The sequence below is a fragment of the Cygnus atratus genome, chromosome 13, assembly GCF_013377495.2.
Source record: "Cygnus atratus isolate AKBS03 ecotype Queensland, Australia chromosome 13, CAtr_DNAZoo_HiC_assembly, whole genome shotgun sequence".
Classification (NCBI taxonomy): domain Eukaryota; kingdom Metazoa; phylum Chordata; class Aves; order Anseriformes; family Anatidae; genus Cygnus; species Cygnus atratus.
In genome coordinates, this window is record NC_066374.1 from 4,598,257 (window position 1) to 4,656,760 (window position 58,504).

At 41.7% G+C, this 58,504-nt stretch overlaps 2 protein-coding genes across 3 annotated transcripts; both read right to left on the reverse strand.

Moving 5' to 3' along the window:
• Window positions 1-2,228: 2,228 nt before the first annotated feature.
• On the reverse strand, window positions 2,229-28,485 carry LOC118245558 (pre-mRNA 3'-end-processing factor FIP1-like). Its single transcript, XM_035541858.2, has 16 exons — window positions 28,192-28,485; window positions 27,728-27,767; window positions 24,631-24,715; window positions 23,305-23,411; window positions 21,924-21,982; window positions 20,747-20,857; window positions 18,051-18,181; window positions 17,127-17,251; window positions 16,073-16,178; window positions 14,440-14,638; window positions 12,719-12,745; window positions 10,225-10,282; window positions 9,571-9,626; window positions 8,026-8,224; window positions 5,935-6,093; window positions 2,229-3,388 (listed from the first exon to the last, which is right to left on the reverse strand). The coding sequence occupies exons 1-16, from the start codon at window positions 28,283-28,285 to the stop codon at window positions 3,256-3,258; spliced, it is 1,689 nt and encodes a 562-aa protein (XP_035397751.1). The 5' UTR covers window positions 28,286-28,485; the 3' UTR covers window positions 2,229-3,255.
• Window positions 28,486-31,584: 3,099 nt separating this feature from the next.
• CHIC1 (cysteine rich hydrophobic domain 1) lies at window positions 31,585-53,896 on the reverse strand. 2 transcript variants are annotated; one of them, XM_035541859.2, is made up of 6 exons: window positions 53,673-53,896; window positions 46,654-46,708; window positions 39,776-39,931; window positions 36,605-36,661; window positions 36,316-36,375; window positions 31,585-35,540 (listed from the first exon to the last, which is right to left on the reverse strand). In XM_035541859.2, the coding sequence occupies exons 1-6, from the start codon at window positions 53,849-53,851 to the stop codon at window positions 35,490-35,492; spliced, it is 558 nt and encodes a 185-aa protein (XP_035397752.1). In that variant the 5' UTR covers window positions 53,852-53,896; the 3' UTR covers window positions 31,585-35,489. The 2 variants fall into 2 exon arrangements, with proteins under 2 accessions (XP_035397752.1, XP_035397755.1); XM_035541862.2 differs by having other exon boundaries at window positions 53,699-53,895.
• Between the last annotated feature and the right edge of the window lie 4,608 nt (window positions 53,897-58,504).

The following is a 58,504-nucleotide window of genomic DNA, read 5'->3' on the forward strand; positions in this document are numbered from 1 at the left end:
AAGGAGGAGCTGCACAACAGTAATTAGGTTGACCTCTCTCTGTTGAGCCTACTGTGCGCTGCCAGGAGCTGAACACTTCAGCGGCATTCCCCGAGCTGCCTTACATCTTCTCTCCACGTTAAGCTGGCTGACACTTGGGTGACAAGACTCGTGCAAGTGCCCCTCTCTAACTAAAGTTTACCTTCTCAGCAATGTTTGGCACATGGGACATTCTGCACACAGTCCGGCATAGGCCTGTTTTTCATCTCAATATTTGGTCCCTCCCAAAGTCTGATGTCACCAGCCCAAGAAGTGGCCTTGTTTGTGAAAATTATTGGAGTCACTTTTCAGTATGCCTACGAAACACCATTATGAAGCCTGCAGTAGTTACCTGATCTAACTGAAGATTATTTCCAGAGCCCCACCTTTATACATCTCTAATACCCCAAAGGCAATCATTTCACCCCTGTTTATTTCATCAGAATAAGGCTATTTCCCTTAAATTTACAGCCCTGCTAAGATCAGTGAAAGGCTCGTGTCCAGTTCTGGAAAATCATTCCCAAACATACAGGAGGAACTTGCAGCAGTGACTCTTTGATCAAGATTCTCTGTCCCCTCTCTCGTGCAGAGGGCTGCAGGCTGAATGTGGTGACCTTATTAATTATGCCTATTTAGGGGATGAGTAGCTTCTCTCGCCTCCACCACACACACCAAGAGAGAAGGGGACTGGATGCAGAGTGGCTCTATCCACCCCTGGAGAGGCACCACACACACCTCAACACACAAGACCAGAAGAGCTAACGCTGGCTGGGGGGCCAAACCCTACACTTACCTTAGCATCGAATTCTATTGACAAGCATTTTTCCCCTGATTCAAGACAGGCAAAAGAACAGCTCAGACTGGTCTGGGGGTCACTGCCTGGCACTTCCTTTGGTGCTAGCTGCCCTAGCGATCTCAGAGATCGTGTTCTGGAAAAAAAAAATCAAATGTCATAGTTACAGAATACATGGAGGCAAGGGAAGGATTCCTGGCCCCTCTCCCTCCTGACAGTCCCCAGCAGTGCAAAAGGGTGGGGGCATGCTTGGCAGCACAGTGTTGGGGTGTCAGCAGCAGGGCTGGCTCGTGCTCCCTGTCACTTATTCCCATCACTCCTCTGCACTGGGCCAGCACAAGTGTTCATGCAGTTGCAAATCGAACCAAGGAAAGGACCCTGCTGAACCACAGCCTTGTGTTCCCGGCACAATTATTCTTCCAGCCCAATCCTGCTTTTGTATCACCACATTGTGCTGGCACGGAATGGGGGGCGAGGCAGAAACTGCCTCAACCAGCCCAAAACAAAGTGGAACTGTGGCCTGAGCCAGTGCTGATACACAAGTGATGCGAGACACCAGTGTGTTTCCAGACTGCATGCACCAAGCATTCTGAATCCTTCTCACCACTTTCGTTTTGATTTCTCCTCCGCACACCCCATGCCAAGTCATCCTGAGCTCCTGAGACCTATGGGATGGCCATAACGTAGCCCCCGTCCCTGGCCAGAGGAGGGGCACGGCAGGATGTGTCCCCTCACGCCGCCTGCTCGAGGCCACGAGCTGGGGGCTCCTGCAGCTCACCCACCTCTCAGCAAACCTCCTGCAGTGCCGACGAGAGACGCTGCATTCCTAACTCACAGTGCTCTACCAGAATGCTGACCTGGCTGCGGAGGGCTGAATGCTTTGAAGCCTGTTTGCAGGCCCTGCCCTTTAATTCTGGTTCGCTGCACACACCTCCCCACTGCACGTGCATTTCCCAGGACCTCAAAGCATATTAAAAAAAACTACATTAAAAACAAACCAAAAAAAAAAAAACCCCACACTTTATTCTTCTCCCCATAGGTTTTGCAGTTAATGACCCACCAAACGCACCGTCATAGCATATAAACTGTTATCATAGTGCTGTACCAGCTCAAGTCTCTACAATTTTAAGCTTCACGTGATACTTAGACTTGCAAGATTACAATACAAAAAAATATGTAAAGTTTCAGAACCACGTTATTTTAGGGCAAGGATTTAAGACAGTTTGAAATATCAAGTCAAAATAGTGGAAGATACTTAAAATGGGACACTTGTGGACTCACAAAAACAGTATTCTGTAGTCTGCAGCATTCTGTTTAAGTACTAGACATACCAAAACCCCTCAAAATTATTTTGTTCTTCCCACCCAGAAATACCTGTTTCCACCCTGCTCAACCAATACTAAGTCCAAGCAAACTCTGGAATTTGACTGAATTTATTTTGAGATCTATGGGGGAAGGAATGCATTGCACAGGAGTGTTGGTGACATCCAAATAGAAATAAGCCAACCCCATCAGGGCAAAATGCTAGATGGAACTTCACGTTCTCTAGTGTGTTAAATTATTCAGCTCAACCCTTAGTTGGGAAAAAAAAAACAACAAAAAAACAAACAAAAAAGTTAGTCAAAACTAATTAAAGAGAAACTCGTGCTCTTACTATGGGCCCTCCATTGATTTTCCACTTATGGGTGTAACACATGGTAGAACTACATTTGTAACGGATTAAAACAAAAACAAAAAAACCCCTAGGTTCAAAGTCTCTACATAGCCGGTGTAAACACACCTAACAGCTTCTCAGAGCCATCAGACCAAAGCAAGATCTCGTGACCCACCAGTAAAAGCAGTTTTCTCACATGCTGCCCATCTGGCCATGGAGAAATGAGAAGATATTTTTGTAACTCTAAAGAAATGTATTTGGGGATGAGACTTTTCACTACTAGGAACCAGACTCTAAGCTGGCTCTCAGGATCTAACTCACACTTTTCTTTGGACAATAAATTTCAAGTTGCAGTTACTGTCCTATTTTTCAAGAAAAAAGGAATGATGGTCACAAAAGAAACAAAAACAAAACAAAAAAACAACAACCTATTATCTAAATGCGTTAGTTTCAGCTGAAGCCATCCTCCATCAGAAACCATAGGATCTGATACAACAAAGTTCTCCCTAAGGATGTTTATGAGTAGAGTAGCTCAGTGCTTTATATACTAGTACGCTGTATTTTGTCTTGTATCAAAAAAACACAAAAAAAATTAAAAAAACAATGTAAGTTTAAGTTTAACTGCACATGCAGCTTCAACTCTCAAACCACTGTGACATGCTTCACTGGTCACCCAGAGTCAGTCTCCCTTCCCTTGGGAAAAAAAGAAAGGAACCAAAAAAAAAAAAACAGAACAAAAAATCACCAATGCCACGCTGGTTCAAAAGGAGCAAATCCCTCCTGAGGGCTGTTACTCCTTGGCATCCTGCTCCTCTCCCTCCTGGGCACCGTCTTCGCTGGCCTCCTTCTCCTCCTTGCTACGCTTGTTCTTTTTGTGCTTGTGACGCCGGTGACTCTCCCCCTCCTCGCTCTCATGTTGCTTGCTGTGGTGGGGAGGAAAGGGGAGAGGAAAGAGCCATCAGAGCCTGCATCAGCACTGCTCCGCCGCAGAACAGACCCGAGCACACCGACTCCACAGCACGGACAGGGACAGAGGGCTTTGATCTAGAATAAATATCAGCATCAGAAATGCCGAGGGCACCATGGTGCCAGGGAAAGGCTTTCTGGTTTCTTTGGGACGATCTGATACTGCGTGCAGCTGAACTGAGGGCAGGTAATGCAAACTGCTTGAGGAGGCTGCTTTACACCACATGCTGCATCAGCACATGATGCAGGCAGGCAGCACACTGGACAGACTGCTGTCAGTATCATTTCTGGGTAGTGTTTTATTTATTTATTTAACATAAACATCTCTGTGCCCTTCCCAATCCTAAGGGAGCTCTAATAACCTGGCCACATCACAAGCTTCACTATAAAGCACTGACGCTGCTCCGAGAAGGAAGAGTCCTAGACCTGAGAGGTGTTTGGAAGCTTTCACTCTTCTGAGCGTCCAGGGGAAATCCCTGGACCAGAAGCAAGAAGTGGATCAGTGCAGCTGGAAAAATGTGGATATCCTAATGGGAGGGCAGACCCTGCTTCCACTTCTGCTTACTCATAAATGACCTTGCACTTCACTACCGTGACACTTTAAAACTCCTCAACCAGCACTGTTTGCTGGATAACTGCAGACGTTTATACAGGATTTCTGGGAGAAATCCCAGCCAGAAGTTACTCTGACTCAGCCGTACGTGCCTGTGAGCCTTGGCCCAGTGACCACAGCCAGGTGCACCACAGGCACAGCACACCCGACACAACCCACACGTGCACAGACCAGTGTCTGCCTCCCACCCCTGGAACTGGACAGGTGGGAGCTCTGGCTCTGCCCGCTCTGGTTCTTGGTCCCTCAAGGGAGGAGATTGCTGCTGTTTTGCAAGCATGCAACTATTTCTGCTCACAGGTTTAAAACCAAGTGAGCTCTCTAGTGTTGGTGTGAAGGTTGCAGAATTAAAACAGAGCACAGAGTACAAGAAAAAGCAGATTAAATTTGTCCCAAGAAGACATACTGTCATACAGTATGGACATAGCTCCATGTGGGGACAGAGTCAAGTGCAGAGACACATCCTTCCTGCAGCTGGGATACCAGGTTAGTAGCAGACTGACTAACTGGCTGAACCACTGAAGCTCTGGCTGAAAAGCTTCTGGCTGCAAGTAATTTTTTGACTTGTTCAATAAGTGGTTTCACAGTCATTAAAAAAACAAGAGGCTGCTGCCTCTTCTCCAACACATCTTCAGCCACCTCGTGGAGAGCAATGTGGCAGTGGTTTATGCTTGAACAATGTGACTGTCCTTTAATATTTAAACAAGCGTCAGTGGTTTCCTTCAGACTCTTCTATCTGCAGTAAGGTGGGAACTACACTGAAACTCTTCCATCCACCTGCAAACATCTTAAACAGGCTCAAATCACCTTGAAGTGTCTCAAACAGGGACTCTGACATGCACTAGGAGTGGGCTTAAGCAAAAAGTATTCCTCCATTTGCTTTGGCAAACAAACACTTCTCATCCTACCACTTTGCACAAGACAGAAAGCGTCTGCATGTGGTTTAAGAAGCAAAGGAAAAGTTACCTCATTTCCAATTTAGTGCAGCAGCCCAGTTCTGCAAATCAAACTTTCAGATTCTGACACCACTTTGGTGAATTCCATTCTGCTTATACAGTCAGATAACACTAGATTTTAATTCTGAGTACAGGAAGCTGAGAAACAACCCTTAAAGCTATTGCCCTGTTTGGCTGGTATCAGCTCAGCTTCCATTTGTTTTCTGTTTAATTTTAATTATACTCCTGGCCTTTCTTTCCATCACCGTTTCCAACTTTTTAGCAATCTGTCTCTTCTTGAAAACCTATGCATCTCCTTAAGGATGAGAACAGCCTTTTGCCTCCAGTCACTGTGTAGGAGTTTTTCTGATACTAATTTCAAAAAAAGTTAATTACTTACAGAGCTGACATAAATTTCTTCTAGAAGAAGAAAGTTGAAGCACCAAAAAAATTGAGCAAGCCTGCTCAAGTCACTACCAGGACATAAACTGACATAGCAACTGAGCATCGCCTCAGACTGGAGCCCAGACCTCTTCTCTTCAGCAAAAGAACATGTAATACCAAAATCTGATGCTTCTGCTGGGGTTTTGCACTTCACTTTGTATACACGTTCTTAACACCAGGAAGAACGAAGCAGTTGTGATGTGATGTCTAGCACAGACTAACTTCTCCTTTGTGACACACTGCTGCATTTTTGTTGGCAGTGATTTGACATCCTGCTAGCTGCCTTACTGAAAACACCGAGAAATCCTCTCCCTACGATGGGCAGCTCTGCTTTCTGCTCAGGTACACGCCCGAGAGCAGTTCCTCTGCCTGGGCACTACGTCTCGGGGCTTTAGCAGGTCACAGGAAGCCAGGACGACCCAGGGCCCCAGTTCACTCCAAGAACATCAAGCTTCTTGTCTGCTGCTAATGTGTGCTCCCATTAACAGGCCGGTTCTCCCTAGGTGGCTCTTACCGCCTTGAAGACTTATGCTTGCTGCTCTCCTCTTTGTCCCTGTGCCTGCGCTCCCGGTGCCGATCCTCCCGCTCCCGGCTGCGATCTCTACTCCGGCGGTAGTCGCGCTCGAAGTCATAGCTGCGCTCTCGGCTGTAGTAGCGGTATCGTTCGTCATCACTTAAGGAGAAAAAGGAGAAGTGAGGCAGGGGCATGAGCAGAACCCCACCCTCACCGACAGTATCTGTCACTTCTTACTCTGTCAACAGGCAGAGGTATTTGTGATGCTCCTGAAAAAACCTGCAGTGATAACCCTCTGCTGCTTATCGATCCCAAGCTAAACCCAGCCCCAGTAAAGCAACATTCTCTGATTGCCTGTTACACAGCCCATACACCCAAACACCCACACGTCGTGGATTTCTTCTAGCCTCCGAAGGCTGACAGTTTACAAAGTGTGCTCTCTGGATTTGCCAAGGGAGTACCTCAACAGCAGGCATGCGGCCAACATCTCGGGGATTTTGCCCTAGCAATCCTGGAGTATGTCCAAGGCAGCCAGCTACCTTGTTCAAAAACAACAGAAACACGTTCCTCTTACCATTCTGCCTCCCCTGGTGCTGGATTTTACCTCACAACACTATTGTTCCAGATAGTCTAACTCACACAAAGGAATTACAGGTTAGGAGACTATTTCCCCCCCCCCCCATGAGTTTAAAAGCTCAAATTGCACATACTGCAATTGTGAATGTCACCGACACGGTCTTTCTGCCTACACCTTTCTGCTCAAGGCACCTCACTCAATCACCGGTGGGCATGATGTACCCCAAATTCAGATACATCCCACGCTCCCTTTCCCCCTACATTCACTGCCCTTTTCCCTATTCAAATTTTGAAAGCTGAAATTTGAAGGGTTAACAGGTCCCACTATGGGAAATAATATTCAGACTCTGAGGGAAAGGAAGTCTGAAGCATCACTCTAAGACTCGTGGAAACAAGCCAGACAAATAAATGTCCATTATAATGATCTGAGAATCCCAATGACTTACTGAGCACAACTACTTGCCCTGCTTGGCAAGCATGATCTCAGAGGCCAGCATGCTCGAAAGCACGCAGAAATGCTAACAATGTGCTCAGGAGTGCTGATCGCAGGGCTTGGCTGCAGCATGAACCCACTCAGGAAGTGTAGGAGTCTGAGCTCCTCAAACTGCAGTAAGTTTGTCTTCAGCTCTGTTCCTCCCCGCTTCCTCCCACAGTGCCCACAAGCTTAAAAGAAAGGAAAAAGTTAGGAAAACGTTACCCTGTTTGCTCACCCCAGAGGCCTGGGAGTTCCCTGAGCAGGCAGCGCCCTTTTGCCAGGAATGCGCATTCTGATCGTGTTTTGAATGACTATTGGCATTTCTGAGCCCGAAGCCTGCGAAACACTGACGCTGCTTGTGACAGAACTACCATGAGCAGCCCGGGGCAGAGCACACAAAGTGATGGGTTTAGGAAGTGTCGTCGCAGTCCAGCCTTCACATTAGCTCTCTAGATCAACACTGGGAGGCTAAAAGCCTCCTCTCCTAAGTGCTTGCAGCGCTGCTGTCGCCTGGGATCCCGTCAGCTCCCAGCAAGGCGGCGGTCTCCTGCACTCTGCTCAGAAGCGCCTGGTCTCCTGAAGGATTTACATTTCGAGGCTGACTCCTGGTGAATGGCACTCCTTGCCCTGAAAGCCTCCACAGGAGAGCTGAGCAAAGCATGGCTGCTTTTCCCTTTGATCTGACAGTTATATTTAGGAGACAAAAAGCAGCAGCGTCTATGGCCAATGTTTCACACCAAGCTGAGAAATACCGAGTAAACAGAGAGGGGCTATTTCATTCACTGGACTCACATTACAGGTGGGAGAGCAAGCGTAACTGGTTCTGCTGGGTTAAACAACAACAAAAAAAGACAAAAGAGATAAGACAGTGACACCGGCTCCTAGTTCTGGCCTCGAGTTATTGATCCGAAGCCAGACAACTCAGAAAATTGAACATATAATCCCATTCCTTGACCAAACACCACCTTGTGCTGCAGTCCAAGGCCAGAGCTCCCCACGGGGTTGCTGTGAGCAGAGGGCTGCTGAAACCCAGCACTCACTTGTTGTATTCGCTAGTGGTCGGCGTGCGGTCTCTGTCTCTCTCCCGTTCCCTCTCCCGCTCGCGTTCCCTCTCTCTCTCGCGCCTCGAGCCTGAGTACTCCCAGTGGCTGCTGCTGGAGCTGCTTGTGCCTTTGTCCACCGTCGTCACCCAGGGCGTGTGGGACGTGGAGATGGGCGGGTAGCTGATGAAACCTGAATCTGCAGCAGGAGAGAGCAGAATCCTTGTTTGCCTGAAGCATTAACAGCATCCTTCCCATGCCTCCCTCTCCGCAGAGGCCCCCTGGATGTACAGCTGAATCCAAGCAATGCCCCATTCTTGGAGACAGCCACGGCCCAGCTCCCTCCAGCACACATCTCCTTTTTTACCTTCACCAGTTTGCTAAGAACATGTGAAAGCCTGAGGAAGCAAAACCAGGTATTTAGAGATGTTGCTGCAAAATCTCCCATCCCTTACACAGCACATTAACTCAGCGCCTATGCGTCCCCATCTCTTGCTCTCTGTAGGCCCTGCTGTATAGGGCATGCTATGGGGTCTCCACCAAGAAAAACTCCAGGCCGCCCCTCCCAGACATCCTGGCTTGGAGGACAAAGGTGCCTGCAGTGCTGGGCATCCCTCTCCTGCGGGCAAGCAGCTGCGGTCACTTGGCCCGAGGCTCCTGGCCACCCTTCCAAGGTCCTGCTTCTCAGCAGCTATCTAGGGCCAAGGCTGGGGACAGCACCTGTGGATGAAGGATGCCACCTGACGAGCCCAGAGCCACCAGCATGTCCCCATCCACACGGTGGCCTGCTCAGCTGGTCCAGGGAGGTCACAGCCCAAAGCAGCACTGGCTGACAAAAAGCTGAGCCCGTGACAGCACCTGAGGCTGCTGTTTCTCAGGAAGCCCTCGCACTGCCCACTCTTCAAACCTCCCACGGAGGAGCCAGGGCGGTGAAAACGGGAGAGGACACGGGCATTGCTGGCAGGGCTGGGCGCTGCTGGCAGGGCTGTGACAGGGAAGGAAATGTGCTCAAAGCCTGGCACTGCCTCTGCCATTACAAAACAAAAGGAGACAGATGCTTGCGAGTGTGTGTAGGCAGGGTGCCTGCGTGTGCCTGTAGGCAAGGAAGGAGATAAAGTGGAGGAGGAGGGCATTCAAAAGCTCAGGGAGGAGATGTAAAGCTGATGGCTCCGCTTGTCCCTGAGGGCTGGGGGAAAAGGTAGAGAACATGAGTAAGCGTGAGCAAGTATGTGTGCAAACAAGTACAAGAAAACGGTGCTGAGGCACATGGGGAAGCTGCTCTGTTGCTGGGTACCTGCACTGAAAGCAGTGAGCTTACGCTTTGCATTCAACTAAAAAATTGCATTCATCATTGCTGCAATAAGGCTAACACTCAGCTTTCTAAACACTTCATGGTATAGTCAGGCTCTCTGTGACGTTCTAGGGACTGGGATAGTTTGGGGCACAAGCAGTTCTCAAATCAACAAAAGCATGATGCCCACGAGACTAAGTAAAGCCTGAACAGAGAGAGAAGCAGTGTGACTCTTCATTGTCTTGGGTGCTCACCTGCAGAGTTGTAGCCAAATGGAGGAGGCTGCCTGTTATTGTAGCTGGCTGGCTGGCTTTGGAGAGAGAGAAAGCGATGCAAGTTACTCACATCAGCAACCCCTTGGCTGAACTGCCCGCAGGTATGCCTGTGCTGCAAGTTCACCCCATTTTTTGTGAAGTCCTGTGGAAAATCCTCATGGGAAACCAATGTTCAGTGAAACTGTTCCACTTTGCATTGTAAATTCTCAGCAACACATACAGGTACAGTGCTTTGTCACAGCTTCTGAAACTGTTTTAACTCAACTGCTTGCGCTGCTTCACCCCTCCCTTCTGTAAATCAGGCACAGAATGCTTCCTGGGAATAACCAGGGCCGACAAAGTACCCGGAGATTCTTTTACAGAAAACATCTGGGCAAACATAGCATGTTACCAATTACTCTGCGCTACCCTACATTTTACTGACTCCTTCCCGTGTCATTAACATGACAAATCAGGGCAAGCTAGCATAATCCATCAGCACCTTGCACGGAGGTTCCCCATGGACTCCGCTCTCATCTCCAACCCCAGCCCAAGACTAGACTAAGAATTACCAACACGGAGTTTAGATCTCTCTCTCATCGCTCCGCACTATGGAGATGCTGTACCAACAGCTCACCCCAGGTGTGGTCTTACCCATCCAGCGTCGGAATGAGGAGAGCTGGTGGTGGCGCCAGAGGAGGCGGGAACAGCCCTAGACACAGCACAGAAATGTAAGTCATCACAGAGAGACCTCACAGCCTTACTTCAGGGAACAAAACTACATTGCTGTTTACAGTTAAATGCAGTTAAAGCACTTTTTTTTTTTTCTTTTACTTCAAACAAAGCCCTGTTTGAAATGTAGTATTTTTCCTTCAGGGTCATATCTCCTACCAAAATTAAAGCTCTGCAGCTGTGCTAGTTCTGTAGGGCTAGCAAAAGAAAAACAGACAAAAACCTACCTTCTATTTTGGCTTATTCATCATAAACATAAGATTAATTAAGGCATAAAATTAACCCCTACAGCCCTGTTGAAAACAGAAAAATGTGTTTTTGGGGGATGCAGACATGTTGCAACGACAGCAAAATTTTATTGCTCAACTGATTAAAATGAATGAAATGTTGTAACAAAGTGACACAGAAATAACCCATTTTTGTTTTTAAAGAAAGCCAAATTCCTAACAACATACATACTTAAAAATCATAAGACGACAGCACCAACAAGGCAGAGATTGTTGGCTAAAAGGTCTGACATTTAAAAACGGGCCCAATTTCAAACACATGAGGATTTTAAATCCAGAATCACTAGACAGTTTCTTCAGAAAGGAGAGTTAAGCACAAGTCTACAGAGGTCACTTGTAGGAGTGACATAAGCCTCAGAAGCCAGACTCCTATCCTTCAGACTGATTTGAAAGTGAGAAGGACATGCTGAGTGCTCCTAATGGAACTTCTTAAACTTCTGTCCATAACTGTAAGAAACCATGATTTTTATGAGCAGTTACCAATGCCAACAGAAGTAGGCTACCCCACCCATAGGCCTGATTTTGCATAAAAATTTCTCTGTTTACCATTAAACAACAACAACAACAAAAGAGCACACTGTACCGATGTAAAAGATAGGAGTCATCTTAACTAACTGCAGTCCTTTAGTTAAAGCTAGCAGCTCCAGGCTCCCTTTCAAGTCAACAGAGCCAGCACACCTGATGAAACTTTGGGACAATTCGTCACCTCTTTCTGTAACCCTCTAAAATGGGTGAGGAGAACCCCTCCCTAGAAGAGGGTCTCACTGCCAGCAGAAGTAGCCTGAAGTCTCGAATTCATCTAGTGGGTATCTATGCTGCAAACACACCGAAGGACTCATCTTGCCCTTAGATGCTTGTTTTTTTCTCTTTTAAGAAAGATCTTCCAATAAAATACAATGCCTAGAGCATTTCAATCACACTTGCTCACCAAGCACAAGTACTTCAAAGTGCTACTGTTATAATAGCTAGCTCTAATGGTGGTGGATCACCATCATAATAATAATTAGCAGGTACTCCCTCTCTTCTCCCTTTCCAACCCAGTTACCTGAACTGTCAGTTCTTTGCAGCAGCCTAGTCATTTCTTCTGCCTTTCTCCTCCCAAACAACTTCAATCTAAATGAACTTGACTAGCAACTGGACGCTGCAGTGTCTGGAATCAAGACCAGGATTTGCATCCAGTTTCACTGCAATAAAGCTTTCTAAATCCAAATTAACCATAAGCAGGTTCCTTTAAGTACTATGAGGAGAACCAGCTCAGAAATACTATTGTACATTGAGAGGAGCATGAAGAGTAACATTTTTAACAGAAATTTTCTCAGCCTGAGGAATTGCCCAGCTGCTACAGGTATTCCACATCTCTACTTGGGAAGCCCTGGGCAGAGCACAGACACAAAAACACGAACACAAAAGCTGTGCAACGAGTCCAACATGTCTGACAGACAGTGAGGACAAGTATATTACGTCCAAAAATGCTTTGGGTGCAGACCTTTTGCAAGTAAATGAATTAAGCGTACAGTCTAACACAGAAGCAGTGGCCTGTGGTGGCCACCAGCCTGGGACTTTCAACTGTCCGGCACCTGGTCAGAACTACTGGTACAAATAGTTTGCTACGCAAGCTGCTAAATTTCTTTTCCCTAGACTAGGCAAAACTTCTAGTAGAAAAACAACAGTTACTGCACACCAGGGAGCAAAGGCTTCCGACAGAAATGGCAATTCTTCCATTCAGCTCAGCCTCACACTCCAAATTCCTATACAAAGCATCAATTTATCAGACTTTTGCTGTGCAAGATGTCATAACAAGAACTGAACTATTTCAAATCTAATTAGGTGGTCTTTGCCACCCAAAGTTCTCCATTTCAATTTCTGGATTGGTCTTTAGTTTAAAAAAAAAAAAAAAAAAAAAAAAGAAAAGATAGGATTAAGAAACCCTACAAATTATTATTTAGGTCCAGAACACAAGATAAGCAGCTGGAGTTCAGTACTGCATTGGAATTTATTGGCCTTAGATTAATTGTGCTCTAAAATGGGTCTTGGTGTCATCCTATTTCATGTTACTTAATCCAACTGCTCAGCTAGGGCCATCTGTGCATGCAGAATCACCGCTGTTATTAGAGCAAGTTAACACCTACCTGGAATAGGACCGGGTGGTGGCAGACCTGTGGAAATAAACAAGCAAGCAAAACCAGTGAGTACAACAGGAAACGCATGTCATCTGTGTACCTCACGCTAAAGCTGAAAGCACACTTTTGAACAAGTTTCACACATTTGACCAAATAGACCGGCCAAAAAATTGGTGCAATTAAGCAGTAACTGGATTACAAACTGTCATTTTCCCAAACGACAATCTGTTTACCTTCATGTTATAGTTTTAAACGCTGCTGCCTTCATACACTGGAGAATTCCTTTTTCTAAATGTCAGCACACAAACAATTGATTTGACCTTCGGAACAAATGCAGGAGCAGGGAAGAGAACACTCTGCAGGTCTTTTTGCTTCTTTTTGTGTGCTTGTCTTTTTGCCATGTTTTAAAAAATAAAACCCATTTCTTATTCTTATATGCCAATCATCACTACGTAGTGAAATCAGACACACCAGTGAGCAACCAAAAGAACAAGCGAGCAATTTATCCACCTCCTGATTTCAACAATCATTCTAATGAAAGGCAGTAGGAGAAGCCACTGAGGTCCACGAGTACCTACTGCACTACCAAGCCTCAGATCAAAAGCTTTAACTGTTACTTCTTATTCCGTATCTTCTGCATGCAGACGCAGTGCAGAATGTAGAAGCTACTGTGTGATGTGCTCCTGGTGACTTCTCAATAGACTGGCTGCTGCCTACAGGACCAGAGAAAGCCCAGAACGTGGTCTCTGCTTCACCCCTGATGCACCATTTAACCCAGAAGCAAACCTGAGTTATTAACGTGCACAGAAGAGGCAGTGAAACTGTTCTATAACATGGTGCTCAAGAAAAGAAAATAGGAAAAAAAAATAAAAAAGCACAGAAATGTTACCTCAGCTATCTCTACAGGTTTTAGCACTCAGACTGTAACTGCAGGGGCACAGGACTTACCTTCAGTGTCTCCTCAAGCTCTTAGCTTAACACAAACTCATCTGGTTATTGGTAAGGCCATGCAAACGTGCCAGTGCTGGGGACTGACCACACGCAATGGGCCAGAACCCATGGTAAAGACCTCATTTACATTGTTAATATTTTGCTGTTTAATGAAGCATCACCGTAAAGTCCACTTATAAGACACTTCTAGGAGCATCATCATGCAGCGGCAGTAGGTACAATAAAATGCACAGAAACAAAAAGATACATTTTTTTTTTTTTTTGGTATTTCAAGGCATAAACCAACCAAGAATTGACCTGGATTAGGAGGAAAATTCTTTGTTAGAGATGCTGTCGCAGAATTCTCAGTTCCAGCATCTTCCTTGAAGCATTTGGAATCAGTCAGAGCCAGACAGGATCCTGTATTAAACAGCCTGCTGGTCTGGCACAGGGCAGCAATTCTTGCTTTCTTAGCCTCCTCCACAGATAAACAAGAACCCATTTCTTTATCAATAAAGCTAAAGGATCCATAGCATCCAAAGGCTCCTCACAGAAACAAAGCCTGGAGTTTTTTTCAAGGAACAGCTGTCATTTTTTTTAAATATTCAAGGGTTGAAAAATATTAAATATTTAAATGTTCAGCTGAAAAGGCAGATGGGGATGCTGAACAACAGCCAAGTCTAAGGACCTGTTACCTGACTGCCTCATAGCGTTTACTGATTAAACCCTTATTTGCTCCACACCTGGGATGTCCTAACTTGCGGCCTCAGACTGCCGCAAACTGCTGTGTGAACACGTACCTGGAGGATGCAGTGGAGGTGGAACAGAAGTAACTGGTGGAGGAGGGTGGAGGAAGTGTGGTGGAGGTGGCCCGGCGAGTGGGGGTGGTGGTGGGCCTGCTGGTGGTGCAAATGGCTGTTGCTGAGGGGGCTGCTGGGGCTGCGATGGTTGCTGGGGCTGCTGTGGGGGCTGTGGCTTACTTCCGTGGTCTCCTAGAACCTTGGAAGGCAGAGGAAAGAGAAGACAGCATTTTAACCTCTTTGCTCCCGCAGCTAGGGCCTCACTGTGCTGGCATAAAGGGAGCATTTCACCAAAACAGTCATCGTGATACCTAACAGGATCAGGCTATGCTAGACCCAGGGGTAACATCCTTTGGGGAGGAAGGAAGGTCGATCAGAGCAAGAAATATGCTTCGAAAAGTATCTTAAGCAGAACAGCAACAAGACTAGATTCAAGCTGTACGCATAGCATAACTGCAAGATGGTTGAACATTTCAGTGTTACAAACACCTTTTGTTCCACTGCTGAGTGACTGAATTAATCCTCAAATGGACTTCACTCCTGCACAGGCTTCAACTTCAGAGCAGCCAGCTTTCACGGTGACATTGCAGTGCTCCCTATTGGTCATGTTTTTGTTCTTTTTTAAATCCAGTTTGTCTTTCACAAGGGCAACAAGAGTCCACATTCTGCTCAAGACTGTGCCCATGTAGGTCAGAGGAAACATGGATTCACATTTCTGACAAAAGTAGGTCACACGTGAGCTACACGGTTGAAGGAATGATCAATATGCAGAGATACCAGAATGACTTGGACATGCAGGTATAAATACCTGTAGGTGAGAGCAACAAAAACCATTTCCCAGCAAACTTTCTCTTAAACTCTTTATTGGGCCACTGTTGGTAAAAGTTGGAGAACTGACCACTAAAAGTAATCAGACCACAAAAACACATGTAAAAACAGGAACAGGAATTGTGTCTAGGGGAAAGGTTCTGAGAGAGAGAGAGAGAGAGAATGAATTAGGGATGGTTAGTAGGAGAAAGGTGGTTAAGAGATGAGTTCTTGCTAAAGAAGCCTACCAGAACATGACGGACACACACTGGACATACAAGATCAGAACTGGATCCAGTCTGAAGCCCCAGGCTTTTATTTCTTTTAAGATCCAGTAACACTGGGCCACCCTGAATCTGAAGTGTGGGCTGTGTCTCATGATGCTTACTCTGAATGTTACTTCAAAGTAAAAAGAAACGCAAGCCCCATGTAGTTCTCCACTGCAGAACTGGAAATTCCAAACCAACAGTGGTGGGGCAGCAGAGTGGAAGGGGATAATCCACAGAAGAGCCTCCCAGCTACGCACCCTGAGGATGAGAAAGGGAACTCGGCCCTTACCGAGGGGGAAGGCTAGCGCTTGAAAGGACAAACCCTAGCCCCTAGCAAGGTAAAGCTTTTAACAAAGAAGTTAAATCAACCCGCAGAAAGAAGCAATACACGCATACATCTCAACAGGGGTATACTATAGGTAACAGGGATATACTACCTACTGCTTTCTAGATGGAAACAGTGACAGGGGAGGTCAGGAATACACAGACGTTTGCTCAGGGTTCACCAAAAGTGCGGTAAAAATCAGAAATTTGTCAAGACAGCTCAAAACATTTACCTGAATTGGGTTTTCCTCAGAGGCATGCTTATCACGTCGTCTTCCTTCTACTCTCCTAATTGTGCCTGCCTGGCCACCAATCACATCAATTGTCCCACCCAGCTTCCTGGTACAAAGCAGATGCATCTTTTTAGGCTCAAAGACATTACAAGACCAAAGGCTCTACTAACCTTGTGTCAGTACTTTCTGCTAGTTGAAATGGACAAAAACGCTGTATAGTTCAAATACCATCAGCGTCTTTATAGTGGTGTGGATTTTTGAAAGTCTAGGAGAGACGCATAACAACTGGAAAAAAAACTGGCCAATTTGATGACACTATGAACAGCAACAGAAATGCTAGCTAAGTGCTTATATGCAAACAAAATATGAAAAGCTTTAAAGCTTATACTCAAAGCATATAGTTGGTTGTCTCTCAGGCAAAGCTTTATTTGGAAAAAGGAAAGCTGGGATGCAAGAATGATTTCTGCAAGATAGTTTGCAAAAGACATAACGTGAATAAAACAACAGAAACAGAGACCTCAAAGCCATTGCCTTTCTGGTTTCACATAGCGTTTTTCTGAAGTTTTTGATTAAAAACCAAAAAAACAAAGAACAAAAAAACACCACCTCACAAGGTCAAAGTGATTTTCCCTGCAGAGGCTGCCAATCAAAATGACTCAATCATTTTGCTTTGTCCAGCCTTGTGGATCTTCTCATTATAGGAAGAGACAAACTAGCATGCATCTAGCAGTGTAGTGCACAGGTTCAGAAACCAATAGCTCCTCTCATCAGCTGCCAAACATGTAATTCACTTCCACTTAAAGGCAAAGATTAACATCGTGGGAGTAAGAATAAGCCAACTAAGCACAAGCAGCTAGCAAGGAATGCCCTCAAAGCTGACAGATTTGCCTTTTTTCTCCTATCCCAGAGATGTGCCCCTTCAGCTGGAATACAGGTGTCCCTCCCCATATAACACCAAACTGGGGATAACCCAGGTATCTATACATGTAGGTGGGAGGAGCAACTTTGTGAAGAACACAGTGCACCCAGGCTTTATGTCTGCGTCATCTCTTACCTATTAGGAGGAGGCCCAGCTTTCATGCGTCCTCCCACCAGAGCCAAGAAGTCTGTTTTGAATTCTGTTTTGATGATATTGTTTTCCACTTCTTTTTCAGCATTTCCTGTTCTTCCTTGCTGGACCTAAGGAAGGAAAGAAATAACACACAGGTCAATACTTTACTTTCAACCCAACAGAGTATCAGAGATGAAATCTCACTGAAGATCTCCACCGAGAAACAATCACAGGGCTCTTGCAAACAAGAAACCTATTCTACAGTCAAAGAGGCAGACATTTCTGTAAACTAGTTGGCTACGACAACCTGTTGTCCGCTTTTTCCCATTAGAAGTCCAGAAGTTTAATAATCTCACGTTCTGTTTCACATAGTCCTCAAGTCAAAACTGAAAATAGTAATACTTGCTCAGCTCATTGGTTCAAGTTCAGATTAACAACTGCTGGCCAGCTGGTGGACTTCTGCAAAGGCTGGTGTCCCAGGTAGCCACCAAACATGAAATGCAGAACTGCAACAATCTGCACAACTGCATCAGTCAACAGCAAAACAGCCATAGATACCCAGTTTCACTCAGACCAACCTTGAAATCATAGTTCCATCAATTCTACTCTCCTATCCACAGCATCTCCCAGCCAGACACCCCTACAGCTGGGTAGCTTCAAAGTCAAGTAGGAATTCACTCCAGTCATGCTGCTCTGGTGGTTCAAACCTGCCGGGCTGCTGGAGCTGTTTGTTCCACAGAGGAAAGATTTTTAGCACAGAAATCTAATCTTTAAAGATATATTTTTGTATTTCTCATTGCTGAAATGAACAGTGAACAGTTCAGTGTTAAGCTGCCTTGTGTTGTTATACTCTCACCTCTGTGATTACAAAAACACAGGCCCAGTTTTATTGTAGCCATGCGCAGGAATAACACATCAATCACCTACCGTGATCTTATTTTCAGTGCTGATGGGAGGAGCAGGATCCAGCCCAAGCTGAAGCCGTCGCTGCTTCTCACAATAAGCTTTCCATGTTTCTTCATTGAATCCGTAATTAAAGTAATCAGAGAGATCAGCACCTGACAAGGCAGCAGAGGTTAATATTGGGATTCTGGCAGGCTCACATCCCCAAATCGTCCTTTAACATCTCAAACGAAGTTAAGAAAACAAGTCTTTATTTACAGACTACAGCTTACTCTTCATTTCATTCTGTCAGAAAGCTGCTGTGTGCCACAGCTGAGACTGCTGCATCTTGGGGTGCGAGGGGGACTACAGCCAAAACAGCAGTGGGACTATTTGGGACACAGAATACAGCATGTATGCAGGCTATTAAAAGAGATGCTTATGACCAGTTATTCATCAACTGGATTTTTTCAGACTGGTTTCCTGCAATTTCTAAATGAGCTGAGTCTTAGGAAAGCACATGAACAACAATTCCAGTTACCACCATGAACATGGGATGGTGCCGCAGAACCTTTTTCTTGGTGAAGCTCAGCCAGCATGTTTTGCTCCTGACCAGCACTGCCCTTGGATCTGAGCAGAGACTGTGGGGCTCAGCCATTTGATGAAATGGGACTAAAGATTATTATTATTATTATCCATAGAGCTCATACTACACATGTAATTACAGTTCAGTCACAATCCTATGTCCTTTCAAGATTGTTATCTTACTTTGATATTCAGTCTCCTGTAAAACGTACCATTTCAGCATGAACACTTCTGAGCAAGAGAGGTGGCCACAAACTGTGTGCCAGGAAAAGGTAGATGTAGAGGAACAAACACAGCTGCGACTGTAAGGCAGCCCTCACAGCAGGAAGTGTTATGCAGCACCTCCTAGCCCTGTTGAAGTGTCCCCCACACATCCCCCTTGCAAAGGTATTCCTAGCCAGACTGATTCTAAAACAAGCAGCCGATCCAGGAGGGCTAAGCAAAACACTTCGGGCAAGCAAAGGTTGGATCTATCCAGCGACGTTTATCTTCTCAGTAGGCCACTCTTCCTGTTGTGCCACCCAAACATGCAAATTTCACCAACACAGACTCAGCAGCATGACATTTACATATCTATTTTATCAGCCTTTATTTCAGCCCTCTATCAGTTTTTCCACACCGTATTTCTTCCTCTCCCTCACGTACAGATACCAACCTGCTGAACAATTAACTGTAAAGGATATAAACCTGAAAGGCTGTTGAGTAACAAGCTACTTACTTGCCATCTAAAATAAACTTACGGGCCACACCTCTGCAGACATCGTCCCTCTATTCACACTTCAATACTGTTTTAAGGCTAGCTGGCTCCGTTTTGGTCCAGGGATGTCAGCATGACCACAATCATTTCCATGCTTTATCTCTGAACTTCACTTCCTTGTTTTCCTTCTAACTTCTTTTCTTCCTAGCCCCCTTTCTCACATCACAATCAATGGGAAATCCCCTGCAGAAGAAAGGCTACGTTTTCTATTATGTCTGTACTAGCTACTATTAATCACAGAGCGCTTACGGCTGCTTTGATACCGTGACACATCAATGTAGTTATTTGCACTGCTATGCGCTGATGCCCTTCATTTCAGGTCAGCAAGAAATATCAAAAACATGCCCCAGACAACCTTATAAAAGTACTACTTACAAAACATGGTTATATTTCTGAAAGACAAATAGTGTACAGGGGCTGGTGGGGAAAAGGATTATTTCTGAGAAGAGGCGAGTGGATTTTATGCGTTGGCTAACATTTTGTTAAACATTTTATTAGATTAGCATAGCAAAAATTTGGATCTCTTTAGCTTTTTCATTTTTATTTCTTCTGAATTTGATACAAGAGATTATTTGTAGTATCTTACAGCTGTCATACAAGAGTTGCTTCCAAGGAGAAATCTCCCTAACACAAATGAGGAAGACAAAAGAGACCGTGTATGTAAGAGACCAGACTGTATGCTGCCTAGATAATATTCTATAGACGTGAGAAGTGGTGACTGCTTACTAACAGTCATACACCTCGGTGCAGAATCTCGTAAAGAATTAGGCACTGCTGCTTTTCTGAAAGAAAAATCCTAGCCTTGTCAGAGTAGAAAATGTTTTCTTCTCCTTCAGTCAATGGTCTGGAGCAGGAAAATTCAATAGCAAAAGCCTGCTTCCCATTATCTGTGGCTACGCGGTGATTCCCACCTCTGCCCTCTTCTTGGGGTACTTTCCCCAGGGCCCAAGTGAGAAGGTTGCACAGGGGTGGCTGTGAGCTTGGCCCCGGTATGACAGAATAAGCAAGCTGCTGCATGTGAAGAGGTGACCACATGTCACCAACAGCCAAATCTTTACCCCACTCGATTGACTTTAAGGCCAACAAACTCTATTGCATTGGTATCAGCACAATGTTTTCTGGAACTAGTGAATTAATAAAATTGAGCAATAAAAAAAAAATTGTTCCCTTTAGGAATGGAAATTAATAGAGTAAATGTAACCCAATTGTAGGTAAAAGCATGGCCTGATCTATCAGTAGACGTCACCAGTTGTCTAGACAGGCATCAGAGGCTGAGCAAAATAAGTTCTTCAGGCTTCCCCCTTCCTTGGCAGCAATAAATGAACAGGAATTACACGTACAATTACAAAGACAACTAAAACTGCAGAAAATATTTACCACAAGAACTGTGAGGCCCCACCTGGTTTCCTCCATGGTTTGTCTTCAAATGAATCTAAATCCACTTCTATAACAGGCAATCCATTTATATTCCCTGCGGCATCTAAATCAATACCTTTGGGCTGCAACTTGGCTTTGGAGAGAGAGAAACTGTTACTACCTTTAATGCAATGCCTTTAATCCACTAATTTGCTGAACAGATTACTCCAGTTAAAAAACAGCACTACTCTGAATTCAGTGCTGGCTTTACAACATGTAGGTAACCACAATCAGGTTTTTAATAAAAAATATTTTAGTCACTCTAAAAATAAATAGTCAGGGTATACCGACTGCACTTGCAGTTGCACAGCAGAGAGGCAAATTCAACACAGACTGGTACAACAGACAAACGGAATAAATTATTACAGCATGCATGCTATTTACTCTGAATGAACGAAAAAACTTTATTCTTCTCCCCAGGCAAAATATTTATTTTTCCCTCCCAAGACATGCACATTTTCTTAAAACAAAAGACTTTTTCAGGATCAGTCTTAAGAAGACAATGTATTCACTGGAGTCAGCAATAACCCACTGGGCTCAGAATCTCCAAGGGGAATTTGTGCTCGTCTCCTCAGTCAGAAGATGTGTCATTTGCATAAAGAAATTAATGGAAGGAAGTTTATGAAGCCCACAGGACAGTCTCACATACGAGGAAGGACAGAATCCAGGTCCCAATATACTGTACAAATTAAACTGAATGGAGAGGAAATTTCCATCTGCAGGTGTAGGCACAGGTAACACTCAAGGCCAGTCTGTTTCTTTATTTTAGTATCTTATGCTGTGAGCAGCACCGTATGTTGACCGTAAAGTTATTCTTCAGGCAACATAGAATGTTTGGCCCCCGTGCAACAACATAGCTTAGAAATATTCTGGTTTTTGACAACAGAAGTATTAATCAATGTAGATTATTCCAGTTTAAACAGAATTATAGTCAGCTGGTTCAGTGATCGCTAATCAAATCAATCCATTGCACCTTGAACACCCAGGCTGCCCCAGGAATCCTTAGCTTTAGGGAAAGCTATTTATTATTCCTACTTTACATCAGATTCACTAATTTCATATCCTTCTGAACAGAGAACAAGATTTGCAGCTGTTCCAGCTGTCATTGCCAGAGAAGTGAAATACTGAAAAAATGTGTAGGATAAAAATGAGAGCAATACCTGAAGCTGATGCTCCATAGCCTCTACCCGTTTTTAAGTTTAGATTCATAGGAGTTCCCCTATATGGAAAAGAATCACTAGATTGGTATTCAAACAAATTATTTAGAGGTTTTCACAGAAAATACATTCAAGTCCTGACATCCTTCAGAAGACACTTTGTTCACTTGGGTTTATTGATGCCTCTCTGCGATTTTTAATACTAAGTTGGAACACCTTAGGAAATGGCCTCAAGTTGCACCAGGGGAGGTTTAGGTTGGATATTAGGAAACATTTCTTCACTGAAAGGGTTGTGAGGCATTGGAACAGGCTGTCCAGGGAAACGGTTGAGTCACCACCCCTGGAAGTATTCAAAAGACTGTGTAGACGTAGTGCTTAGGGACGTGGTCCAGTGGTTGACTTGGCAGTGCTAGGTTAATAGTTGCACTTGATGATCTTAGAGGTCTTTTCCAACCTAAATGATTCCCTGATTTACCGTGATTCTCCCTAATGCTAACGCTTGAAACCCAGGAAACATGCCTATAGACTAACATCATAATACACGAGGGTTGTCTTTATCAAGAATGAAAATGTATTTCACAGAATGGTTGTTAACCTTCTGCTCAGGAACTTGCCCAGAATTATTCAAATGGAACAGAACAACACGGAAATTGAAGCTGCACCTTTATCACAGAATGAGGAAAGAAAGGTATATGAATCAGATTTCAGAAAGGTTGTCTGCAAAAACCTAGTGAACTGCTGACAGAATGGATGGAGTATTACTATTCAGGGTAATCCACCAGGCTCATACCACCTCCACCACAAGAGAAGGAAATTATCCATGAAATAAAAAAAAATAGAATGTGCTGCAAAGCATGTGCAAGTCATTTCTTTAAGAATAAGGCTGCTAACAGCAAGCAAAAAGGCTGTATTATTATTTTTATTGAGTGCAAATTAGGTCTAATTTTAAGTCAGTGACAGCAGTTCCTGGTTTGCAAATTCAGCCTCACCATTTCTGAATCATGAAAAATCAGAGATCTGAAATCAGTCAGTTCACAGCTTTTGCGAATTCTTAACAACACAGACTTTGCTTCTTGAAGTTTTCACAGATGATAAGTTAAATATAACTTTCCAACTTTGACATTGCTTGATCAAGCAATAATAATTACTTAGCTCGTTTTCCAACAACAGCTCCATGAATTATCATTCCAATTTTATGGGCCGATTTTCCAACAAGCAATTACAGGACAGAACCGCCCATCAGCTTCTAACCCCAGTCCTGCATTCTGGCCATTATTCCCATGTCTCCCACAAGACAGGTTAGTTCTCATCCCTACTTTCAATCCCAATCAATGTGCTAGACCTACTTTGGATCAAAAATTGTCACGATAATTGCAATACATACATGTACGATGGTGCTCCCGTTTTAATATTGCCAATAGTAACTTTCACGTCATCATCATCGCTATCGCTATCACTGTCTTCTTCATCATCTTCACCACTTGGAAGGGCCTTGCAATAATAAAAACACACAGGAACTTATTAATACATGAAACTGAGAAGTTTCCCTGGACAGTAATTCAAATCTTACAATGCTCGTATGATGATGTTACAAAGAATGATTCTGATATAAAGACATCGTTTTCTATTGCACTCCAAGGCTTTATAAAGTTGCCAATGGACACAAAACATGGAAGTAACCAACCTTCAACATAAATAGACAGGTGGCCATGAAAAAACTGCTGTCCTTTGAAGAGGTGACCCTCGATGAGAACCAAGTTAAGATTTCTCAAGGTGGGACTAGTTTAATCTCAGTTCAAAGAACTGCAACACATCCCACAGCTCCCTTCCCCTACTTTCTTCAGAACAGCTAGCAGTGTCCTGACACACCTCCTTCACCGGTCCATGGTCAAAGCATAAAATTGCAAACAAAGTCATCAAAATATATTCACCAGCCTTCTCCTAAGGACCTTGGACCAAATATTCTCTCACTAAAATCTTTGCAGTAGGAAGCTGCTGAAGAGCTCTGCTTGGCTTATTCAGCACATTGAGTTCCTTAACTTTACACAAGATCAAGAAAATACCCTTACTGCCGGCACACAAGAGCAACAGAAGTCTTCCAGATACCCAGCAGTGCAGTTTTGTAAGATTCATGAGCTGAATTAACACTTTGTCACTACAAAATGGTTATGGGAAAGGTGTTCTCAACGCTCCCTCCTTTTCCGTGGCACACAGGGTTGTCAGAACTCTCCACAAGCCCTCTCGATACACCCCAGTGGCAGAAAATGAACCCACCAAAAAGAGTGAAGGGAGTGGAGGAACAAGTCTCCTCCTACACACTCAGCAATGAGCCGAGGTCTAAGGAAGAATCAAGTCTAGACCCCCAGCAATCCCAGGACTTTGGGCCTTCTATGCCTGTGTTTTCTCTATTTTACTGACCCCAAAGTCATATTAAATATTGAGCTGGAGGCAACATCATGCTCTGCTCTTCCTTTCAGACTGCAGCATCAGAAGCCTTCCTTTGCAGCTTCAGGGGGCATAAGCAATACTTAGACCAAGTACTGCTGTGCAATATTGCTTCCTGTATGCAAGAAGCCACTATCAGGACACTGCAACAGTACAAATGTCACGTGTCAGGCAGCAGCACCAGCATCTTTACACACACATCTTTTTATCCATGAGTATTTACAAGCAGGATAAGTATGTCTACCGTTTGCAGTGGAACACATACATGTTGTGACATCTCTCGGTCTTCATTGCTGACAGGCCGGTTCTCCTGAGGAGCATCTTGCAAAGGATGAGAAGATTCTGCGTGTCTAGTAAATGCAACAGATAAAAAAAAGTAAGTGCACAAGCCTGATCTAGAGGTTTAACTACAAACATTTCTAATGCATTTGTCCAAGTGACTTTCATACAATGGCTTTATTCATGTAGTGTGTTTATTCTGCTGGCAGTTAGCTCAAAAACATGACAAAAAATTAATCATCCTTGCTTGGCTTTGCTTTTGTTGGGAAGAGTAAGTTTAGTGCTTCCAAAGAATGCCAGACAGGCAGCAAGCCTGCCTACCCCAACACCACTCAACAGCTAATATACGTGGCAGCTGTAATACCTTTCAGTTTTGGTTCAGCACAATCACAACTGAGAGGAGTAAGACCGTAACTAAGTGTCCACAGCATAAACAAAACCTCATCTTGTCCTAAGGCTGCTAATAATTACACGCGTCTAGTAAGGAATAAGGACATTTCTCCAGTAGATATTAGAGAGAGAATGATTTTAGTCTTCCTACAAATTGCTTACATTGCATTTTAACTGCTCATTATTGAAGAAACAATGGACAAGTTTGCACCCAACCTCTTCATTCCTTACAGGTTTGTCCTAATGCAACAACAGCCAGTTTCAGATTTGCCTCCAATTAAAGAGTTGGTACCAACGTTAACATTGTTTAACGCATTTGCCAAGCAAGAAAGTCAGACTGGCATACACACGCTAGAAAAGAGTATGCTGAATGCTACAAAACTAGAATACGAAGAGTGGTCATTCTCTCATATCATAAGCAAAACCCAGTAGAACTTCAAAATAATTCTGGCTTTTCAAGAGACTATTGCAATAGCCCAAGCCCAGGAAACTCAGTTCTGCCACCAGTGCTTTGTGGAAAAAAAAAAAAAAAAAAAAAAAAAAAACTTTGCTATTAATTTTAAAGCCCATATTGGATAATAAAGATACACAAGATTATCTTCAATAAGAAACATGTCACACCTAACAGAATCCAAACACTGGTCAGATTAAAGCCATTTCAGAGGCTGCAGGAAAGGAGACACCAAACAGGTAAGCCAAAGATCACACTAACACAACTCAGACAGCAGTTATTGGACATAAAAAAGGACGACAACAACAACAACAGACAAGAACAATGTGAGCAGTCACTGAAGCTCCCAAACCGCAAAAGCCCCATGCACAAAGAACTTCAACAATCAAGCCAAGATCAAAGAAGATGGATGAAGGTTCAGCAGCTGACCAAGGAAACACAGGTCCCATTTTTGACATGTTCCTGAGGTGATAGTTGAAAACACGTTCAGTTATAAAAATTAGCAAAGATGTCTAAGAGAAACATCAGCCTCTAGAAGTATTTCAAAGATACAGGCTATTGCACAAGGACCAGAAGATGTACCACTGCAGGAAATTTCACAGATGGCTCCAAAAACTTTCGCATTTTGTTTGCCACATCCAAGCAACTTGTAACATTGACCTCAACCCCAGAATTTTGTTAAGAATCCAAGATAACTGAATTAGGGAAGAGTGACAAGCATTACCTTCAGCTTCAAGTCACATGAAGTATCTGTGGGTGTGCATTAAAATTTATGAATCGGAGTTCAAATAAACATTTGCTAAGTAACAGTTCTTCCCTAACCTGCTTGCTTCCCAGGAATGAACAATCTGACAGGGCCACAGCCATCAGCTGCATGCAAAGAAATGCCATAGCTGTTTAATTTCCTTGGGATGCCAACACAAACCCCATTCATTGCTGACGTAACAGCATCCTGCACAGGCTGCTGGTATTCAGAGCATCTTTTAGGCTAAGGACTGTTAATGGGTACTGGGTCCTGTCCTACACTAATTTCTGCTTCATGGGTAGAGACATGAATGATAGCTGCTAACAGCGTAGCAAACAGTTATTTTCTTAAAGCATCCCACATGTCTTAGTTTAGGAAGATATGCATTGTGCGACATAGGGTAGGGAGAGTGCGCTGGTGTGTGACCACTAATTCTTTGCTTCCACATGTTTTGCAGTGTTACTCCAGATGTAGTGCTTAGGGTTGTTGGAAACGCAGACTGTAAATCCCGTTTTTAAGATAAAATTATATGCAGAAGAAAAGGTCAAGGAACAATAGTTTCAAGCAAGTTATCAGTGAATTTCTAAACTAAAGGTTGTTCCTTCTCACAAAGCTCATTTTGATGTTTTTGGTAAACATTTACCACATCTGCCTAAAATTTATTTTTGGACAATTTGTTATATTCCGTAGGCACAGGATTCTTACTCCAGAAGTGGGATAGCATCTGTAACAATGTCAGAAATTCCAGATATGGGATTTACAATGACCTTAAAGGACAGTAAACATGACACTGAACTTGTGAAGGTACTGAGCACACAGAAGCTCAGTGAACATCTACTCTTCTGAAAACCACTTTGTACTTAAAAACAGCAAACAGAGCATCTCTGATGAGAGAAAACTCTGCTGGTGCAGAACACGCTGCCACAACTATAAGGAAGTTATGGTTGAGAAAAGCAGGCAATAAATAGTTCCATACACAGAAAGCAATACTGACCGTTCAGTTATCCCCAGAGCTTTCTTTTTTTTTCATGGTTTGGTCTTACCCAAACCATGTACTTCATAGACCTCAAATCATTTATTGATTTGATCACGTCAAGATTTTAACCTAAGGCTCAAGGCTTTTAGCTTTTCCAGGCTAAAGCACATGCCACAGTTTTAACACCACCAGGCCAGCACAAAGTCCCACCCCCAAGCCACCCTCTTTTTCCTGCGAATTAAACTGGAAAACAGACCTGATTTAAACCTAATTTTGGGGAAAAAAGGGGGAGAAAGAGTTAGTTTTAGCTTAAGTCAATTGACTAACCCAGTTTGTCTTCCAGACGTGTAAATGCTGTGCTGGGCCAAGGCTGGCAGCTGGGGATGACCCTATGGGATGGGAAAGGGATGCTGCTTCTGGCAACAGCTCTGGTCTAAGGCGTTCATCATGCTACACTGCGCACAACACGATCTTCTATGTAACACAGAGTCTTACAATGAATAAACAGCCTCTGGACTTACCCAGAAATTGGTCCATCTTCTTGCTTGCCAGTGGTGTCGTCTGCAAAAACAACAATAATAATAAAAAGCAAAGTTAGTCAAGTGAGGGGAAGAAGGCTGAGCTTCAGTACAAAACGCGTCACGGCTAACGAAACGCCTAGGAGTGACAGGGTGGTGTAACCCCAAAGTTCTCCCTATGATAAATTTCAACGAGAAGGAAACAAAGCCTGTCTGCACAAGTCCCACAGCGCGGAGAGCTGAATTTGAACTACGCATCCGAAGCCAGGGCACGAGCAAAGGTAAGCATCACACAAGGAACTTCAGTCAGGTCTTCAGGGAGTTTTAAGGCGCCAGGGGAGAAGAAATAAAGGGATTTAAGCGGGGAAGCCCGCGGGGAAGCCGCCCGCAACCCTCGGACACACGGCAGCCCGGGGGTCCCCCTGCTGACGGCCCGGGGGCCATGAGGGTGTCCCGGCGGTACCTACCTCCGTACAGCCAGTGCTCCTCGTCCTCCTCCGCCTCCAGCGGCGCCGCGCCCTGCACCGCGCCGGCCGCCGGCGGCTCCAGCTCGGTGGCCATGGCCGCCGGGGGGCTGAGGGGAGCGGGACGACGACGACGAGGAGGAGGAGGGCGAGCAGCGGCCTCCCCCGGGCCCCGCTACGCTCCCGCCGCGGCCTGAGGCGAGGCCGCGCATCCGCTGCGCCCGGCGCGGGGTGGGGAGGGCCGCGGGCGGCGGGCTATGGCGCCGCCATGGCTCCTGCTGCGGGAGGAGGCCGGCGGGCCCCGGCCCTGGCGCCGCCCGCCCGCCGCCACAAAAGCGGGGCCCGGCGCTGAGGGGAAGGGGAACGGGGGGACGCATGCGCGGGGCGGGGGGCGCATGCGCTGACAGAACGTGGCGGGCAGCCGCCAGCCCGCCCCCCCCGGCCTCCGCGCCTTAGGCTCGGGCGGCCGGGGGATGGCGCTGAGGGGGCAGCGGCTGCCCGCAGGGCGGCGAGGATGTGGAGGCATATGAGGGTTGTGGTGGGTAGATCGGGTGTTCATGAACCGCCCTGGTGGCTGTGAAACATCTCCCTGCGTGGTGGTGGGACTCACGTGCCCCTTTTTTTGGCTTTGCGCCTCACAACCAAGGACACCCCTTTACAGCCTCAAGCCGTAGCTCCCAAAGGTTGCTCTTCTCCAACCCTGAGCTCTCTGGTAGCTTCTACTTCTGACAGAACCACACTCTTCACTTGTAGGCTGCACATCAGCTGCCCTCAGATCCCTTAATTCCCCCACAACTACACAGAAACTTACAGCAATGTGATTTCCAGCGTTAACCGATGCTACCAAAAATGATCATGCTTGAATGGTATTCCAAGAATGATAAAGTTGCCTTTATCATTTCATCATAATCCAAGAGTGATAAAGTTGCCTTTTCCACGCACTGAAAAACAACAAAATATTACATCAAAAGCGTGCCCGTGAAGCATCTCTTCTCCTAGTGGTTTGAGGGAGGCTAACGATCCATTCTTCCTTCTTGCTCCCTGCTTTCTGCTACAGGTTGAAAGAAACGCCGCATGTGTGCTCACCACAGCAATGGGGCTGGAAATTAGGCAATAGTTCCACAGGAAAACAGGGAGCCCCAGAGCATGCTGAGAGCAGCCCCCGAGGCCCCTTGGTGATACACAGCCAGTGGTTTCAGATCAGCCCATGCTAATGAAAAAACGTTCTGGTGGAAAACTGCCACTCATACAAAGAGCCTGTGCAGCGGCCAACAACTCTTGTTGCCTATTAACAGATTTTAGGGTAATTTTTTTTTCCCCCCAGACAGTCCCAAAACAGCACTTGAGCTAAAAAATAAAAATAAAAAAAATAAAACCCAACAGAAATTAAATTAGATTTGAAAGGCACTTATTTGTACTTTGATGGAAAGAGCAGCTGACTCCTCAGTTTCCAATTTACACCTTTGCACTTCATAAACTTGCTCAGATTAAGATTTGGAGTGACACTCTGTGGCTACTGATTTCACAGTCCAATGGCAGTCATTTTAGGGTCAAACTAAATTTGTCTTTGACAAAGGATGAAGCGTTCAGCTATGTAGGAGACCAGCATGGAATTAAGCTCATGAGCTGCCCTGCTGAAGCGTACCACATCGCTGCAGTCTCTCTGAGCCATGCCCATACGTGATCTGAGTTCTCTGTCACTTTATGCACTCAACTTTAGGAATGTTAAAAAGGCTATTGTTTGCAGAAAGTCCTAATAGTCTATATTCTGCAAGTGGAATGGCTTCAAAGCATCTCAAATTGGGCATTCAACACAACCACTGGGCATCCTAGTGTATAGTCTACTACTGCCACAACAAAGGTCCCACCAGACTGCAAGGGCTGGTGTAAAACAAGCATCATCACGAAATTCAACAGTACAGAAATATCAAATGACGAGTCTGAAGTGATGGGACTAGTGACAAGAGTGTCTGTTGGGAGCTCCTAACTGGAATTGACTGAAGAAAGAAACTCCCAAATTTGTCAGACTGGCTATAAATCAGAAATACAATAGAGCCATTACAAAAACAAATGTGATCCTTTAAGTTTAATGAGTCACATTATTCTCACAGAAGAGGAAACTATTATATTGTTACACCTGGTGCCATTAGCCATGCTATAGACGTCAGCCATTATCTGGAACACCAGATACTTTTTAGTCACCCATATTGAAGGAAAATTAATTCAAATGGGAATAAATGCAAGCAAATGGAAAGAAAGCGGGATGATCAGAAACAGAGAATTTTGCTTTTGAAAGAAGATTAGCATTTTGTCGAGCAAATGAAGACTAAGAAGATTCATAAAAAAGCTTAACTAGAAAAATGAACTCAGCTGGAACATTTCAACAGTTTGTAATGAACAGTAGTGATAGGAAAGATGCATAACATTCTAAATAAATTGGCATGGACATTATAATAAGCTTCATTACTGAAAAGTACTGAAACTACCTTCCAATAGTAGATTCCAATAGTAGAAGTGGGAGCCAAATGCCAAATATTCTTAAGATGGACCTTTGCAGTAGTCTAGGCAAGCATATCTCATAAGTCCTAATTGGATCAACTCCATGGCTCAGCCAAACGTTCCTATATTTGGCATAGCAAAGGAACATTCTCTAAATTTCTCAAATAATATTCAGTAGCAGTTACATGCCTAAACAGCACATAAATCCAGGTGCTCCTGTATTTGTCCAAAACAGCCGAGGACACCAATTTTCAGCATAAAGTGTTGCACGTGCCTATTTTGGGAATGCAACATTTTCCCCTCAGGAATGAACCAAAGGCTTTAATTTTAAGTCCTGCTTTCACAGCTACAAAGTTAGCCTGTTAACACACACAAAAGGCTGCATTGTCCTACATTCACGATCCTCTCCATAAGCCAGTGATTTGTTTCCTGAACACGCTATCCATCCTCAGGTTAGGCTCCCTTTGCAGTGCTACTGCAACAGAATAGGAAAAAGCCTCTGCTCTTCTCAGTTCTCTGAGCTCAGCATCACCACACTGCAGCAGTGTATCACGGATGCTCTGGATATCAAAGGAAGGCGGCAGCAAGAGACTCCTGAAAGAAATCTTTACAATAGAGGGTCTGTACGCCAACTGAACAAGTTATGTGGAAGACTAAATGTCATGATCATTCTACTGTTTTATTTTTGGGAAAGCCTTCATAAGTTTTCCGAGTCTTGTCGTTTAAACCAGCCAAACCATACCGAGTCTCCCAATGCAAGCACTCAATCTGGCCAAGTCAGAAACATCTCATTTAAAGAAAACCCAACTGCCATTCCACTCACACCTGATCAACATACTCCTACAGGGAGAGACGCAAAAGATTTTGTTTCCATAAACACATTGCACTACTCAGAGGTTTTCATCTTTAAATTTAATTACAGAAAAATGTTTCAAAGTGATTAAGCATGTCTGACTTCCAGCTTCTTTTAATGGCACAAGCCAATGCAGTAAAATGTAGAAATATAGCTCAGAATTTTATTTAAAAAAAAAAAAAGAAAAAAAGTCTCAAGGTGTGAGGTCCTATTAAAAAAGTGGCTGTTCACTTGTAAACAGAATAAAAATGTTAAGAACAATTTAAAAAGTTTCATACAGCTTAAACAAAACCACTTTCCTTAAGCAATACAAGTAATGTTACAACATCGTAAGAACAGCAAGAGCAGAAAACAAGAAAAGGCAGAGGAATCACATAACATTACTTAAAATAACTTATTTACAGTGAGAATAGCTTAACATTTTTATTGCTCTGAGGGTAGTGTGTTGACAAGTAAATGTAGTAAATTGTCATAGTGGGACACTAATATGCATATATTTACGTTTTTGCATACAGAGTTTTGTACCTATCAAGAAAAGCATAGGGTCTTTTTTTTCTCATTTATCAAGAACACAAGATTTTAGCGAAGATGTTTTCTGTTTTAAAATTATGCATCTACAACTGAGTCCACGCTTCCTAGACACGTCTGTGCATGTCTTAAAACACATCTTTCCTCCTCCTGTGGTAAAACAACTTCACAGATGCAGGTGGGGAATCATAGGTAAGAACTTTGATTCTTTATCAGTATTCTTTAATACTCCTTACACACAAAAACTTCTTAGATACAAAACCAAGTGCTTCCTACGTACAAGCTAGAAAGAAAAGCAAGTGTCAACATGTTGATATGAAAAATCAAACACTGATTAGGTAGACAGCATTTCTGTAATGACTTAAAAATTTGCTGCAAACTCGCACTATATACTGTTACCAGTTCCCTTTCTCCTTTTTCACTGCACAATATTTTCCCTTTTGTTGAAACAAGTCAAGACACTTTCTTTACCATTTCCATTACACTTTGCTAACATCAATCTCATATTGCTAAGCATTCTTTCTCCAATTAACATTTATCCTCCATACATACGTTTACCAAGTAATGCTGACTTTTTATTGTCAAAAAAGAGTTTTTCAGTCTTATGAGATATAATTACCTGCTGTATGTTTTTGTATTAAAGCAAAGGACAGCCTAGGAAAAAAGAGAACCTGTAGGCAGAACAGAAGTGCACAGAGTTCACAGCAGTATTTATAGCTGCCTTCATCTTTAAATGAGCTATTGAACCCATGTCTTTCAGATGCAAATATAATACTGAGTGCTGTTTTTGCATTTTAATGCAAATTTATCTTATTAAAACATGGAGCTTGTGTTATTTGCTGTTTTGGCTCTCATACCCCTTTTTACTAGTTGCTCTATGGCCACATATTTAAATGTCTATTAAAACACAAAAGGAAAAGACCCTTTCATGGTTTGAAGATTATATAATTAACAGTTTAGGACAAAGTAACGTGTATAGAATTAATGTACTTGAAATGTAAACTTTAAAATGGGAAAACTCACAGTATTCTCTCCGCTTGGCACAGCATTTCACCAAAACGAGACAAATCAGTTTGAGAAATTTTGAACTGAATATGATGAAGTCAGCACAGACTCTAAAGAGGATTTCTGAAGGCTGCTCAGCATTCACCGCTGGCAATTACTAGAACTCTCATTTGGCTTGCCTCTTCTCTCAGTTGGAAAAGAGCATTTTGAAAAATATAGTCACATAAAAGAAAAAATTAAGGACCTGCTGGGATTTCTTGAGTTTCTTACACAAAAAGAAAATTAATAAAGTTCTGGTATAACAGTAAGCAACTTCCATTGTTCCGTCAAGCTAAGCTCCCTTCATTTACAGAACAAAAACTCATTAGAAAGGGAAATGCATATAGAATCGGGTATGTTACAATACTGTTTTCTGCCATTAAGTATTTTCTATGCTTCCAGTTAACACTCATCCTAAACAAATAAAGTGGAGAGAATACTTCATATGGTTCTGTGATAGAAATCTGAGTTGCAAGGTGCAGCTTGAGTTAAATTCACACAACGCAGTAGTTTATTCATTAAATTATATTACAAATGCAATCAGTTTGTCATCAATCTACCAGTCCAATGAAACCTCTGCACTAAGTATACAGATTACAGAATCTGAAGCATCAGCCTGCAAGTGGAAACTACTGCAAGCACTGGAGTCTGATACTCCCTGGCTATACAGTAAGAACAGCAAGAAATTTGATTTGAAGTAGCAACTCGTATAAAACTGGCCTTTTGTAAACACTGTGTACTAGGAATCTGTCCTACTACAGCTATTAGAATGCGATGGTTTTACAAATACTATATTTTAATACAATATTGCATACTGAAGAGATGCAAATACATTCAGAGGAAATCCTAAGTCAGCCTGAAACTAAAAAGAAACCTGGGATGATGTTGCAAGGAATCAAGTTGCTGCGAAGAAATACCTGGACACTTATGATTTGTCACAACTTGTAGATAAACAGTTGTTTTTCCTCTTATTTCTCATTTCTATCTAGGAAAGGGGTGATATTGCATCAATTTTCCTTTGCTGTTAACAAATGGTCATGCTTAGGCCAGGCATTACAGGAAGTTTTTCTATGATTACTTCCTTTCCTGAGATCAGACAAACGGAAGAATCCAAAAATCCTTGTGAAGGCATTTGTGGCTCTTCAGACTGTGCTTGAATGCCATATGCATGAACCCATTCAACTGATCCACTTCCTCCCATCAGCACATTTTGAAACACTACTCTGACTTAGATAAAATTTATTTCCACTAGAAAGGATGCCATATCATTTAAACTTTAAAACACTGAAAAGACTATCACACTACAAAATAAACCAGTGTCACTTCATCTTCAATTTGGCTGTTCCAACTTTTTTCTCCATGACAATAACCATCTCCAATTATGAAACACTCTTTTCCCTGCTTTGAAAAAATAAAAAAACATGAGAATTGATGGATTCCAGGTATTCTGAATTTAAGAACAGGCTTTAGGATATTTTGCTATTAGCAGCTGCCATCTACCCCACAAATGCAACTTTTAAAAAGATAAACAGTATTTAAGGTTCTTATTTCAGATGCTACAAATAACACCTGAAATACTTTCCAAAAAAAAAAGTCAGAAATGCTATGCATTTTTCATCCGTTTACTAAACAAAGTGCAACTGAGCCCTACACATCTGATAGTATGTACAAACTCATTATGGCTTCACCATAAAAACAGCACGCGAATGGGTCTATACAATCAGAGGGATGATAAATGTCATGAATAAAACTATGTCAAACTGTTGGCAATAGAATAGTAAGAGCTATATTACATTCTGTAAACCTTGGCATACCACACTTTACATTATGCAAAGAGTCAATATTTACAAATCCATAGTGGGTGAAATAATTAACCCCCTAATGTAAATGATGATTTTGCAAAGTGCAGGACAAAACCAGTGCTGTTAATTGCAAGTCCTACGCAAGCAAGTTATACTAAAATCTTTACTACTAGACGCTTACCTGGACATTTCTACTGAGGATTTATAGGATTGTGGTGTTTAGAATGAAATATAGTATGACACGGCATTAGGATGCATTTTTGAGGACAGCAATATAGAAATTAATAAGGCAGCATGCTCAGAACAAGTTTAAGCAGCACTGATGTTAGATCCCTATTGGCAACTATATCAGTTATTGTTAATGTTAAAAATTCAGAGTGCAACATAGAAGCCTCTTTTAACATAAAAAATGTGCAAATTTTTCTCAAACAAAACAAAGTAACATAGCAAGGAACATATTCTACTGAAGAACAGTTTTTAAATCACAGCAAAGTAGACCATCTTCTTTCCAAAATCATCTACAAGGCACTAAGGGTAGAAAATGACAGGTAACATGAAAGACCAAATGTCGTTCCTCAGTCAGGTCGAAATATGGGATATTTTGGTAAGAATTCTATTAATATTACCTGTTGAAGGAGGGAAAAAGACAAGAACAAAACAGTAATCAACAAGGTCAGACCTTCAGCACAACCTTTCATGCAACATTAGCTAGTATATAAAACTAAACTTGTAAGAGAGTATTTTGTAAGGGAATGTTACTCAGTGTAACAAAGCCGTAACTTCAGTCACTTTGACGTACAGGGCTTACAGATGCTTGACTTTTTGGGGATGGCCATCTCTTTTCTTTAGGCTAGGCAATCTTCGTGGTTACACAAGAAAGCAGATAAGGGAATAGTGCGATCACTAAAATATTTGAAATTCTCCTCTCTTAAATGGACTATCTTGGTTAAGCCTTTATAAAATTAAGAGCCAGCAAAAAAAAATAAGAAAACAATGGTCCAGACAAAAGTCACACTATTGTAAAAATGCTGTATGTCTGCACCCAAATGCTGAATCAAAGTAATCATAAATCGCGATAAAAAAGGTGCTGAATTATGCAATGGTGTGGGAATCACACCAATGTGTGTAGTCCCAGTGGGTCTCCCTTGTTACAAACTACAGATCAAAGTAAGTGTACCTGCAGCACGCAGGTAGAATTGTTATCAAGAGAAAAAGTTAGCAGTGACAATTTCTAGTCTTCATATATGCTATGGCTAGTCTTTAAAAGCAGCCGTCACAAACAAATGTCAAACAGCTGCAGATTTTCTGAGAGATCACTCAGGTGAAAGCCTAGTAACTTAAATTTCTCTACAAAAGCAAAGTAACATTGAATACCAAGTAAGTAACAGAAATAACACTTACATACTCCATCATATTGCTAGTTTCGCATTTCCTTTTACTCAGCTTCCAGTGCAAACCAAGCTGAGAAAATAATTATTAGAGGATTAACATGTACCACAGCATTATTTTGATAATGTAACAAGAATTAGCAATATCAAATTACTAGGATCTGAAACATTTCAGACACTGACAAGATCAGTATAAAGTATAGAATTATAACAAGACAGTAAAATTCCTACATACACGCCAATCATGCAAAAAACTTACTCTACTTGAACATGAAGAAAACAAGCACTCTAACTTTTCTTACCTTATGATATAGTCTGTTATTTTCCCATTCTAATAACTTCTGAATTGATCTTCTAGTCTAAAAAGTAAGTCAGAACTGTATTATGAATGGTTCAGTAGCCAGCCTCATCCAGAAGAATCTTACTATTGTATTTCTGGCTTAAGAATCATTTAAAATAAGTTAATTTTACAGAAGCAGAACCAAGCAAAAAAAATAAATTGTAAATGGAAGTCCTATTACTTCAAGTCCCCATTCCAGAACATCAGATGATCTTCAGAGAAAGAAAAAAAGCAGATTTTTTTTCTTGTTAACTTAGCACTACAACTTTCCCAAAACACTTTTAGGTATTAAGAGATCCTTCTGAATGTACTATTTTTGTCCACCATAGCCAACAAAACAGTATCTCCCATCTTCTCTTGGCCAAATACTGCACTCTCTGCAGGTCAATTACCGACAATACAATTTACAGACATGTAGCTTCCAGGTTTTGTTAATGAAATTGTTATCTGAATCCTGAAAAATCTCAACATCACAGAACTCCAGCTCATAACAGAGCCTGTATTTTCCAATTCCTAGACACCAAAGTGCATACAACCTTCACATTATGCTCTTACTATAAACTTTCTTACACTATGGTCCAATTACAGCCTTGACTCTAATACTAAAACTGGTTTACAGTGAGGCTCATAGCTACAAAGACTGTAAGCTTTCTTCTATACCTCTATTCAGAGCTTCCACAATACTTACAATAGTCCATAAGATCATGGCAACCATCAACATATGAAGGAGAAACCCTGGATAGAAGATATATCTGCTTCCTCGGTCTGTATCTACACCAGGGGCCTCATTCAAGCAAAGCAACCCACTTCTAGATGTAACACGGCATTTCACTTACTGTGGGAGAAGGGAATGTTTGGGGAGTTTCAGTGATTTTTAAGGTCACAGAAAGATCACTGTGACAACCTACTGTAGTTCCTGCATGGTATTCCATTCACTGATTTCATTGATAAACCTAACAATGGATGTGAACCACACCACCTCCTTAAAAGAGATACAGAGATACCCATCCAATCCTAAGTCAAGGACTTGATGGTGGAGAATCCACCACCTCTTTGCAAGTTATTCCAGTGATGAAGCTATCCTCAGAGTTAAGAAGTACATGTTGTGTCTTGTTTCAACTGTTTGGAGTTTCACTTTTTTTTTTTTTGTGCTGAGTGGGTATACATAGACTGGCTGCGATGGAGTTAATTTTCTTCGCAGCAGCCTGTATGGTGCTGAGTTTTAGATCTATGACTAAAACAGGGTTGATAACACACCAGTGTATGTTCTGCTCTTGCTGAACAGTGCTTACAGATCATCGAGGACTTCTCTTTCTCCCTCTGCCTGCCCAGCATGTAAGGGTAGGGGTGGGCAAGAGGTTGCAACAGCTGACCTGAGCTGACCTGTTCCGCACCAGATAACACCATGCTCAGCAATAAAACTGGAATCGTCATTGCCAAGAGACTGCCTGAATGGGCATCGGTCTGCTAGTGGGAAGTGAAAAGAGATTTGCTTTTGTATCTTTTGGGTTTTCTTCCTATTTTTTTTTTTCCTCCATTCACTTATTAAATTGTCTTTATCTTGACCCATGATGCTTTTGCTCTTCAGATTCTGTCCCCCATCGTGCCGGAGGGGTGAGCGAGTGAGTGGCTGGTGCGTGCTCTGTTACTGATTCAATCACCACAAAAGAAAACCGAGAACCACCTTATACTTTTGATTCTTAGTGATGTAATTTGATCATATATACTTTATGCATATTTATACTCTTGAGAATTATTTTAATGCTACAATATCACATGGGCATTTATTTAGATTTTTTAATAGCACGGGGATATTTAATGTGTTTTCAAAACTACAAAATATTCCATCTCTATTTCTCAAGCACACATCTCTACAATGTAGAAAAAAGCAGTTTAAATAAGTTAAATTAAGTCCTGTAACCTTTTGGTGATACAGGATTCAGTAACGAGCAGTTTATCAAGTGAAGATATCATGCCTTCAGTGACAAGATTTCATTTTTTGATGCCCAAAAGTGTTTCTTCTTAAGCCCTTGTAAAGTTTTGGTGTCCACTTAAAAAGAAAAACAGTTACCTCCACCAGTTCTCACCACTCAGAAGGGTTACAGGACATAAAAGGATCCTACAAAATCCAACCTGAATGTTTTGTATGGGATTGAGCGAAAATTGGGAAGTTTGGCAAAACACTTCTGAAAAGCAATGCCCAGTCCTTGTTTTTGCTTTGCATTTGCATCAAAAGCACTAAGTATTACTTTTTAACAGTTTTACCCAAGATCTTTTCCTATATTTAAATTGACAAGTGCGCAGTTGTGCTTTTTTTTTTCCCCTCACAGTGCACCCACATACTATTACAATTCGCATTTGTGGACAATAAAGTTTTATGGCTTACAAGTCTTACAAAGTATACAGCTACAGAGAATATCATTACACTATGCCTATTTATGTATTTCCAAAACATTTATTGCTGCGATAAAGCTATTCTAAATGTAAACCACAGAAGCAATTAGGATCATGCTTACTTGATACTGACACAGTGCTTTTAAGAAGCATTACTTTGGTGTAATACTTTGGAGCTGTTCTGCTGAAGAAAAAAAAAAGGAAGTCTTTAAACTTCCAGAATGGAAAACAAATTTCTGTTTGTTCTTAATAGAAATAAAATACAGTAAAGTAAGTTAAATAAGCCACAGCTCAGAAATGTTATGGTATTTATTACAAATAAAAAAGTTAGTTTGATTGTAAAAATAACTATTTGGGAGAGGGGAGGGAAGAGGAAAATAAGTTTTCACTCCAGTTCATGCAACCTTTGAGGGTCAATGTCTAGTTTTGCACTTACCTAATTCAATTTTTAGAGCTTTAAAAATCATGAAAATTTAGGTTACCATATAGTACACACTGTTCTTTTCAGTAAGATTGAATGTGGTAGTCTAAGGTGTAGCTAATCCTATCAGCAATTTGGTATCATTTACTTCATTAACAAATGTATTTTTTCTATTTTCTAAGGCATGGAAAATGGAATAAGCTTTGAACGCAAGTGAGATAAAAGGAGTTTGGAACAGAGCTGATACTATTAAACATGATTTAATGTTATCAGTAATTGCAAAATAAAGAGAATAAGACAAATGAAAGATGTACTTACTCTTTTGTTAAGACAGACTACAGGCCACAGGCTACAGCCCAGTGTGCAGCAGCAGCACAGACAGCCACAAAGCAGCCATTTTACATTGACAGGGAGATTTTTTCTTAAACAAGCGTTCACACGACTGATGCTGGTCTTGAATTCTTCTGGAGCAACCTGCAACAGAAGCACTGAACTTCAGTGGAAAGCCATTACATGGGTATTTTCTCAAGAACTGTCTCTACAGATTAAAATGTAAATGAAGCATAATGCCATTATGCAGTATGACCCCATCTTCTAGAACACTGGTCACACAGGGGGTATGAAAAGTCACTTTCCAAAACCAAATTCATTTACAATGCATGCTTTGCAAAACCTTACATTAAAAAAAGCTCAACGTAGCTTAGGTGAGCAGCCTCACCCATATTTGTTGTACCATTAATAAATCAGTTGTCTTGACAACACGGTGGCCCCGAACAAGGTGTGCAGCATATGCACTGGCTACACTGACCAGAAAAAAAAAAAGAGAGGAAGAATGAAGGATATCTGGTTTCCAAGGGAACAAGTAGTAATATGTAGTTACTTTGTAGTAAAAACACTGTTGTTTGACACAGGAAAAAAAGATGACATTGTCCAAAATACTTTAATACCAATGCAAGTCTACACTGTGCCTGGGTGAAGGTGGAACACAAATTTCAGTTGTGGTCCACACAGACACAGGCCTGCAACTTTACTTGTGGTTTCTCCCTAAGAAAGAAAGCCCAGAACAGGATGTAGTCTATTACAATCACGGGTAAAAAGCGCATTTTGTATGCGATTATGAATAAAGCCTAGCTGTTGAAAAAACAACTTAAGAAATATTCTGCTGAGTCTACTCAAAGGAATATTTTCTATATGTTGCCACTGCAGAGTCACAGTGGAAAACTGCATACTCTATCAAAAATAAGCTTTCTCCACTGGTAGCGTGCCTTAAGAGTGAGAACACTCACCTACCCACGTGCGCTGCATTGGTCATCTCTCTACTGTACCTAAATAACTTCAATCTGACAAGTCAAACGTGCATCATGGCATTAAACTTAACTTGACTCTAAGATGGCACTCTTATTAACCATAACACAAGCCAGGGTTCAGCTGCACGAAGCAGAATAATCAGATCCAACTTCAACAAACTTGAACAGTCAGGCACAACAACTTCAAAAGAAAACTTCTTTCCTAACTACTTGCCATGCTGAAGAACCCTCTCCCTGGGATTAGCCTGTATCCAAAGCTGTTCAACTTCTGCATAGTCCTTCCAACCACCAAGCCCAACTCTGCTCAATTTAATTCTGCTAGCAGGGAGGATAAAAAAAAAAAAAAAAAAGCTTTTATGACAATGACTCCTTTCACTAAAGAAGCAAAACCAGCAGACAGGAAGTTGCGAGGACCTGATTCTGCTACCTCCGCCTATTCACGAGAGCTAAATTTAATAAAGCATTGAAGGAAAGGGAGTAAGTGAATACAACATCTGTTTCCTAGCCATTCAGATCACCATGCAGCATAGAGTCAGAGGTCTTCTGGGTTTGTTTGTATGCTAGCCAGGCCTACAGCTAGCACCATACAAACATCATTTAACATTGTGATTATTTTATAGCAGGAATAAGTACATGGCAACTATTTCTTATGCAATTATACTGACTTCATTCCCTTCCTCAGTATTGAAAAGACTTTCTTGTACTTCTTTATACATAAACAAATGGAGCAAGTCCAAAAATTTTCTTTAACCTAAATGAAACATCAATATTTAAATACATTTGCGACAAATGTACTAGTTAAAAAATAATAATCAGCAAAACAAGCAGTGATCCCATGCATTGGGACATTTTCAATGAACAGGAAAAAATCATATTGCGATGTAGAAACCTAGCCTGTAGTTTCAAGCATCTGAAACAAAAGGTTTTGCAGCTCTCTGCCAATGCCAGCTCTTATATTCAGGATGCCGCAAACATCCACTGGGTGTGGGTACGTGTGAGTAAGACCATTTCACCTTCAAGGCGGAAGCAAGTTTTGTAGCACAGTCCAATTGGGTTGGTTGTATGCTGCACAAGTAACATTGCACAGCTCCTGCAGTCAGACTTGCTTCCAAGTAAACTGAGATTATGCATGTGAACAAATTGGTGTCCTTGATTCTTAAGGAAGTTTTAGGACGATAGTCGCATGTACATATACACCTTTAGTAAATCTTGAAATTTGTACATGTGCCATTCTATTTATTTGAAAGATAACTTTTTTTTTCTTGACTCCATCAGCACTTGTGCGGTGAATTCTACTATACAAAGAGAATGTTCCCTTTTCTTGCAGTCACAAAGTTTACTGGACCTTGACAACACCACATGCCACCCCCAAATACAGCTGTACAAACCTACCGAAGAGAATGCATTTGCACAATCCAGAGTTCAGTTTATCAGGAAGAAACCTCATCATCAGTGATAACATCCAACATGAAACGAAGACAACCAGATTCTTAGATCACAGCTGGCAGAAAAATTAAGAACCTAACAGGAAAACACCGCCACAGTGAGATTCCCTACTTCTCTGCCACTTCTAAGGCACTGGTCATATCAGCGTAACAGCCTGATGCTACTACATAAGAACATTACTGATGTATTCTCGTTCCAGTAGAACCCGGCACTGCAAATGGCTAAACTAGAAACCAGTTTTAGATGCCTCCAAGAAACACAGATTTCTACTTTAGATACTTTGGTATGCTGCTTACTTAAAACAGTATTATCAAAGCACCATTACTACCTGCTAACGCACCAATTACTCTCTGAGCTGCAACATGAGACGGAATTACTAAAGACTGCTTCAGCTAACCTAATCTACAGGATTTATTTCTTCCTTTAAGAAGCTTAATCACAAAATATATTTGTCAATTTGTCAATGCATCTTCATTTGAAGCTAAAGCAACCAGTGACCATGATAAGTTTCATTCTGTGATAAACAGAAGCAAAACAGTTTTGTTCCTCTGGGTTTCCAGCTCAGTAACAGTTAAGCATTGTTACACAGTGACAAAGAGTAAAATATCTGTAAATAAAATAACATTGTTCTAATTTAATAAGAAAACAGTTTTCAAATGAAACTGTCACCGAAGACTTTTGTTGATTTTTGGACATAATTTTAAATCTTGTCTTTCTTGCAGATATAGGTTAATATGAAATGACCAAACTATTTCAAACAGAATTAACAGTACCTCTTGTGCAAAGAAAGCTCACTAAAAATCCAGTTTTGAGTATTTTTGGGAAGTCCCTTGGAAAGTTTCTGTTTGAGTCTTGAAAAGAACGAGATAAGTACATAGCTCCTGGCTGTGCAGTACACCTTGTAAAGAGACATTAGCTCCTTTTAGGTCTTTAAGGGGGAAAAAAACATAAAAGGGAAGGAGAGGGTGTCATAATATTTTACAACAGGATGCAAGAGAATCTACAAACACAGGAAGAAAGCAAAGCCCAGCAGGCCCGATCTTTCTCCTTCAATCACCATGATCACAAACCCTATCAATCACATGTCGCACTGGGATCACAATACCAAGAGCACATTTTATGGCTTACATTTCCCTGCATTGCACAGTTACCCCTGTATAGGACCCTTATTGTTTTAAGATCAGGGCAGGAAGCTCCACTTGCTTTCTTAAGGTTCGCTGGCTCCATCATTTTCTTGTCACCTGGAGCATTGTTCACTAATGCACCATATATCATGACAAATATTTTTTAAAGCTAGGTTTAAAATTCTTGGCAGCAAAGGAACCATCTAAACTTTAAAAACTAGAAGGCATGGTTCATTTTGGAACAGCTACTAATCAAGCTGCTCTGAAAGCATAATTCAAAAGCCTGTTTTAAAAGAATTTACAACTCTATAAAATCATAGCACACTGAATTTGAATTTAGCCAGAATTTAAATTTAGGCCAAAGTCCAACCACATTATTACAAGTTAAATATTACCTCTGTATTGTGTAAATCAGATCTTTCCTTACAAAATTTTGTTAAAAAGAATGCACTCTCTGAAAGCCCAGCTCTGTATTTATAAACCGATACTTAATATTTATCTAACAGGATAAGAAGCAAGTCATTCGAGTTGAATTAGCTAGATCCAATATATGACCTACTTGGTATTTTCTTTATTGTTTAACTTTCCAGGTTATTTCCTCAAATATATACATCTACTCAAATATTCAGGATGTACTTGCATAAATCTTAGTTCTAGGCTAATTTACAACTATCCAGAATTTGCAAAAAATGAGGAGTAAGAAGGGAAGATGGGTGAAGAAGAAGGGGTATTTCATATTAAAATAGCTTAAAAAATAGTTTGAGGTTTGCTATCATTACATAGATGGGCAAACTGAGAGTCATGAAACTTAAGTTTAACTTCTTAAGACTACACAGTGGCATAAATCCAAATAGTGTTTCTGGAAAAAAAAGTTTAGCCAGACAGTTTTATCTATTTAGGATTTTTAACCTGTATAGGATAAAATTTCCATCCGTTGTTTTAAAAAATCTATTAAATACAAGATGAAAATCTACAAGAAAAACAGCATCATAGGGAAGTCTATTAACTGTGCCTAATGGCTCCATGTTTTACACATCATTAGCAGCTGGGGTGTATTATTAGTATCAATTCACAGTGGACAACAAAGTCATTAAACTGAATGTTACGTGGACATTCTGAATACAGTAGGACATAACCTTATATTAGCTATGTACTAATGTGGGCTTACCATAAACATTTTATGAAAAAATTGTTAATATAAACAGCCACTATGTTATTCATAAGTTATTTCATAAAAAGTAAACATTTGTACTTTAAGAAAAATAAAAGACCTTAAAGTGACACATCAGTTGACTGCAATGGTTATTACTATGAATTATTAATCAGGGTATTCGAAGAACACTTATTGGAAAAATCTGAGTTTTCATTTTCAGTAGTGGTAAAGGTGATTGACTGCCATAACCAGAGGAAGAAGCAGATTATTCATTTTTTGCAATTTATGAAAGTATTAAAAACCAAACAACCCACAGCTGCGGCTTCTATTATCTTTCACAAGAGCGTGTGGCAAGCCCTAAGAAAAAATTTGTCTACTACCTCATTTGATTGGTGCTTTCCCCCTGCAAAATGGAAGCAATTTATTTTCAAAGTCATCTTTCTCAAGAAGCCCCTCAAATCCACATATAAAAAGAGGTATCAGGATATCGAGATTCTCAACAGAAGAAGCATCTCTACACACCAAGTGATCTCCATACACCAAGCCCATGTGATTTCTGCTGTCACTGATTAGACCTATAGAACAAGAAGGGTAAACCTGGGTAAACCCAGAAAAGAACATCCTCTTTTCTTTTTGCTAAATTAAGTTCAAGCAGTCAACTGAACTTTAATTTAAACTTTCGCTATAGATCCTGTAGTAAAATCAATTGTTCACTGTTTATTTAACAGGAAGACAACCAACTGGAAAATGTGGCAGGCATTGAGGCTTGTGTTAAAAAGCAGCAGGTCCCCCCCCTTTTTTTTTCTTTTTAAATACACACACATTTTAAGAGAGAAATAGACATAAAAAGATGAAATAATCATCCAATCTAATTCTGACATTTCCTGCTGGACTTAAGAAAACTACAACTTGATTAAAAGAACATGAAAACTGATATTTCCAGAGTATTCCACGGTTTTTCAGTGACCTGAAAGTGCTTTGTGGAAAATAAACCTTAGAAACGCCGAGTATTGAGATGGAAATGGCGTTATCACTAGCCTTCACACTAGGCACTATTAAGTCAGGAAGATGCCTCCTTTTGAGCCCAGTGAGGTTCTGAAACAAGGCCAGGGTTTCCAGGTTGTCTTTTAACAACCTTTTCAAACAACAGTTGGACTGCTGTCAGAAATGCTGGACAAATCGAACACGAGTATTTTACTTGTTATGCTGGGGATGAAACCCCCAGATGGATTTGGCAGCACCAGGAGATGCCAACCAAGGAGGGAAGACGCCACAGCGTTCGGCTGCATTTCAACATATTGTGACTCAACAGCTACTGCAAGAGGCTGCAGGGACTGTGAAGCTGCAGCTGTATGGTATGTCATTAGAGGAAGCAGTAAGAGCTGAATACCTTTTTCTCACAAATTCTGGAAAAGACGCACAAGGGGACCACAAAACAAAGCACACAAAAAGCACTAGAGACTAAAACAGTCGAAAGGAAAAGAGGAAAATATTCCAGAATTAAAATGCCTCAAAAATATACAATTATGAAAATAAAACAGCAAAGAATTTTGTTAAAAGATTTCATTAATAGCTACAAATGAGTATTTATTAAACTTGCATTTAGAAACAGAACAAAACCGCAGAGAAATCAAGAGACTTGTCACCACCAACTTTCAGAATGAAATAATTACTGTATTTCTGAAAATGTCCTAAAAAACCTACTCAACTTGCACATTTAATGCTTAACACCATAATGTTTTGTTCCTTTACACTTCAGATAAAACAGATTTTCTTTCAGAGATGTCTCTAAAAATGAACTCAAGGCTTGACAGACACTTTGTAAAAAGAAGGTCTAGGTTAACTTGCCAGAAGCAGCACAAACTCCAGGCACCTATAAAGCAACGGTAAGAGTCTTGCTTTCATGCAGACTGCCTGTGTGAAAGCAGTATGATGCCATGTTTAGATCATCAATAAAGACAACAATCATTGCAAGTTATTTTTTTCTGTAGGGACTGGTCATTGACCAGCTATTTCATACAGGACAAAGTTAAATTTAACAGTCCTCAGTGCAGTGCTGGCCTGCCACCAGTTTTGTCTGGGTTCAGGAGCATGTATTTGTAACACAGAAACCACTGGAGGCTCTGTATCTTTCCATTTAAAAGAACAGTTTAATCTCACACTTACCTTCCCTGTCAGAACAGAAGGAAATTCTGTATCAAACTTGTTGCTCAAGCCAAACCTTGAAAACAAAAGAGACAAACAAAATATATTCCACCTAACTTATTTTGGTTCCCTTAATAAAAAATGTAATAGATGTTGCATTTTAAAAAGGAAAACTATTTCTTTTGCCCTTACATTTACTTTATTTCACGAGCTTTCAATCTATGCTTATATCAGATCTTCCATATCATTCATAAGACAAAGAAATACAGCTCGGTGCTTTACTTTAAAACCTTCAAGCCACTAAAGGCAGAAAAATTCTTTTACAGTTGATGGCAGTAAGTTTCAATTTTTGCTTCCTTAAAGAAAGGAAGCAAAAACCTCCACCTATTAAATTCCAATTTTACTAGGTTCGATAATCCTTCTACTGCTATTTTTTAATTCATGCAATTTATTCACATGCAACAGATAAAGCTAGTTATAAAGGAACCCATTCATCTTTTTAGAAAGTTTACAATTGTACAATTAAAAAAAAAGGGTTTGCTCTGAGTTAAACTCTCATGCAAAATATGCAAGGGTCTACACATCGAGCAGTTTAAAACCAACTATGAACATCCAGAAAATTAAATCTTAGGCAACGCTGTTAATGGTGGCTCTTCTCCAGTGAAGCGCTGTTACTTGAGCAAGAGGTAAGGCTTCCTGGTGATGAGTGAAGCCTACAGGCAGCTAGACCAAAGTTTTCCAGAGTTTAGGAACTTCACACACCTACCAAAGCAACTGAAATTTCCAAAAGCTCCTTTTGTAGGTCAGCAGGATACTGACGGCACGGGCTGACCTGGCTTTTTTACTGTATTTGAAGCATGCGTGGAAGCAAGAAGTTAACTAAGCTCTGATGCTGTACCTGCTAGCTACTCCTGAATGAAAACCTGATCTCCCATTCTCTCCACTTCCTTGGAAATTTTTAACCTTTCCAATTCAGAAGTATAACAAAATAACAACAACTGACCTCTCAGCTATCTCTATATTTGAGCAAAGCTTACTGTCAAGTCCATAAAAGTTAAATACACTGTACACCAAGTTCTGTCAACCCTGCTAAACCATTTCCTGAATATTTTTGTTCAAAAAAAAAAAAGAAAAAAGGATCAAAGCCAAAAAGAAGAGCATGAATACGTTTGGTATTGTAGTAATTACCGTAGAAACAAACCTTCTGGGGAGAGTGTTTGGAGGCAAACTGACACCCAAATTGTTCTTTACTGGTCACCAGTAAGGATGCTGAACGTCAGTCCTCTGCCATTACCCGATACATACATACTCGTGCGCACCCAGAAATAATTCAGATACCTAGGCCTGGCAATGTAACTTGCTTTGCAATGACATGAAAAATAAACCTCAAAGAAGAGAGAAGCACAGTAAGTTGTGCTGTCTATAGAAACCCAGTAAAGCTAACTACAATGTTCATCAGTGATGCTGGTGACGTCTAATTGAGATCTTCAATGGCTAATTTAAGCTAAAGCCTTGACACTTGTAAAAAGCAGCATATTGGAGCACTATTTGTGGAAATATTAAAAAAAAAACACAAAGCTGAGACTTTCACTAAAGCATTCGTCAACCTTTATCTCTTAAGATATCCTAAGCACTACAACCAATCACCATCTATTTGTGTTGGTTTTATTCAATGTCTTCATCAAAAATTTTCTGGAAGTCAATGTGCCTGAACTGAACACCAGCACAGCACATTCAAGTGAACGCTAAAGCCATGACTTTAAACTACTGCTACAAATGCAAGCAGTAAAAACACAAAGGTTTTAGGCATGCACAGAGGTTACTAATATAAGCACATTTCCATTTTCTGTCAATGTCATCTGCAGGTTGGTCTCCACATTTTGTAGCCTTTTTTTTTTTTTTAAGGATGAAATCTTCTGAGTTAATCTAGTAATGAAGTCTTTTCAGTTTTAAAAAATACAGAAAGCACTAACAACTACATGAAGCACATACATGAGCTTCTTCTTGAGGAATACTGACTTTTCTGTCTATTGGCAGTGAAACTATCTGAAATGATAAAGTTTTAGCAATTAGCAGTGGAGTAACTATATAATAAATGAACTACTGGAAAGTTCAGGTAAGACTGCAGAATTATTTACCCACATAACAGACTAATTCCACTAGATCATGCCAAAGGTCTACCTAGCCCTGAGCACTGACTCTCATGGTGGCCAGCAGCAGATGCCAAGGAAACAGCAGAATAAAAAAACCGCAAACATGCCATTTCCCCAGAACAGCCTTTGGACCTTCAAACAGTTCAAGAACTTTCCGAGCCATAGGCAGCATCTCTCATCTCACTGTCACAGATACACTCATTAAGATTGCCACTGCACTACCGATTTCCCCCCAGAATAAAACTGACTAGTGCTTTCTGGTTCAGATCTATTAAGAACATAACAATAGCACAGAGGATTTTATTGGGTTAAATTTGAAGGCTGATAATGTCCTGAAACATATAAAAAAAGACCTTTTATCAGTTGCAAAATATTCCATTTAGTTATAACACAACCAAGAAACCTCAGTTACAGAAATGCATCTATTTTACACTGACACCCACAAGTGGCTAAAAGAGTATCAAAGGCTTGGAGCATACTGAAGACAGAACTACGCTACCCTATATCACATTTAGGCAGCATCACTGATGGCTTTAACACAGATTTACTGAAGTATTTCCAGAGGTTTTACAAGCTAAGCCTCTTGATGATTTACCACATAGTTGAGAAAGATTAAACTCATATTAGACAGGGGGGCAAAGACTCCAGAGCCAAATAAAAAATAGCTTTTCTTAGAACAATGGTAAAAGCAGAACATTACATAGTTCTGGAGCTTTGTGAGCATCTTTCAAAAAGTACTGAAGTCCTATTAAAAATTAACGTGAAAAAAAGTTAAGACAAAGTCTTGATTAAGAGATAAATAACCTAGATGTTCTACAACAGATTAATGCACAGCAATAATTGATCTAGCAGGACTTTGCCTATAAAGTCTTCTAAAATTTAGTATGTTTACAAACTACTACCCAAAATGAAGGGCAGTATCTGCCCTTTCAAGTATTTAAGGCATCATATTTATTCCTGGGTACGCTCTCGAGTTCTTGATGTAAGCTGCACAAGATCTAATGCTTAGAAATTCACCTAAGTCACCCAGATACTTCAGCTGCAGTTTTCCCTCTGGGTGAGAAATACCTCCAAAAGCAAGGCATCGCTGCCTACGGGGACCACCACTGGAACAGAACCAGGATGACATCAGTTTCTGCTGTCGCGCACGTGCATGCTCTCTCTCTCTCTCCCTCTCTTTCCCTGTTTAAAAGTATCACCTGAGAGAAGCCTCATCACCTCATTTTCCCCATTTGCAAAGTGGAGGGAACACAACTTCTCCTAGGCAGCTGCCCTAAGTCCCTCACAAATTAAAGCCTGAAAGGAACATCCTGAATCATCACTTGCAAGCCCCAGCTGCAACAGGTATCCCATTATAGCTCCTCACAAAGCATTATCAGGAAGTGAGGTCTCCAGTCCCTAGAACTGCAACTGACATATTCTGGAAAGCACTTTCTTTTATTTAGAATAGACATACTTACAGATGTTTCACCTTTTTTTTTTTTTCATTTTGATAGAAATAGCCATTCTTGTTTATCCCACTCTTTACTTATAGATGGTTACTAGTCTTACTAGACTACACAGGCTAAACCCATTTAATCAACTCTCCTAGGATAGTCTCTGCAGTCTCCTTTCACCATGGGTCCTTTCCCCACACCTAATTCAGTTTAAGATTAACTTATCTTGAACAGATGAACTCAGATCACATGTACAACTCCATACAAGTACAGATGACATTCATCAAGAGCACTCAGCTGAAATTTTTCTTTCTAGTCTACGGTCCTGTCCTATGAAGCCAAAAAAAAACCAACAACTAAAAGGCATCCTTTCTCAGGGATGATACTTTGGAGAACTAACTTTTAACTACTGGTAGGCTGAGGTCATTTGCTATTTTAAATATGTGGAAGGTGTGTAGCTTGGGAGTAAGAGAAGACAATAACCAAATGCCTTATCACAACTAAAAGCAGCTGGCTCTTCCCTGCCTTCCCTAATTCACGACAACACGCTTTTCCATCAGCACCTTGACTGTGGATCCCTGGCGCACTCCTACAGGAAACATAATGGAAGAATAACACTTAACTTGTATCCAACAATAGAAAGTTTGCAGACTTAAGCAGGAATCACAAGCTGAATACTAAGGGCAAAAAGATGTTTAATGGCTGTTTCATTACCTCATTACTATCCCTCCACATACGCTTAATGATGTGGAAAAACAGTATGTCAGAAAAAATAAAACTCATAACTAAGTTGGCATTTGTTTACTGCTATGTTTTTGGAAGTTACTGCTGCTGCTTTGGTGGGCATATGACTCAGTCTTCACTAAAAACATTTATGCTGAGATATTCTGACATGCCATCAGAGTAACACTGCTATGCAAGAAACAACAAACTTGCACGGAATTTCAGTGGCAAAGAAAAGACATTCACTAGGTCACAGTAATTTCTCTATGCTAAAATTCAAAAGCTTGCTGAAAACAGTAACTATGATGCCTAGGTTTGTTTTTTTTTAAAGCAAGAATATTCCAGAGTGAAAGAGCACTGAACAAGATGAGCATAAGTTTTGCTACCTGCTTTCACAAACACTGTGAGAAAAACAAAACAAATACATTTCACACAGTTACTCTTACCATGCACAGGGGTGAAGGGTTAGCAAAACAGTCAGTGGAAAAAGCACGATCTTACTAAAGCGATCCCTGCAATTTATATTTCGAATAGTTGGATACTGCAATATAACTGTGTTAGGGTCAGAAGCTCACCGACAAGGCTACAGGAATAAAAACTCTCATGCAACAAACTAATATACAGTTTGAATTTAGTACTTTGGGAGTATTTAAGAGGAATGTCCATGGAAAGCTGGACCAGAAGATGACCCTGGAATCAGAGAACATCCCTTCCATGTAGAACAAGGGTATCCAAGCAGGCCAGCATCAGATGAGGAACAGAAGGCATCTGAAACAAAACAATGGCACTGTCTTCTCTTTAAGTAACTGCTTTTCTTTCTTTCTCCCTTTTTTCCCTTTATTTAAATAGAGTGTCTGACTTTTGTCAGGACAGAAATTTTTATTAGCAACATTCTAGACAGGCTCAGAAAACAAACACAGGTTTTACTGAATGACATGTCTCTCACTTCAGCAAGCAGAGCAGGTTGCTTCTGAAGCCAACTGATTTCAAAAGCGGCAGCATCTGTGTGATCGGACAGTGACAATTTCAGAGCTGGTACACACTAATAACCAGAAACTCTTTAGGAAGCCAAATATTCCCCATTTATTAAGGATGTTAGGATTATATCTATAGAGTCCAGATTTTTTTTTTTTTTTGCATTTTTACTGATAATGTCCACTAACTGCTTTTACTAGTTCAAGGAGATTTTTTAAAAAACGATGTCATGAACTGATGAAAGAAAAGCTGCCTTCTACCAGCAGGCAGGTATATCTGTTACAAGGAAGCTAGGAGGAGTGGAAGAGAGGGAAAGTAAGGCGGATGGGAATTTAGGGCATACATTCTAGCTCATGTCTCCCCCATCACTTAAAATTATTACTTTCTTTTGATGTAGATATCATTAGTTGACAGCTCTTGGAGATGCTCCCGCCCATCCCCAAAAGATGCTGGAGCCCCAGAGGAGCTTTAAGTACCACCACTAATACACAAAAAGCATCACAGAAGACAAAGCAAAAAGATGCGTAACATTTTTCTGTTTAGTGCTTGAAGACAGAGAGCTAATAAAATGGGTAGGTGCTATTCTGAACATTTTGCTTGTTACATCCCTCCTTTAGTTAGGCTGCATGCTCTGTGGGGTCAGGTCTGAAAGAAACTCCATCAACACAAGCAAGCACACTGCGGTGCAGCACAGCAACTACCCACTAGCACTAGCTCAATGCAAACCTGATTTAGACTTACATGACAGACACCATACCAAATCCAACATTAGTTCTCTTAGGATGAGAGAGCCTTCCCCACCTAGTGCTTTGCTGTAGAAAGCTAGATCACACTGCACCTATTCACAGAGAGAAATGTGCATTCTTTTATGCAGTCCAAAGACAGACCCAAAGCAACACAAGCTTGATGGATCTCTGCAATACAAGTTCTGATACCTCCCTCCTTGTCATGTAAAGGAACATAACCAGCACTGAGTTGTTGTGGCTGTATTTTGTTATACTAATTCCTCCACTTGTTGGGGTAGGAATAGTGAGAAAAACAAAACAAAAACCAAGCAGACTTTGCATGTTTATGTCAGTTTGTTCATCCTGCGTCCCACCAGTTTCTGCGAGCAGAACACACTGCAGCTCACGTTACATCCCAATGACAAAAACTGCTTAAACCCAACAAAACTCACAACTAACTTTGGAGTCAATAAATTACAACGCAGCCACGTGCCTCCTCTGCAGTGCAGCACGGTGACTCCGTGGCTCCGCTGTGACAGAGAATGGTTACGGTAAAATCCCTCCAACAGCGCCCAAACCTTCGGACTGGGCCCAGCACCATGCACGTTTCCCTTGGTTCTGACAGCAAACAGAGGAGGGAGCCCCAGGATCACCACGGCTGGGCCCAACGGGGGTGGCGTCTGCTGCCCCGGGGGGCGGCGGCCCCTCACAGCTGCCCCCTCACACAGCCAGGGGGGTGCATGGGTGGGGCCCGGCTCCTCCTCACCCCCTGTCCCCCGAGGCTGGCCCCTGCCCTCTCAGGCTTGCCCCTGTCCCCTCACACCGCCCCTGTCCCCTCAGGCAGCCCCGTCCCCTCACACCGTCCCTGTCCCCTCAGGCAGCCCCGTCCCCTCAGGCAGCCCCGTCCCCTCACACCGTCCCTGTCCCCTCAGGCAGCCCCTGTCCCCTCACAGTCCCCTCAGGCAGCCCCTGTCCCCTCACAGTCCCCTCAGGCTGCCCCCATCCCCTCAGGCCGCCCCCCTCCTTACACGGTGATGTGCCCGGCGCCCCGTACCGCCACGGGATCCGGCGCATCGCGGGGCCGGGGCAGCTCCTGGCTGCGCACCACGGGCCCGGACTCCTCCTCCCCTTCCTCCTCCTCCTCCTCCTCCTCCTCCAGCTCATAGATGGTGTCGAAGTCCGCCATGTTGGGCAGCAGCACGCTCATCGCCAGCCCACCCCCGGCGCGGACCGGCCGCGCGCATGCGCAGTACTCCTCGGGGGGGAAGGGAGGGGAGGGGGGAGAGGCGGGCGCGCAGGCGCACTGGAGCCGACCCCGGCACCTCAGGTGTGGTGGCGGCCGCTGGGCGGCGCGCGCCCTTCCCGCCTTTTCGCAGAGGGGAGCGAGGTGAGGCTGAGGGGCAGTCGGAACGACGGAGTCGTTTCAGTGGATTTCTGATGAAGATATTGTTTTCAAATATCATTTTCAAACGATTCTCTCTCTCTCTTTTTTTCTTTTTTTTTAATTCTTTTTGAAAAACGAGTCCAGAATAAATGGGGGTGTTGTGTTGAGAGGGAAGCAAAGCCCCTTAGGAGGAGTTTCACAGCTGGAAAAGGAAAAAAAAAAAACATCTCAGACTGGTTGAGAGGGGAGGGATGTCCCCACCTGTGTGCAGGTGATTATTGTTAAGTTTAAAATTCGAGCATTTAAGTTTAAAGTTTAAGCACTTAGATTAGTCCCCTACTGCAAGTCAGAAGTGAGCTAAAGAAAAGTATTGGTGTCTTGAATAGCAAGCTAGGAATCAGAAGTAAGGTTCTGACATAATTTCTTTTTTCTTCTTAGTGTGTTAGTGTAGGTACTTTAAAGCGATGCATTTGGTTTAGAGTGTGGCCAGATCTGAATTTCTGTCTTACAGCTTCTCTGAGGAAGGGAGCTCACCTATCCCCTAACTGAGGGGAAGAATGGGTTTCTGCGCCTGTCTGCTATTCTTGGGAAAGAATTTTCCTCATAAATTCTCTTTGCTGTTTTTCAGGACTTTCTGCGCAGTAGCAAAAAGCAGCTGATTTGATTTTGAAAATCTTTGCTGATTCTGAAATCAAAATTGTATGAGCTACAGTTTTATCTGTGCCACACACTTGTACTTCCACATTCTGCACAACTTAGGTGGAGTTGCAGGTAAATCACATTCTGATGCTTGAGGAAAATAAAAAATCATAACTGAGGTAGAATTTTTTTAATGAAATTATATGTTCCATTTCAATCTCATATTATTAAGTAAAATGAGTAAAAAAAGTAATATGAGTTAAAGTAAGTTTATTAGTGATTAATATTGTGGATGAATTACAGAGAAAGTAAGTGTGGGGCAGAGCGTATTTTGCTGTCATTCATCAAATGTTAAAAAGGTGTCCTGTTTAGAAACAAGTTGAAAAGGTGAAAGTAATGCTATAACTGATAATCTAAATTTTTTCTACTCAACTTCCATTCTATACTTGAGATTGCTATTCATAATCCATGAAAAGAAAGTCTTGAAACTGCTGAAATGAAGATTTATAAGGGTTACTAATAATGTGTGGGTTTTTATTTTATTCTCAGTTAAATTTGGGATGTCTACTCTTAACTGATCTGAAAGTCAAGAAGATAACTTTTAATCATAGCTGAGCACACTGCAAGAAATTATATGTTTGATGCAGTGCATCGGTATTACAGATTTTAACACTTAACTGTTATCTTTGTTCTTGTCAGCTTTGGCAAACTGTCCAGGAGAAAGGTAATGCAGTTTAAAATATAACTGCAGGGAATGTAACCTACTGTCGTTTTGTCCAGTATTTCCTGTGAGAGCAAGCTAAATGTAGGATCTTGGGTTCAAGGTTGTATGCTGTTGCTGAGCAGAAGTCAGACAGTCCTGGAAGCATTTCAGAGCAATCTGTGGAACAGTTAAAAATGCTGTCTTTATTACGGGAACATTTTCCAGCACTATACCTGCTGAATCTTTAAAACAAATAAAAGTGAAAACTGTTGCTTATTTTCTTCAAGGTGATGCAACACTTAATTTGTCAAAGGTTTGTATGAGTATTTACACTGATTTTATAGACCATTCAGTAGTGTTCCTATTTCTTAGAATATTTTCAACTGACAAGTTTAAAATGAAGAGTTTTTACAGGTGCTTCCCTGCTTGAAGTAATAATTTGAATAGAGTGCAACAGGTCACAAGTTGGGTTTCAAACTCTTACCCAGATGGATATCACGTGTCATCATCTTAATTAGATTAAGGCATGGTTGTAAGGATAGTTTCTGTACTTCTTGATATAATTATTTCATCTGGACTGTGGCTTTGCAATGCTACTGTTAACGGAATTGTGAGTATATCAGCAGTAAGAATTTCTGGGATTTGAAAGACCTATGTTGATTTTCACAAGGAACAGCCTCTCGGTAACCCTATGAATTGGGAGATCCTGTCCCTATCTGCTAAATCACATGTGCTTTTGAGTGTGTGTTTTTTTTAAAAAACTAGCAGAACTCTGGCAGTGATTTCATTGATATTAGGTACTGGGATTTCAGAATAGTTTTCTACAAAAAGTCTTGCTGCTGAAAGTGAGATGAGGGCGGTCTGCTAGCTTAATGACCAGTTAAAAAAACAGAAAAGAAAACACGGTAATAAGGACAGTCCTCACAGCAAGGAAAGATTAGTAATGGAGTCCAATAGCCGTAAGTGCTCTCAATGTATAATTAGGAATGGAAGTAGGAGGGTGCCAAAGTTTACCACTGATGTGTCTTGCTGGGTGGATCTAAGGAGAGTGAGGGAGTTAAACCAATTTCAGCCTCGTTTGGCAAATGTATGCCTATTGCTCTGTATAATACCAAATAACGTTAGGGACAAAAGTAAACCATGAGCACAGGCAGTTTCAAGTGGCTGAGGAGTAGTCCACAGCCTGCTTATGTGAATAAATGAGAGTGGAAGGAAGAGTCAACCTGTGAGAGTTGTAGGTAGGGGCTGCACATGGTCATGACACTGCCCTACTGGCGTGAGTCGGCTTTCGCTGGGCTAAACACTTCTGCGCTACCTTGAGGTGCAGATCAAGCCCTCTCAGAAGATCCGTGGTAGATTTTTAAGAGAGCTCAAGACCCCCATGGATGCTATAAAGCCAAGCCAGTTTGCTGTTCCTTGCATGTGTTCAGTTCTGTTCAAAAAATAAAGCTATTAAAATGTTTAAAAGGGAGAAACAATGAGAGATAAGCAGTATATGTACTTGAAAGTAAAAAAAAAAAACAAAAAAAACAAAACAAAAAAAAAAACGTGGACTTGTCTGCAAGTATTTACAACTGTCATGTTAAATGTGGCAATGATGAGATGCGGGTGGTAGGAAGTGGTGTAGCTAAGAGATATATGGCAGCAGTATTATGCGTGTTTAATTGAAAAACTTGAATTTTTATTTAACTTTTGTTCTGATTTCATAAACTAATGCTGTGGATGTTTAATTGGACATGATGACAGAAGTGAGCATTTCATGGGACTAAGGCATGGATTCAGTTAAGTGCTTAAACAGGTGGTAAAATAATTTGCTGAATTGAAGCCTAAAATGAGGAAGCATAGAGTCTCAGCATAAAATACTGTGTGACCTCCTCATAATGAGTGTCTGAGGTGTTAGCAAACCAAGAAAGGAAGTCTCTTTAATTGCAAAAGATACTTTGCTATACTAACTTCATATTTAACTACTTATACTTCTTAATTAATAGGTTAATGTCAAAGTTCAGCTGAAGTTTCTGTAGAATTTTTTTTTTTTGTGGGTACTCCTAGCAGGAATAATGACTATCTGGAGTAAAAACAGATCACTTTAGAAAAACATGTTTTGTAACTGTACTTTGTATTTAGTGGATGCGTGCTTACTATTGCACTTCAGATGTAAGTACTCTAGGGAATGTTTTCAGTATGATTTATCAAGAATTAGGGCTTCTCAGGATGAACTATTTAGATGCTTTACTTTCACTACTTTTTTCAGAAGCCATTTATTAGATGAAATGATTTTGTTGCAAAAACTCAATAATTTGTGGACAGATGATTGTCTCTGGCAATGTTTATCCAAATCACTCCCCTGTTTTGGAAGAAAAAGTGTTCGTAGGTCTGGCATGAAGCGCTAAAAGAGTGCAGGAATGATAGGAGTTAAACCAAAGCACAGTATTAAATAAAAGTGCAGTGGAGAGGACATGGAAAGTGAATGCTAGCATGTACCTGAGAGATACCGAGTCTTCTTCCAATATATATTGTCATTGTTTATTTCATAAAACTTCATCATAATCATTCAGAAGGAAGAATGTGCCACAGGTGATCTCATGCTGACTGTCATAATTCACTCATTTCAGAGACTGTGCTTCAGCCAAGGGGGAGGTTGTTGGAGAATAGGAATATACTCTTGGAATTTTGAGAATGTATTTAGGACTTGAGGACCTCGCTGGGGTTTAGAATGCCCCTGTTCCGCTACAGCAGAAATACTCTTTTTAAACAGAGTTGAACAGAATAAACAGTATTAGAGCTCACCCGTAAGGCACCCCATTTCTCAGTCAGTTTATGCATCTGACCTTGAAATTAGATTCCTCTTTTTTTCTGAGAGGGAGAACAAGTTCAAAGTACAGGCTTTTGAAAGCTCTGTGTGTGTGTTGGTTTTATTTAATTTCCTTGCTTGCCTAGCACGTTTTTTCAGTCTCCAGTATGAAAAGTTGTGGAAAGACTGAAATAGACTTGTAGAAGAAATCAGCTGGTAGGATGTGGTGGTTAGAAATGAGGTGTTCCTTAGTACAAATTATTTCCGTTAATGTAAGCCTTATTGTTTGATGTAAAAGAGCAGTTTTCCTAAGAATGGTTTCCATTTCAGTGACACTGAAATG

What these genes read in the sequence shown, in the direction of transcription:
- LOC118245558 (XM_035541858.2), bottom strand. Translation starts at nt 28,285, where the DNA reads ATGGCCACCGAGCTGGAGCCGCCGGCGGCCGGCGCGGTGCAGGGCGCG. An exon ending in ACCTCCACTGCATCCTCCAG is followed by an intron (nt 12,746 to 14,439) that starts GTACGTGTTCAC and finishes TTATTTCCACAG; the next exon opens with GTCTGCCACCACCCGGTCCT. An exon ending in CTCATTCCGACGCTGGATGG is followed by an intron (nt 9,627 to 10,224) that starts GTAAGACCACAC and finishes CTCTCTCCAAAG; the next exon opens with CCAGCCAGCCAGCTACAATA.
- CHIC1 (XM_035541859.2), bottom strand. Translation starts at nt 53,851, where the DNA reads ATGAGCGTGCTGCTGCCCAACATGGCGGACTTCGACACCATCTATGAG. An exon ending in CTTCTGTTCTGACAGGGAAG is followed by an intron (nt 39,932 to 46,653) that starts GTAAGTGTGAGA and finishes CTTCTGTTGCAG; the next exon opens with GTTGCTCCAGAAGAATTCAA. An exon ending in ATAACAGACTATATCATAAG is followed by an intron (nt 36,376 to 36,604) that starts GTAAGAAAAGTT and finishes TTATTTTCTCAG; the next exon opens with CTTGGTTTGCACTGGAAGCT.